Source organism: Amia ocellicauda, chromosome 8 (assembly GCF_036373705.1).
Source record: "Amia ocellicauda isolate fAmiCal2 chromosome 8, fAmiCal2.hap1, whole genome shotgun sequence".
Taxonomy (NCBI): domain Eukaryota; kingdom Metazoa; phylum Chordata; class Actinopteri; order Amiiformes; family Amiidae; genus Amia; species Amia ocellicauda.
In genome coordinates this window covers 26,592,686-26,653,633 of record NC_089857.1, presented here as the reverse complement: position 1 = coordinate 26,653,633, position 60,948 = coordinate 26,592,686, and the positions used below count along the sequence as shown (strand labels likewise).

The following is a 60,948-nucleotide window of genomic DNA, read 5'->3' as shown; positions in this document are numbered from 1 at the left end:
AATTAAGCCAATTATGGGTTCAGTTTGCTGGGTAAAAAATGGGAAAACCCTGCAATTCCCCCAGCCAGGGAAGTCCTAAAGTATAGACATGTTCTGATGTCAGAAATATGTCTAATTTGAAATTTCCCTTACTGAATAAGCTGTATACAACACATGTTTTTCAGCCATGAGGATCTCTCCCCCTCATTCTTTATCTTCCTTCACAATCCAGTGTGTCTTTTGTGGCGGTGTAAGGAAAAAGGGGTTGACTCTGGTCTTGTGAATTGATGGTCTTTATTATTGGCTTGCACCTGGCTTCCCCCTGTATTTTACATCACCCCAGAGTCCTAAAAGCAGACACTCTACAATATTGGATGGAGGTTTTGCCATTTTTCCTTGTGAATATTACTTTTTTTGCAATAAGGTAGAAATTAAATTACATGAGCTCTCCAGGAGAAGGGATATTGTGGGATGTGACACCTTCCACAAAACCTCTTCATGTTATATTGAGTAATAAGAGAAATAAGGAGAAATAAGAAGTATGAGTCAGCAAACTGAATATAAATGTCCCTCTTTTATAACTGAATCCAAACGTGTGTTCTAACAGAATCTGTGAGATTGTACTAACCTATTAGGAATTAATCTGCATTCAGCATTTAAATGTAAACTGCATTTGGATAATTACAATCACAAAATATTGATTTTCTGATTCTCTTTTCCAACTTCAGTGAATTCCCTCAAGATGCGATGAATCTTGCATTGGCTATTCAAGCAGTGAAATTATAATCAAACTGACATGGCTGAGTAACGAAACAGTAGTGTATGCTTCTTTATCATGTGATAGATATAGCGAATGACCTTGTGTGCGATTCGCCTTCTTTAAAGTACGAACACACGCTATATGCTGAACTGTGCGGGACAGATTAATAATGTACAATTTACCATATGAGTCAGCCAGGCTGTTACCTTGCCAACGACAACAAACCCCTTTCAGTGGGAAGCTGTGAAGCATCTGGGCGACTGGAGAGTATTAATCAGGCTTGGTTTCATCTCCTAAAACAAGACCTACTTTTTATGATTTCATTTTTAGTTTACTTATATTTTTTGTAGTGGACTGGACATTCAAAAAGATATCATTCTATTAGACAGTTTTCTACTTCCCCTTGCCCTCTGCGTTATGAAGTTCCAGAAATACTGATGCCTATCTCATCTGGAGCAACTGGACGTGTGGGAGTAGGGGTAGATAATTCAATAAAGTGGGTGCCAGATGGATACAGACAGGATACCCAGCAATCTCCAAGGAACTGTGATTCCTATTTGCAGAGGTAAGTAAAGCGATATATATATTTTGGAAGACAGTGGCAGTTTGTGACTCCTTTTCTCTATGAAAAGATCGGTGGAGGCAACTGTGTTTTTTTAATCACTTTGGTAATTACTGGTCAAACAGAAAGAGGGCTGCTTTTTTCCCCTAATTTCTCTCAAATCCCCAACCAAATTTGCAACAGGCGTGCAATACATTTGTCCCACAGATATCAGATCAACCTTGAGACAGAGAGGTGCTCATCTTTAAAATATGTCAGCATAGTTTGTGAATCTGCCTGGAAAGAACAGGTTGTGGTTTGTCAAAGAAAACGAAAATGTGTGTGTGTGTTTGTGGGATCTTTTATTTTCCATGACTTGTGCTGGATACTCATATTCAATTTCAAAGGCAGTGAATTAATTTGATCCAATTTGAACATGAACATCTATGTTGAGAACAAAGTGCACCAGCAATATTTGAACATTGATGGAAAAAATATAAAATCCTCCAGAAGGACTGAAAAGTAATGATGACCTGCTACAAGTACTGTATAGTGATGTACTCAGAGACAAATACTCAATTTAAGATAATGTTTGCATCACACTTTCAGTCATAAAGTGATGGTTCTGACACACTGCCTATATCAACGTTCCCCATCTTATGGATTGATTTGTTTATTTCTATACATTACTTTCACTTTCCATTTTCCTTTTCGAGTGTGTACACATACTTGTAAAAGGTTTTTTGTTTCTTCTTTAAAGAGAGACATTTGTTGAATGTATGGAAAAGTTCACTGTGAGTTTCAGATACCACTTATATTGAGGGTAATAAGCCAGTTCTAACCATTTCTTGACTAAAAATGCAGCCTCATCTGTAACATAGCCAAGCAGCTGCGTTACTCCTTTGGTCAACAAAGTGGTATTCTACTGTTTACACACTTCCTTGTCTTACCTCAGTTCAGTCAACTAACTGAAGAGCTACCATCAACTAATCAAACAAATGGCTACTTATAGATGCAGCCGTATATAGATAGGCCTTTAACTGATTTAACAACTTGTATTGCAGATATTTAGAAACTCACCCTGGTGCCAGAAAGATATACAACACTGACAATGCTCTGGTAAGTAACACAGCAGCTGATGTAAGTTTATATAATGAACCGTATTACATGGCACAGTACAAGTCATGTGAAGCTATTTTGTAAGATCATAATATAGCAGTTTTAGGACTTTGCAGCCAGTAGTGCTTTCCTGATACACACTAAAAATATCATTCACATGGAGGGGGGAGTAGACAAGTAAAATAACTACAGTGAGGGAAAGAAGTATTTGATCCCCTGCTGATTTTGTACATTTGCCCACTGACAAAGAAATGATCAGTCTTTAATTTTAATGGTAGATGTATTTTAACAGTGAGAGACAGAATAACCACAACAAAATCCAGAAAAACGCATTTCAAAAAAGTTATAAATTGATTTGCATGTTAATGAGGGAAATAAGTATTTGATCCCCTATCAATCAGCAAGATTTCTGGCTCCCAGGTGTCTTTTATACAGGTAACGAGCTGAGATTAGGAGCACTCTCTTAAAGGGAGTGCTCCTAATCTCAGCTTGTTACCTGTATAAAAGACACCTGTCCACAGAAGCAATCAATCAATCAGATTGTCAGGATTGTCAGGATGTCAGGGACAGGATTGTAGACCTACACAAGGCTGGAATGGGCTACAAGACCATCGCCAAGCAGCTTGGTGAGAAGGTGACAACAGTTGGTCCGATTATTCGCAAATGGAAGAAACACAAAATAACTGTCAGTCTCCCTCGGTCTGGGGCTCCATGCAAGATCTCACCTCACGGAGATTCAATGATCATGAGAACGGTGAGGAATCAGCCCAGAACTACACGGGAGGATCTTGTTAATGATCTCAAGGCAGCTGGGACCAAAGTCACCAAGAAAACAATTGGTAACAAACTATGCCGTGAAGGACTGAAATCCTGCAGCGCCCGCAAGGTCCCCTGCTCAAGAAAGCACATGTACAGGCCCGTCTGAAGTTTGCCAATGAACATCTGAATGATTCAGAGGAGAACTGGGTGAAAGTGTTGTGGTCAGATGAGACCAAAATCGAGCTCTTTGGCATCAACTCAACTCGCCGTGTTTGGAGGAGGAGGAATGACCCCAAGAACACCATCCCCACCGTCAAACATGGAGGTGGAAACATTATGCTTTGGGGGTGTTTTTCTGCTAAGGGGACAGGACAACTGCACCACATCAAAGGGACGATGGACGGGGCCATGTACCGTCAAATCTTGGGTGAGAACCTCCTTCCCTCAGCCAGGGCATTGAAAATGGGTCGTGGATGGGTATTCCAGCATGACAATGACCCAAAACACACAGCCAAGGCAACAAAGGAGTGGCTCAAGAAGAAGCACATTAAGGTCCTGGAGTGGCCTAGCCAGTCTCCAGACCTTAATCCCATAGAAAATCTGTGGAGGGAGCTGAAGGTTCGAGTTGCCAAACGTCAGCCTCGAAACCTTTATGACTTGGAGAAGATCTGCAAAGAGGAGTGGGACAAAATCCCTCCTGAGATGTGTGCAAACCTGGTGGTCAACTACAAGAAACGTCTGACCTCTGTGATTGCCAACAAGGGTTTTGCCACCAAGTACTAAGTCGAAGGGGTCAAATACTTATTTCCCTCATTAACATGCAAATCAATTTATAACGTTTTTGAAATGCGTTTTTCTGGATTTTTTTGTTGTTATTCTGTCTCTCACTGTTAAAATACACCTACCATTAAAATTATAGACTGATCATTTCTTTGTCAGTGGGCAAACGTACAAAATCAGCAGGGGATCAAATACTTTTTTCCCTCACTGTATATGCACACACATATACGCACACATGCACATGCACACAAATGCACACACACACTCCCATGCTCTCCTTCCAGCCTGCAGATTGCTTCCTGTTTTATCGAGGGTGGGAGCCAGTCACTTGGGGAACAGCAGTCAGGTGTTTCCCCAGTAACATTTCACCCCCCGTGTGGTCACTCTCCGTGCCGCCCAGCACGGCATCACAATACACACATCTATAACATCATCATCATCATCATCATCATCATTACCTTTTCTCGATCTACTCCTGGATGAAGGTCTCCCTAAGATACTTCCATTGTTCAGTGCACAGCAATTTTACAGACACACCTGAGAAGCTACTTATTACATCTTCCCATCTTTAATGTGGTCGTCTTCTAGGTATTTGTTCATCTCTTGGGATCCATTGTATAGTTTCTTTTGTCCATCTCTGGTTTGTTCTTCTTGAAATGTGTCCGGCCCAGTGCCAGTTTAACATTTTCACTCTTTCAATAGTGTCACATGATTTGGATTTGTTTATTTGTTCTGCTGTCTCTTCTTGTTAATCCAAGTATACATCGTTCCATGCTTCCATCTGTTTTCAGCTTCTGTATCATTTTTGCATTTAGCTACAAGGTTCAGAGCCATAGGTGATATGCATATACACATATATTACAACACTGTGGAGGGTTGCCAATAGTACACATAAGAGACATGAAGGCAGGGATATGTTTCAGAGGTGGTGATATGCAGGTATGATACAGTGAAGGGTGAAACAGTGTTGGAAAGCAAAACCAAACCAAACCAAACTAAACCTAACTCCATTTTGAGACTCCTTCCTGGTCCCTCTCTATGAACACAAAACAAACAAACACACAGAAATCAACCCCAATCAGAATCCACAATCAAGTCAAAGTCCAAGAGATCAGTTAGCAGTAGGTCCTTGTCCCAAAAGTATCACACTTTGGGATCTCTGCTCCCTTTTCCCAGGCAGCATACTACTTTAAAGATCTCATTCTCACACATAATAATATTAAATAATAATAATAATACTTTGGAAGAATACTTTATTTACCAGATATCAAGATTTTTTTTTAAATCATTCACAACCAATTTTTTAAATGCGTCTCTATAAGAACAGAGCCTTGTCTGGCCACATTATTAGGATCTGTCTCTTTTATTGGTCTTGGCAACGCACTTGTCTAGATACAAAGGAAGTGGCTTGTACAATTTTGTGATAGAAAGAGATTTACCAGCAGAGAAGCGACAAGCAAAATAATTGCCTCCCATATATTTCAATGTTATCTTGGTTCCCAGCAGTGTGGACACTGCACTTATGTTTTCATTTTTTTATGTCACTTGCTCACATTGTGTACTATACATGTAAATCTACCTTGAAGCAGTTTTCTAATACCAGGCAAGATCTTAACTGCATTGACAAGAGTGTTGCTAGTGGGAGAGGTACACTGTTTTGGTAGCCAGGACTGTTATCATGGGCTCCTCCCAGACAACAGACATATCCATTACAGACAATCAAATGGGAAATAGTTACCCAGTCCACTATGTCCATTACAATTTGAGGAAAACTGTCACCCACTTTATTGAATTATAGAGACCATTCTAGATTCCGACTGGATAATACATTGAACTATATATATTAACAAACCTCTTCTTCATTAAAATGATATATATCATAAATGCATTTACAGTAGTGCTGGCTGACTATTCTCAAAGCGTAGGTCTCCATAGCCAAAATATCTCACCCTGTTCTGTGTAAAACATTTTGCCTGTTCTGTCCCTTGAGTTCTACTGGTATTTAAAACTCCATAGATGTCAAATAGCATGTTGGCAGCTCAACTGAATAATTTACTTTAAATTCATTACTAGTACTTGCTAGGATGAATCACTGTTAATTAAACTTAACGAACATATATCATTGATGTAGATAAACACGTTTTAAATACAAATTCTAAATGAATGAATGTACAGCATTGTTGCAAACATAGTGCCAATGTATTTGTCTGTACATGCTGCAAATGAAAAAGATACTCTGCAATTAACAGCTATTCACAATGACCACAGTTGTATCTGTCTTCACTATACTCTACTATTATTGTAGTAAGCAACACTCAGTTTCTTGTGGTAACAATGACAGTTAGACATGGATTGCAGATGTTGACTTTTATTGAGGCAGATTTCAGCCAATTACAACAAAGCAGGCCAATCAGTAACACAAGACAAAATAAACTCTCTACTACTTTTATGTGACTTTGGCACCTAGTATGTATTTAATTTCTCTGGTTGTTCCACCCTTGCTCCTGTTCCAGCCAATCCCATGCATGCAAGGCCAGCTAATCCAGCATGCATGCTCACGATTGGGCAATGCAGATGGACAGACAGGCACACATGTGGCAACTAATGTTTGTGTTCACCTGGAGAACAAAGAAAACCACACACGCAACAAAATACTAAACACACCCTAATAATGAAAACATGTATATGCAGATCACTGTCTTCCCCTTGTAACATAACCAATAGCTCAGTGTTGGTGCTTTTATTTAAGCTGTGGGACATGGAACTTGGAACAGTTTGTGAAGTGAGTGCCCTCTTTCCCCAGTTATATTATAATCAATCAATAATCAATTGGAATATTCAGATTTTGATCGGTTTACAAATGTTAATACAATGGTTCCCTCTTGTGTCCTGAACCTGTATTGAATCAGTGGATTTTTTCTTGTTGGTCTGCAAAAGGATTGACAAGACCATGAAAGAGGCCATTTGTTAATATTGTTTGATCTGGGCCTTGACAAAACCTCACAGCTAAGAGCTTATGTGGCATGAAAAGATGAGGACACTGACCTTGCAGAACTGGTGTTAATATGCCAGTTATGGGAACATCTGCTACAAAAGTCCAAATCAAAGACGTAACTCCTCTTGAGTCTAACTCTAACAGGTATTTCTCTAAACACACACTAACAAAAGGCAGACAAACACACGTAGCAAACAATCCACGAAGCAAAGTCCAAGTCCATAAAGAAAACTGATTGACTGATATGCTATGTCCTTTGTGTTGTGTCCATTTCGCATTCAAAACTCCTCAAACTAAAGCTGGCATCGTCCTTTTATGGAGGAGTGGCATCAGTCATGGGAGTCGTGTGTGTCAGCTGTCAGTTTTTTGCCACTCCCAGCACCGTGTATGTGTATATATATATATATTTAATGAAAGTATCTGCAACTTAGATGGTAAAATCCACTTCATGAACATCAGTGATTTTGACCTTGATTGAACTGTTCATAATTCAAGGGAATGTTTTGTGCACAAACACTTTTGATCTTATACTAATGCATATATGTGTGTGTTGATAGATAGATATATAGGTTTTAGTTTTTAAAATTATCTTTATTTAACAAATCCAAAAAAGAAATAACACAGTATAACACTTTAAACCCTCCCATTCCCCACCCCCAACATACTGCCAACTATTTGCAAGATAGATAGATAGATGCATATATTATTTTATTATTCTATTATTGTTTCACTACATTCTGCAAAAACAAGAATTTTTATTTCCTACATTTGCTATTTTCACCGTTCAATAAAACAAATAATCAGATAATAAAACCAGATTTTAGAATAGGATCCCCTTATTACACAATTATCAAATATCTGCAAAGTTAAATTTCCAATTTAATATATTTAGCCTTTTCTTAAATTATATTTTACATTTTATACATTGCATACATATTACATTGTAAATTAAATTATTGTTACCAACAGTACATTATTACAGAACACCAAAACCTCTGAATGTCTGCTAATGACCCACTCTGAAGTTATTTATGCTGCTCATCTCCTTGGCTGCAGAGTTTCCCATGAGAAACCCAACTGTCAAACAAAACACTGAAGGCCAAAAAAGTAAATCTAATTTCTCTTAATTATATTTTGCCTTCAGGGTTTATTCGAGCTAGAATGGTAGCATTGTTTAATGTCATTAAGCCATGCATCTGTCTGGATTAACACAACCATTGAGCGACTTCTCACCAAGGTTACATGTGTCTGACAGTCAGCTGATTCCCTTTAAAAGAGCATCTTGTTTTTCAGATTCTAGGAAACTGAACTAAATCATTGAAATCATTCTTGTAACTTACAGCAATGCATCTTTTGCAATTTGACCTCTGAGGTTCTCCAAATGGACAGCATATCAGGGGAAATATGTGTGCAAAGCAAAATCATATACACACAGATAAATAAATGAGCAACAAGTACAGGTCACAAACAAATGAAAATATGGCCAAGTGAATGGTTCTTTAAATTTGAGTTGAGTTGGCTTTAAACTATACAGGATTATTTAATAATGTAATAATATATAAAAGTAATAATAATAATGTACTTCACCCAGTCTGAGTAATTAATATTAAAGTTAACTGAATTAATGTTGTCTCTATAAAAATGTTTAAATATGATCTGTGTGGGGGAATAAGAATAAGAAATAATTACTATGTATAATACATTTCACAGTGAAAATAAAGAGAGATTTGGGCTGTTACAGATGAATCGGTAGAGTAACATAATATTTAGGTTATAAAAGGAAGACAAACATACTTATATGGTATTGGCCATTTACATATTATATAGAACTGGAAATTGGTGGGTGTCTTCTGTATCATTCAGCCGCCAGAATGTATATTTTATTTTCCCACTGAAGTGCTGTTGTGACCACCAGGACAGAGGAAGAAGTGTACAGATGGGCTGATTTATTTCCAATACAGGGATGAACTGAACATGCACTGAAATGAAATATCATACCACAGACTACATTGTTTAAGTAAGGGGATCTGCTAAGAATAGATGGAGCCACATAGTACACATAGACAGCAAGTTGCCTATTATCAGAATTTTACAAAAATAACAATAATCTACTTTTATATTTTAAAAAATGTATTTGAAAAGCTTATTAAAACAATTGGGAGAAATGCAGAAAGCCTGTGTATGGGAAAGACCACTAACTTTTGAAATATTTTTGTGTGTGGCAATGTCTGTAGCTGGCAATTGATATAAAAAGTATGTGATGTATTTTGGGATCATTGTTACCTGGTTCTCTCCTCAAACAGATAGTCAGGCACCAACATTCAAAGGACCTTTGTCCCGCATCTGACGGTGGGAGAATGACGGCAGGTATAGAAGGTAGGATTTGGTTTAGGCTGGGTATGCCAGACACTATTGATATGAACAATTGATGGAAAAAGAGACATGTCATTACAGTTATATTTATGGAACATATAAAGATGAAATCATGTTAATATCGTTGCACATTATTTAAAATATTTGTCCAACCATTTAAATAGCATAAAATACAGTGTATATGTAGGTAAATAGGATAGTTATGTAGTAGATGATGACAAAATGACATAATTCACACTCAATCTACTTGTATTTTCACTACTGTTTACAAACAAAACAGGTGGGCTGACATTTTCAAGAATCCCTAATGGTATTAAAGTACACCTTTACATATGCAATATTAAGAGAATGTTTGATTAGTGGTCCACTGAATCTATTACATCTGTTAGTGTCAAAACACAAACCTGGTTATTGTTAGTGTCCTTATTTTCATAATGGTGTGATATTTCTTAAAAAGGAATTATCAAAATAAAGATTTTAATATCGATATACTCAAAAACCTAATTTATTGATTTGCAGGACATGATGAAAAACATCATACGCTTCAGGAGAATGGGAGCAGTCATAATGTTGGATCAGGAAATGATGATCCCAGTAAAACATCAAACAAATCATCTGCCTGTAGAATTATATAAAGATGTCACCGTCGCCATCAATAAATCGACACTGGTGCACACAGAATATTGTATTGTCTCCCAGAAGCATTCAAGACACAAAATATACATTATATAGTGTAACTCTTACTTTAGAAGTTGCAGTTTTTTTTCCATTGTATAAATGTTATTAGTAGTTGAATGGTTTTCAATTCTGTTATATATATTCAAATGGCACCACTTAGGCATTTATACTTGAGATGTGCAATGATGTAGTGGAGGTTTAGTAAGGAGGCATAAAAACATAAGTATTTATTTTAACCCAACTGTAAGTTTTATTTGTAGCTGGCAAAATGCTATTACAGTCTCTCGATTGCTTAAACACTTCTTGAAATTATGCCTCCTTTCCCAATTCCCCAAACTTCCTATTTTCAGGTCAAAATAAAGCTCTCCACTCAAAACCATTCAATCTTGCTAAAAAAAAAAAAAAAAAACTTTGCCCTCAGACATGACACACAAGCCCTCAAAAAACACACACACTACAACAGTCTTACACACTGGGGAGAAATTCAAAACAATACTACAAAAAACAGTAATAAGTTCTGTTGCTTGTGGTGCTCCCCCTCAAATCTTTTCACATGATGAACACAAAAGACAAATGTATACATTTGCACATTTTTTATTCCTTAATGTACTGTACAGTACACCAAACAAATTATTCTGCCCCAGCATCCAGTCTTTGGTCTGGGACAGGCCAGAGAATCTCGTTAACATCGCAGGCTATATTGGCCCTAGCCACACAGCGGGGGTAAAATCCTCTTGCATGCCTGATCCACCCCTGGCACGGATCAACTGAAATGTCTAGGCAGGCTTCTTCCATGGTCTGGAGGAGGTGAACACAGATGTGAGGTTCTCGGTCATACCACCGCCATGCCGAAAAAAAAAAACCATCGGGTTTAGAAAGGGAGAGTATGCAGGCAGAAAGATGTTGTAAAACCTAGGGTTATTGGTAAACCAGTCACGAACCACAGCAGCACGATGGAAGTGGACGTTATCCCAAACAACGTAGTGAGGCTGCTCTGGTTGTGCTGGCTCCCTCTGATCAAGCTGGGACACACGCTCTTAGACCATCAAGGAAACCAAGTAGGAGCATAGTGGTATAAGGTCCAAGAATGGCATGGCGGTGTAGTACCCCTCATTGGTCTGATGGCCGTGCACATAGTGACGTTCCCTCCTCGCTGGCCAGGGACTTTCACAATAGCCCGATAGCCAATTATGTTCCTCCTTCTCCTTTTGGTCAAGTTAAATTCAGCCTAATCAACAAAAAATCTCATGGGGAACAGGCCAACCTTCAATCTCAAACATTCTCTGCAAAACGCATGAAACAGAAAACTACCCTGAAACAGTTCAAGATGGCACAAATGGCAGACCACCAGATGTACTTTGTGCTTTAGTATAACCTGCTGTACTGTGATGGTACGCAATACTTGATATAACATTCCAGACTTTGGTCTTTCACGGTCAGAGTTTTGTTCAAAAGGTAGGCCCGTTTCATCCGGAACCTGTGCTTTCGGAGGATGCGATCAATTGTAGAGAGGCCGATAGCATTTATCCCTCAAAATTGGCGATTGTCTTTAATCACTCTCCTTTGAATCTCTCGCAGGCGGATTACATTGTTGGCAATGACCAGATTTACCAGCTCCCTCTTGCTCCTTCAACCAAAGCCTTAGCCTGCCTCCACCAGGTGGTCATCTCGGTGTCCTACAAAAATAGAAGTACTGATTACCAACATCCTTTTTACAAAATGGAAGCATACAGAAACTCTGTATGCGAGGCAATTTGATGCATTTATTTTATTAGTATTGTACAACAGCTACAGTACATGTATGTGTTGTAACAGCACAGAGTACAGCACTCAAAAGTTACAGTAGAGAGCAGTCTGACATACACCTACCAGTTTTCCTCCCTAAAGGTGAGGCAACAGTGAAGCAACTCAAGTTTGGCTGTACTCATTGCCCAGCCTCCCTCAGTCATACTGTGGGCAAGGATGTGGTCCATGTCCTTTTCCTTCACATCTCTCTGGAACCATCATTCCAAAACTGAATGAATTGACTCAGGCCCTTTTATCTATCTATTGAAGGTTCTGATTGGTGTGTGATCAATTTTGGCTCTTTCCACCTGGATAATTGTGTGCTAATTGTGCTCCAGCTGTGCTGACTTGAGTGAACAATATTGAATGCTAGTGCTTTCTAAATAACCACATGGTGTAGACAATGAGAAATGAAGGGATTTGTGTGTAGAGTTTTGCAGTGACAGTTCGACAAATGTGACTCATGTGTCAAAACAGGGGAATAGGATATGGGTGTGCTTTTTGATAAATGGCATTATGGTTTTGAAATTGTAGATCAAAAGCCTGTTTATAGTGTTTAAGCAATCGAGAAAAACTGTAAGACCATCTTTCAAAATGTTTCAGAATACTGTGACTTGTCTGATGGGGTGGCGATGGGGTTAGATTGACCTCTGCTGGGGATAAGTTGTAGTGCACCTGCAACTACAGTACAGTAGGTGAAAGATGACAAAGACTTTTAAACTGTATGCAATTGCAAACACAACTGATTAAAAAAAAGACATCTGAGACTATAAATCAGTGGTTATCAAACACAGTCCTGGAGAGCACCTATCCAGTAAGTTTTGTCAGTCACCCTAAATCGCTAAATTTGACAGACTGGGACCACATGGAAGTTATTGATCAATTAGGGAAATAACTTGTTCAATTAAGGGATCTCTGGTCACTGAGGGCTGAAATGGGTAGTTACTTTTCTTCACATCAGATCTCTACAGTGTCATTTTATAAATCACCTGCTTAATTGAGAACATTGAAATTGTTCCAGGTGTTAAGAAACTGCTGATTAAAGGTTACCTATAAAACCTATCGGAGAGGGGCTCTATGAGGACTGGGTTTGGGTAGCAGTGCTATAAACACTGTAATTTGAAAGCAGGTAGCCACTGTGCCAATGCAATTCCTTAGAAGAAAGTGAGGTCCTCTGTGTAATGTGCTCTGTTTAGAACAGGGGTGGCTAACGCTGGTCCTGGAGAGCCACAATCCTGCAGGATTTCGAGGTCTCTCTTAATTACCAATCAATGGATATCTTGAACACAGGGACATTTTGCCTAATTAAGACCCATAATTGGTTCAATTAAGCAGTTAACGATCTGGATAAAACAAAAACCTGCAGACCCTGCGGCTCTCCAGGACCAGGGTTAGCCACCCCTGGTTTAGAAATTCTAACATAATATGGCCCTAGGTGGTGAAAATGTGATTATGAAGTTGTAGAGCTAATGAACCAGAGTAGAGGAATAATGAACAATAGCCAATCTTTGCTTCCTTTCAGTAAAATTAACTAAGCCCTTTTCTACCAGCATATTCAGAATGTAATGTAATGTTTTATGTATGGGTCAGGTTGCAAAGTGTATGGTAGTTTCCACAATTATCCTAGAACATTATATCACATTACTTTAAAAAGCCAATTTTGTCATTAGGAACACCAATTAGAATACAACCCCCAAACTCAGTCCCGGCCATATTCACTGAATAAAGACACACAATTGCTGTTACAGTATTACACATGTGACAAAGGATTATGTACTATCCCATAATTGAATAATTGTGTTAACTGAAATGTTTGTTTGTTTGTTTGTTTGTTTGTTTAAATAAAAGCCTCATCATGATAAACAACTCATATCTGTGTCTGGAATATAATTGCTAATGTTAGCCTTTATGATTTTTCAGTGCTATACTTTGTTGTATAATTGCAACTAATGGCTTGCAACTGTCCTAGCTCTTTAGTGCTGTCTAATCTAAAAATAATCTAAAATAGCATGTCTACACTGTTTACTCAAATTATAAACATTTAAACATATAATAATAATAATAATAATAATAATAATAATAATAATAATAATAATAAGATGAAGAATTATTATTATTATTATTAGTAGTAGTAGTAGTAGTAGTAGTAGTAGTAGTAGTAGTAGTAAGCTGCTTTCAAAATCATTCAAAAGCACTGTTCAAATACTATAAACAGAAGATCAACATATAATGTTGAGAATTTTGGGTTTAATATCAAGGTTTATCCAGAAGGTGGCATAAATACATAGAGTATTGAATCATTGTAAGCCATTCCCATTACTGTACAACAAGGTGTCAAAATCAATTCCCGGAGACCCATTTAATACATTCTTCATTTTTGTTGTTGTTTTTGTACCAGCTGGAGTACATTAGTACTTAATTAAGTCGTTTCTCTCGTTTAGGCTTATTTAAGATGTATACATTTGTTTAGAGTTCAGTATACACAGAACATTACAGAGCCAGGGGAGAAATATTACATGAATCCAATTAATAATCTAACTAAGTGGTTACTGCCTGTACAGAATTGATTTGGGACATTTAAAAACTAGATTTCGACTAGACGTGTTATATATTTTACACACGTTGTGTTTCACCGATTCTTTGACAGCTCTGGATGACCCTGTTGTTCCAACCAAGCTCTCAGTTATTTAATTGAACTCTTAATTTAACAATTAGTTTGCTTACATTTGACTTGTGTAACTGAAAAAAACAAAATGCCATTCAGATATATATGTTTTCCTTTTATAGAAAATAACGATGAAATACAATATATTGGTTTATGTTTGTATATTTAGCCTAAACCCACACTTCGCCCGAGTTGTTCTGAAGCTAATGAAAATCTTTGAACATGCCGCGGTTCTTTAACGGAAGTGACGTTGCGGCACAAACTCTCACGATACATTGAGCTCCCATTTGTGCTCCCAGAATGCCTTGTGTTTCCTCTTCCCCTCCGCGGCCTGAGAAGAGTAAGTAGTGATACACAGATCAGGCGCAGACAGAGAGGAAATAATCCTACTTATATCGAAAACATCGTAGCATTATGTGTTTTAAATTATATCTGTACGTGTTAAATATGTTTAGGGCATATTGTTTAGAAGCGTATGTGAATGGATAAGTATGGATTTTCGGTAAATTTCTGTTTTGCCCCCACTGAGTGATACAATGGCCGACTGCCGGTGGCATTTTGCTGCTTTAGACTTAAATGCAGCATGTGAACGTCTTGTAAGCAATACAAATCGGTTATTAAAACTGTCTAAAGGCTTAAAGAGTAAACGAGAAACAGAGAAACGAGCCTGTTTGTGTGGACGTTCACACATTGGAAGCATCCGACACCCAACGTGGATATGATAGAAATTGCTAGGCCTGCTGCTTAAATCAGACTAAAACATGCGTTGTTTAAGCACCAGTTTAGTCTTTAAGTAACAGGATTTATCTATCATGTTTGGTCTGTCTGGGTTTTAATTAATTCGTTTTCTGTTTTTACAGTTAATCTCTCAAAATGGTCCGCTACTCGCTCGATCCCGAGAACCCAACTAAGTGTAAGTATGCCGGCTTTACGATCACGGCATCCTCCCCAGTGTCCGCTATTTCACATGTTGTACCCTTGTGTCGTTGTCTCATTTCAACTTTCTCTTCACAGCATGCAAGGCCAGGGGTTCAAATCTGAGGGTTCACTTCAAGGTAATTATTTCGGATGCGCTGCGTGGCCATGTGTGTGTATTTAATTGAAGTAGGGCGAAATAAAGGCCTGACCGAGAAACGTGTACATTAACACTGCATTGCCGTCGTCTGCACCTAGCTGAAGAAACGTGGCGTTGGCCTTCATTGTAATTGTACGTAGTCCTAAAATGTCTGCGCAGTACTTGAGTGATGCATCCTATGAAGTTTTAAATGTACATGGTCAATGCATCATTCATAAGGTACTGTGTGGGCATACATGCACTTCAGACTTAAGTGTTTTTTTTACTTTTCCTGTTCGAGTTGTATTGTAAATGTTACATCTGCACAATCTTGCTAAGAAAACTAACCACTCGGTTCTATAGAAATACTGTCCATAGATCTTTTTTTTTTTTTTGGCACAGATGCTTGTTGCTTTCCCTAAGAGTAGCATGCTTTGTCCCACATTTGATAGTGGATTCAGATTTTTTCCTCATTTTACAATGGTTATCCTAAAATCACTTATAATTAGGATGTAAATAAGGAAAATGTACACACCCCCTTCTATGCAAAGTTTGATCAGGCCCTTATTTCTCATTTAACTTCTACAATACATACTTGAGCATCAGATGTTTCTAAATGTTCAAAGTGCAGAAATTGTGCTTTCCTCAGCTTGCACAGTTATTGTCCTTCCTGTGCTGTCAGTTTGAGTGAAAATCAAGAATGGAGTTGAATTTTGCAGTGATGACCAAACTTAGGAGACCTTTGGAGTGAATCATGACAATAACCAAACTAAGGATCTGAGCAACTTTTGACATCCATGCTTGATTCAGCTGTAGGAAAAGCAGGCTGGTGCTCTTGGCTGCTGTGCTTGTGTAACACGTGCTCTTGTTTGACAGAACACCCGTGAGACGGCCCAGGCCATCAAGGGCATGCACATCCGCAAGGCCTCCAAGTACCTGAAGGATGTGGTGGTGAAGCGGCAGTGCGTCCCCTTCCGCCGGTACAACGGTGGAGTCGGCAGGTGTGCCCAGGTGAGGTTTGGGATGTGTAAACTGAGGGTATAGTCCATGAAGGTTCATTCTCCTGGCTGTCCACAGAGAGGGACCTTAAACATGCAGCATTTAATATGAAATGTTCTTGCTAGAATCTTGTTTGATAAACCTTCAGGGTGCTGTCCTCATGCACAGGGTATTTTCAGTTTCTTAGATTCTATTAGCATATGAATTTAGCTTTTTTTTTCTCAGCAACATTAATCAGATAGGGCAGAAGTTGCTTCTATTGAAAAAGCTAGTTTGATAACCTAATGCTTTATAGAAGTGAGTTCTGTAAATTGTTTTTAGGAAAACTTGCTTTGAAATCCTAAGAAAGTAACTTCTTGCAGAACTTGATGCTGTCTTATTTAGAATATTCTTTCATGTGAATAGCTGGTTGCAGTGATGACAATCTTAGGACACCTTTGGAATTAACCATGAAAACAAACTCGTAAATCTGAGCAACCTTCAAATTTCCTAATTTGCATACTGGTAGCTAGCTTGTTTCTTTAAGTGAAAATCTGTTTTTGCATTTGTCTGCCAATAGAAATAAACACTAAGTCATGGAGAGTGCACTAATGGTAGCTTGATCTTTCTTCCTGAGATAGGCTAAGCAGTGGGGCTGGACACAGGGGCGCTGGCCAAAGAAGAGTGCGGAGTTCCTCCTCCACATGCTCAAGAACGCCGAGAGCAATGCTGAGCTCAAGGTAATGGATTATCTGTGGTTATGTGACAGTGTTGACCCACTTTACATTGTACTTGGGATATCATTTCAATTGGGAATATTACACTTTATAAAGCCTTGTTTATCCCTCTAAAGGGATAATTGATCAGTTTCCAGTTAGTCTACAACATCCTTTATGGGTGTCAAACACTTCATGCTGCTTCAGCTATCAGATAGCTGGCTGTGTCCACACTGCAAATGATTGATTTTACAGATGTGCCATAAGCTACCAGGTGTCTGAGTTGCAGTGATATTTTTCTTTATGCTGTGCCTATGCATTTTTAACTAGTTTTTACTTATTGGTGGTAACAGTTGGAATTTGGGTTTTATAAAATGTTTGTCTTGAAGTAAACCATAATTGCAATGATGACTACTTAGGACACCTTTGGAAATCCCATGAAAAGAATTTCAAATCTGAGCAATTATGGTTAATTTTTGTGGGGATTACCCTCAAATCTAATTTAAAATCCTAGACTTAAAATAACCATAATGCAAATGTTTCCTAGTAAAACCACTTGGTAGTAATGACATTTGTGAATTTAAATACAAACATTCATTCAAGTTCGCAAAATTCAGGGGAATTGAATGAATCAAGTTTTGCCATACTTGACATACTCTATCTGCCTTCAACTTACCCAGGCAGGGCCCTTTTGATAACTTTGCTGTTTCAAACAGGCATGTTTGAATTTGTTGCAATGTGTTTGTCCTGCTGCAGGGTCTTGATGTGGATTCTTTGGTGATTGAGCACATCCAGGTTAACAAAGCGCCCAAGATGCGCAGGCGCACATACCGTGCCCATGGCCGCATTAACCCATACATGAGCTCTCCCTGCCACATTGAGATGATCCTCACTGAGAAGGAGCAAATTGTGCCCAAACCAGAAGAGGAGGTCGCTCAGAAGAAAAAGGTACGAGTCTCCGGAGAATATGAATTTGCAGTATGAAATCATTATGAACTACTTTGGTATACAAATCAAAACATTCTGGCTTTAACTCCTTTTGTGATGTTTGACAAGTCAAACCCTTTGAAAGCTGTGTCTTTCACCAATTTAATATCCCATAAGGGCCTGTTAACAATTGGGTATGATTAGGTTAATCTTAATGTAAGACTAGGTTTTTGGTCAGTGAAAATATACTAGGTTTACTAATGGTTCATTTTCTTCCACCTGTAATCGATTTGAAACAGTAGCTGATGGTTGCAGTGATGACTTTTAGGACACCTTTGACAAAAATGAAAATACTTTTATAAATCTGAGCAGCCAAAAGCTATGTTCTCCATGTTGAGTGGGGGTTTGTAATTCTATATTTAGGGCAGGACAGTTGTGCCTCATGTTATAAAGCAGTACACCCCAGTGTGTCAGTATCCCTGGGTATCTGAGAGATTTGGATGTAACTGTCCCAAGCTGATTTTTAATGCTTCTATCATTTCCCCAGGTTTCCCAGAAGAAGCTGAAGAAGCAGAAACTCATGGCTCGGGAGTAAATGTATATAAAAAATAAACACCCCAAAAAAACGAGTACAAACCTGTTGGCTGCCTGATTCATTTGATTCTCATACTGGCATGATGTATTAAAATCAACAAAGTAAGCATAGCAGCCTGACTCCAGGCAGAAGGTGATCAGTCCTGTTGGCAGAGGAATATGTATTGGTGTCTTCAGGGTGTTTGTGAATTGTGTGATGGCAGTCAGCCTCTTCATACCTTCACTTGGTTGTGTATGGATTAGATTAACCACAGTGCACAGTATTACCTGAATTAATCTTTATTGCCCTTGACAGTAGGTATAGCTGACTTGTGGAGGAAAACCCAAGTCTCTGGCACTGCAATGCTTGTATCAAGACCAGTCCACATACAGGGGTGATGCAGGATGGTCTCCACTGGTCTGACATGCAAATTACTGAACTGCTTTCACCTCTTATGTCAAACGGTACCTTTATGAAAGTCCAGCACATGCAATTCTACAGCAGTTAAAAGCATAGATTTAGACATATTTAGGAGGCTATCCAGTTATTCCTTTGTGCCAAAACATGTCTAAATCTATGCTTTTAACTGCTGTAGAATGACCTGTACCTGTATTTTTCCTATACATTTCTTGCCCATAGTTGACATTTCACACAGATGTGTATGTTCAATACAACAGTGGTTCTCAAACTTTTTAGACCCAGGGACACCTTTGCAATTTAGGATGATGGAGGGGGCTGACTGGAAACAATTTTGAGAGGGGGCAGTGGAGACTGAAAAGGTCAGACGGCGGGTTGAGATCATAAAAAGGTGTGTGTGTGGGATTACAGAGGATGCTGATGGGAGGAACTTGAGAGGGTGGTTGGGGGTGTTTACATTTAAGAAAAAATAAAAGTGGTTGGGTATGGTTTGAGGCATTTTGCTATGGACCACCTAAAACATTCTTGTGGACCCCAGTTTGAGAACAGCAATACAAAATGTACATGTATTGAGGCCATTTAACTTCCATGCAAGAGATTGGTTTGAATGAGATGCTTACCTGTATCTAATTTAATCAATTTTTCTGAAATTGCATAAAAAAAAAAAAAACTGGTCAGATTTCTTATTTACTGGCAACTCTCAATGTAAAATGTGAGAGGGCACTTGTTCAAATACACATACTATACTGTACACATACTCAAATAGTTACCTTCCCATTGGCAGAGGTGGTTTATGAATTTTTCCATTGACCTATTTTGCAGCAGGTTTGCTCTCTGCAGTTTATCACCCCTTTACTGTAGTTCCACATACAAATGTCCCAGTTTTTGGACAACACTTGTTTTAGTCTAGATGTGGAGGCCTCATTGCCTGCCACCAATATATTGTACAATTCCTAAATTTCAATTTACAGTTTGATCTGTGAAGAATTGCAAACCTGCATCTATACATATTGAATTACATTTTATATGAGAAGCTGAAGAACTGCACAATGCTTTCAGCAAGAAAACCGAGCTTCACTGAGCATGAAACTACAACGGGCTCGATATTTTTTTTTTCTGAGGTTTGGTTTCCTTGTCCTGTTATAATGAATGGTTAAAACATTTTCTTATACGTAGGTAATTTATTTTTTTGCTGTGAAAGGCATTAGGATTTATTCAAATGAGACTTTAAAAATAGGCTCTACTGGCAATACACTGAAAATAAAGCCTGTTGTTTTGGTAGTGAATCTACTAGCAGCTAAAGCGTCTGTCCTGTCTGTCCTGCCTGTCCATCACTTCAAACAGGAGCAGAGGGAATGGCCAGGAGGAAGTGGACGGAGACAGTAATATACACACTGTACCATTTGTTTGCGTGAATTGAAAGAACATGCCTTTATTTATTTATTTGACCTTTTAATATGAACCCACATTCTTGTTTGTTCTCCATCGTGTGAAGTATGTGAATGGTTAATATTATCAAGTATGAATAAATGGTAAAATTGTTTCATTATGTAGGCCTGTCAGTCATATTTTGTATCTTGTGTAAATCGGTTATTTACGTTTGGAGGCGAGTGCTTTAACTTGTCCGCGAATCCTGCATGTCACTGTGTTACTGACCACAAGGTGTCGCGCATGCGCAGGGTTTGGAGTCCGTGTGAAACTCCTTGTTTTGGGTTTACGCTTGTACCTGTATACCTTCAATGCGATGATGATCAGTAGTAGTTGTTGTTAATAATAATAATAATAATAATAATAATAATAATAATAACAATAAAAGCAATAGTATCAACAACAAAATCATAATAATCTTCATCACCAATCATGAAGAGATTACGAAAAAATCGAATTTCTTTTTGGAGCATCTGTTATCAGACTTTAGAAAAAAATGAACGAAACGCAGGACTTTAATGTAAAAAAAAAAAAAAGCTCAAAAAATGCTGTTCAAAGTATAATATCATTAACAGTGCTGGGTCACATTTTACAGTCAATTTAGATGAGCGCAAATGCACAGTTGTCTAATTGTGACGAGCGATTATTTCAACAATCAGTTTGCTGATCAAACTGCATTCATAAACAGCATTCAAAATTAAACTCGTTTTCTCTAATTCTATACATACTGAACGGTAATATTGCAGATTAATATAATGTTGAACGGGCTGTAAAAATACAATTAACGATTTTTAATTAAGGATTTAAGGTGATATTTTACTTTTTCCATGAATGCCATTGTCAAATATATATGCATTCATGTTTATTTGATGCCTTTTATAAACAATAATAATAATAACATATTTTGGTTGGAACACAATACGTGCAAATGCATATTTAAAATGAAAATGAATCAGAAATGTCACAATGCCAAATGTGTCTTTAGGACATTTCGAGACTTTTACTGTAAATGAGCAGTGCGTCTCGTTAAAGTGCAGTATTTTAAAGCAGCGGGAGAACACACTGCTGCACCCGGATCACTTTCAAATGCGCGTTTATGTCAAATAAAACACTGATGACATATTTAAAAGAAATGCGGTGCATGTAGCAGTCTTATTCAGAAACGAACGAATGTATATAAATTATACAAAATAAAATCCAAATACATTCTGAATGTTAGCGTGAATAATAATAATAATAATAACAAATAGGGAAGTAAATAAACGCCTACATGTCCAAAAAAAAAAAAAAAAAAAGTAAATGATATGTATAAACCATTACACACACAAGCCTATTTAGATGCAAACTTATTTAAGGAATCCGTTTTTCCCAGTTGATTATTCATAACCCAGCGAGTTCATAATCAATGGCGTCTGAGTTTCTTGGAAGGACCTTCAGTTCATCTGACCTCGTCTCTGACAGCTATATGACACCGTATGGATCTTCTTAAACAGCTTTGAACAATGTATATGTATTTAACCTATCGGAGGGGGGGGTGCAAAAAGTCTAAATTAAGTACTATCTAAATAATTGTCTTTTTTTCTGTCTGACTAATGAAGCAGATGTTCCTTTATTTGTTTAAATAGATCCCAAATTGACTAGATTGATTCGGTCTCTTGTATCTTAACAGGCGGCCCAGTGGCGACTCTTTTAATATGCAAATGCAAGCGCCGCGCAGCCAATCACAGCGCTCCCCTAAATTCTCACCGCGACGTCACTGGCGGTCGCGCCCAATAGGAGCAGACACGCCCCCTGCACTTTCTGAGCGACGTGCTCAAAGTTTGGGCTCCGGAGGCAAAAGCGAGTAGAAAGTGATGGAAATGTTTTACTGCCTCCGAGAGCTTCATGTGCAGAGGCAAGCAAGGACTGCATTTGATGTAGAGATCTGAAGCATTTAGCTTTGCAGCCTCCTGTCTGGAAGCAAGGAAAGGCGGTGGATATATCCTCAATGCCTTGTGCCCAACATCTGCAAGGTTAAAGGAAAAAGCTATCCGGATGCAGCGCCTGTAGGGATGCGTGAACAGCTGGGGTTACAATAAATGTTGGACTACTGGGACTTGAAAAAATATGGGAGGAAAGTAACCAGATCTTCTTAGGAAAAGAAAAAAAAAAGAAAGGTAATATAGGCAACGAAAGAAGTCTTCTTTTTCTTTCCCCCCCTAAACTCAGCAAAAATACTCTGCATTCACGTTTAGGTTATGTTCTCAATATTTTCTGAAATATTGTATACTTGAAGTATACTGGCACCCACCAAAGACAAGTATAGTCTGCATTTATTTGTATTGTGTAGCTATTGGGACTGTTCACTTTTTTCTTTTTAATTTAACCCCACCCTGAGTTTAAAATTAATTTTTCGGTTATGTTAGCTGTGGGGCAGATGGATGGCACCCGGCAGAGCGCTTTCCTACTGAGTACCCCTCCTCTAGCGGCTCTGCACAGCATGACCGAAATGAAGACCCCCCTTTACCCTGCCTATCCTTTATCAGCCACCGGACCTGCCTCTTCTCCCTCTCCGTCCGCCACCTCCCCAAACCCAGGCGGCATCCCCGTCTCTTCCCCGGGGATCAAGACTTCAGCAGGACTCTCCACTCTCGCATCACATCAACAGTATGCGGCCGCCACCCCCCACGGAATAAACGACATCCTGAGCCGTCCTTCCATCGTGTGCACCAGTGCTGCCGGGGCTGCGTCGTCCTCCGCCGGGATCCTCACCGGACTGCCCCGGTTCAGCAGCCTGAGCCCGCCGCCGCCTCCCGGACTCTATTTCAGCCCCGGCGCCGCGGCTGCAGTGGCAGTGGCTCGCTACCCCAAACCCTTAACTGATCTGCCAGGCAGGACCCCCATTTTCTGGCCAGGAGTCATGCAGAGCCCACCTTGGAGGGATGCCAGATTTGCCTGCTCTCCTCGTAAGTGAATGCATTTTAACATGTTGGGATATCTGGATTGTATTACTTTAAAAGGAATGCACAATTGTAAAACGTGTATTTTGTGTATGGTTAACCATATAAAATAATACATGTTTCTAATTTGTTCCTCATTTGCTTTAAATGAACTATTAATGATGTAATACATTCTTTATTCTCCTTTTACAATTAGAATAAGACTACGAATACAGAACAAAATAAAGGCAGTTGTTCACGCTATGGTAGCATTTTTTATGTGTGTGTATTAAAAAGTAATTGTTGTCACTTGCATTAATCACACCAGCAAATTAATTTAAATATAGATATAATAATTGTAACCAAATACTGTATTTTCTGTAGTATACACCCTGGTGTGGTTCGTATGAATGCTTCAATGGCCCTTATACTCTGCTGTATTAACTATACTGTGTCTGTTCTCTTATTTTAAATAAGTTTCTGTTTAATGACTCAAGTCACCCTTGCTTCTTTTCAGAGCACAGTTCGGTACTACTTGACAAAGACGGAAAGAGAAAGCATACGAGACCTACATTTTCTGGACAGCAGATTTTTGCCCTGGAAAAGACTTTTGAGCAAACGAAATATTTAGCAGGGCCTGAGAGAGCGAGGCTGGCCTATTCATTGGGGATGACAGAAAGTCAAGTGAAGGTGAGATTATCTTGTCAAACATTAGATAAGAGAATAAAGATCACACATTACTGAGATTAAACACAATCCCGGTGATAGCTTTCATCCATATTCGGAATGTGTGTGTGTGTGTGTGTGTATATATATATATATATATATATATATATATATATATATATATATATATGACAGTATTAACCGTTATATTCCACGGGATGAAGTAATTATTTTATAAATACCCAAATCATATATTTTGTCTTTTCTTTGGCAATTATTTTACGTGAAATCTGTACATTGTAACTATATATAACTCCTATATGAAGCATCATGCAGATTTTGTGCTGATATATGTTAAAATAATACAGAAAAATAAGTGTGTGTCGAAGAGGTTTCATATAAACGAATAACTCGTTTATATGAAACTATGCAGAGCAGGCACACTGAGGTACACTTTTGATAATTATTTTGGGTGCACATTTTGTTTCCCATTGCAAGACACCAAACGACCGAAGTCTGAGCGCTCCTAGAAATCTCAAAGATTACTGTATAACAAATACCACTACTGTTAATAATAATATATTAATGTGTGACTTGTTTTTTAATTAATCGATTTCTGTTATATTTGGAGAACATCAGATATTTGTTTTTCTGTTCTACCCCAGCAAAAGATGATAAAACGGTTCTATGAATATGCATTGGTCCATGGATATTGAATAGCACATATTTGCCTGGCACAGTTATTAATAATCTACGATGCGATACACGAGGGTTGTAGTATTTATTAAAATTAGAAAACTTGCACACAAGCATACAGAATTAATCAAGCTGTTTTGATAAACGAACAAATAAGATCACGTTAAAAAAAGTGTTTTGTATTATTTAAAAAAATATGCAGTAGTTCAATTACTCAATTTTAAGACGTGTTATATATGATTATTGCAGTATTTCACTTTCTGCATTCACTAAAGAGGCCACCAACCGGATGAGCATGCATTTATTATCCCATACGTTTTGCAACACAGTTGACACAGATCTGTTTCTAAAAGTTGATTATTCTACTTTTCCAGGTTTGGTTTCAAAACAGGAGGACGAAGTGGAGAAAAAGGCACGCAGCCGAGATGGCCTCCGCCAAGAAAAAGCAGGACTCGGAAACGGAGAGGCTGAAGGGGGCTTCGGAAAACGAGGACGATGATGACGATTATAACAAGCCCTTAGACCCCAACTCGGACGACGAGAAAATAACCCAGTTACTGAAAAAGCATAAACCGACCGCCTCTCTGCACATCCACACGTCCGAGAATGAGAGTTCATAGAACCAAGCCCAGCCAGAGAAAGGTAGCATTTACATTGAAAAGCGGGTTATGTAAACCTATAGCTATAGCACTGAACTGCTCGAAACAGTGGCCTATTTTCTTCAAGAAGTGTATTTTTTAATGAAGTTGGACGGACACAAGGAAGAAGGACTTGATCAAATGGGGAGAGAAGTGAGCACTATCACTCTTAGATGTGGGCGCTCTGGGACACTGCAAATTATTAATGTTGCTGGACTATAAGAGACCCGCGGGAACACTTGTAAATAACAGCGTGAGTTGTACTGAATAGAAATGATATAACTGTGAATATTTATGTGTAAATGACTTTTTTTTGTATAGAAAAAACAGCAACGACAGAACTATCTTTTCAGTTCCCCGACTTTCTTCACGTCTGGTTTTTGGTGGCTTTGTGAATGGCGAGGACAACAGGTAGCCTAACCCTATGGTTTCCTTCAACCGTTTTCGTTCTCTTACATTTAAGTTATTGTCTTTCTTTCTTTCTCATATACTAGACTTTATATAACGTTTTTTTTCCATTCCATGTTATATTCCCATCGATAGTAAATTAATATAATTGATGACTCATTTTAAAATGCCACACGGGTCTTAACAAAGCGTGAACCCACGATGCCCAATTAAAAAAAAAAAAAAAAAACACTTTTATGACTGAAAGGAGATTTGTGTTCATCATGCAGATAGAATCAAGAGATAAATAGGTGTGTTTAAGTTAAATTAAATTTGTAATATAAATAAAAAAATAAAGTGTCTCCCCATTGTTGAAGCTAACTGAAATGTTTGGGATTTAGCATTTTCACAATTAATTTATATATTGCTTAAGTTTGTAACAGTGTTTGAATCTTGCAAAAATGTGTATTGCAGGTTCATATGTATTGCACTTTTATTAAAAAAATAAAACGAAAGTTGAATGGGTTGTTTCTCCTTGTATATATTAAGAGGCATTGTTTTGTCTAACGCTTATCAAGATAATAGTAAGCAGTGTGCTAAAAGAATGAGTGTTAATGAGTGCTCATGAATAGTACACAAATAGACTAAATAAAAAATGAATGCATCAAGGCTTTCCGTATTTCCTAGATTGATTTTTACATAAAATGATATGTTTTTGTTTTAGTTAAAACTCAATGAAAGAGTAAATATATGGATATTCACTATTTGATTTTACTTAGAGCAAAAGTAGCCTGAGCCCCGATCATTGTCTGCTTACTGATCCTAGTTTTGACGTTTAGGCTTAGATGCATATAGTGCAGTCTCAAATTTTTATTTCAATTTGAAATATGTATTGAAAATGTTTCCGATATTTATTCTGGGATAATTTCATGGGGGTTAAATTAGGCATTTCAACAGATTGGATTTCAGTACTTTGTTGTGCTTTCAAATTTTTATTGATATGAATCCGTTAGAACTGCGATTGCAGAAACAGTCTTCTTTTTCTACGTGGTCAGTTCGTTTGTATTTTAATAGGCAAACGATAATGCTTTAACTGTAGTGCAGATATTGCTGGCTCCCTTGACAACAAGAACAGTTTGAATACCTGGATATAATTATAGGCAATGTTTATATCTATCTGTCTTTTAGTTTTTTCTTGTTTAGCCATAGCATCATCAACAATAATAATCATATTTATACTAATCATAATTATTATTATCCTAATCATTTAAACGTGCTGTATTCTTTCATCTAATTATTTATACCCTAAGCGTTCAACATGTATTTTGAAGTACTGCAATATTGTTGTGCATTGCTATTTCTTCGCCAAATAGACGACGCCAAGCCGATAAGGGGTTTTGTAAAACAGTTATAATAAGAGCTCGAGTAAAAGTAATGGTCAGAGTATCCTACATTTTAAATGCTGTAAATAAAATATTTTCAAAAATGCTCATGATAAATTTATATCGCAAGAGATATAAAACTTCACTTGTCAAATATGTCCAGAGACTCGCAAGATTAGATCAGCATGTTCTCTCAAAATTGAAAATCACTCAGCCAGCCACATTGTAACGGTAAATATTTAATTAATCAAATGCGAATTAAAAAGATGCAAGTCCTGCCAGATTCTTTAAGAGAACCGAAGTAGATGCCTGCTGTTTTATAATCATTTGAAACGTGTATATCTATAAACCATTGCCGACTAATCAGTAGGGAAGGGGAAGTGAGATTAATAACATTTTGTAATACGATATATACACATCTAGTCCATATTTTATTATTTTCAATTCATTCTGTCTTGAATTAAACCTGTATCGAGTTTAGCAAAACGATACATTTGCAGTTTCACTACACAAGAGTAACTTTTGCTACAGACGAATTAACTCATTCTTCTTTTAATTTTATTTCTGAAAACTTCAGACTTGCATCAGATTTTTGGAACAGATACGGGAACGTCAATGTCATGAACAATTGTATTTATGTTGATTCAAGGGTGCCAGTGATTGTATAACGGGGAATCGGGTTTCAATAGCACTTCTAAGATTAAGATAACAAATTTATTATTATTATTATTATTATTATTATTAATAATAATAATAATAATAATAATAATAATAATAATAATAATAATTTAGTTGCCTTTCATTAACTATAATTGTTGATAATAGTCCATGCGTTTTCTGCTTTATTATAATAATGCGTCAAACTATTTCAATATGCTTCCTGCAGCCTCGTACAGTAGCTAATGACTCTTTGATTTATGGTTTTGTGTCCTCTAATGGAAGACTTCAGCCGGATGTGTTTCATTTCATTATGAATTTGTTAGGGCGCAATACAATGTTGTGACAAAAAAAAATAAAAAAAAAATAAAACTTTGATATAGTTCGATAAATTGATGCCTGACGTTTTCACGTGAGAATTGCTCTATTGTTTCTGTGTCAGTTTCTACAGGTACAATCATAATAGGTGTATGTATCACCGTTTAACCTGTATAATAAGAATGACTTTAATTCTAAGTAGTCTATTGGCTTCACATAAATCAAGATTTAAAAATTCATTTTAAGGCCTACAAAAAAAAAAAAAAAAAAAAAAAAAAAAAGTTCAGACCAACAACAGGGAGAAAAACACCAAAACAAGAAATCACACAATGAATACTAATGCTCTGCATCACTTTCGGCAACATTGGAACAATGCAAATAACTGTTAGACTTTGCATCCCGGGCAACATTTATTTTTGCGATTGGCTAAAATGCGCATCCAGTGCTGACTCTGCTGGAGACTTTTTTATCGACTCGGATAAACGAACAAGGGCCGCTGCACCGTCATTAGCAGCCCGTACAAATGAGGCGTTTTAAGGGATCACAGAGCCTGGCTTGCTGTGTACAGAGCATATTACAGGGTTTAAATCGCTCACTGCCACTAGAAAGGCCAGCAGAGCACCGGTAGAGGATGCTGTTTGGTATTGCGGCTGGTGATATGGGACAGGATTGCTGCTTCGTCTGAGCTGACAGCTCTGTATTGATTTAAAATAAAAAGTACGCATTGTTTAGCTCCTTACCCGACATGTATGTTCATTACATGCTAATTTAGGTCAACCGACGCAAATGTCATGTGCAGTAAGGACCCCTGGGGCTCGATAGAACAAGGCAAGTTTTCAATAGGAATATATTCCCCTTAAGTAATACTAATCATAAACAACGTTTTCGTTATTTATTTATTCATTTCTATTATGAATTTGTAACTTCAGACAAGATTTTATTTTTATTTTTCCAAACAAACCTAAGCTGAACAGGACACTGACACAACACGAAATACCTACAAGTAACTAATGATGTCCTTATTTCCTGGCACTCCTGTTTAACTCCTGTTAAAAACGGGTCTGAAAACATACCATTCTTGTTTATTTGGATGTATTTTCCATAGGCCTATATAATGTAATACAGAGAAATCGTGCGATATAAAAGCTTTATGTGAAATATAGTTCAATTTCTTGCAAATGTTAAGGCACTTGGGCTATTATTTAAAGTTGGGGACTTTTTTAAATGAACACATTCAGACTAACCATTCGGTATTCAGTTATTTGTTCTATTAAATGTACTTATGATTTATTTACTTTATCATGAAACTTGATTTGATCGTTTTACAAATATTTTTACAGCTTAGATGTATTGAACATCTGTCCAGCATTTTAAATGTTGTATGAATTACAAACATTAAACATTTTCACATATTTAATACAATATATGTGACTTTTTTACGAGCCATGTCAGTGGATAAGCGGGAGAAGCGCTACAGGACTCCTAACAAAACCTATTTAAAAAAACAACCAAACCAAAACTAACCAACCAACCAAACAAACAACAGCTACAAACACATAATAACCGTAACATATGAAGTAACATCAATTACCACATTGGTGCAAACTAATATATATGCTTTATATAAAAAAAAAAATGTTAACAGAATGACTACAATTTCATTTGCACTCCGTTATTATTTGCTAAACAAAATTCCTAAAAATCAAAATAAAACAATGAAGCAAGTACACGAACAAAAACATTATTTACCGCAGATATCTTATGTAATCCACTCGATTGCTGGTTCGTCTCAGTTTAGTAGCCTTATAAATTATTCCACTGAAATAATTAGAGGAGCAAACGTTACAGGTGTCCCCCTAAATTAGGCTATGCATGTCAATTAATTCAGTACATATATTCCTTTGTTTTAAAATCCCACTCTTTAAGTTATTTATATCACTTTTGAATTCCAATTCTAATGATACTACCACTGATGTTGAGGACAATTATGAAGATGATGATGATGCTTATACGTAGTATAGTAGTAGTAGTAGTAGTAGTAGTATCACATATTGTATGAAGCAGTCAAGGTAATACATAGCTTTACTGGGCTCTTTTGCATGTCCATTATGAACACGGTACACACTTTCTTAATGGGTTTAATGGACTGGATACCTGGACGTGCGGTAGGAGATGGGGTCTCTCTCTTCAAATATAATCAAAATACTTCAACCTTTTGATCGTTCACATAGAGGGCCAGGCGTGCGTCCTGCAGAGTCTCTCTACCCAACACAAGTCGTAGTAAATCGCCCACTGAAAGCACTACAGATAGCCCCCCACAACGCAGGTAGACCGCATCGTGCAGCTGGGATTTCTGACCAGGACTGCATACACCAATACTGTCTAATCCAGCTAAATTATCAGAAAAAAAGCTGACTGACATTGGTTTGTTGTGGAGAACACCTGCACATTTTTACTATAAATTGTTCATAAGGCAAATAAATAAATAAATAATGAAAAACTATAAACTTAATGATAATAATACAATGGAATTCAATCATTCTCTCTCTCTCTCTCTCTCTCTCTCTCTCTCTCTCTCTCTCTCTCTCTCTCTCTCTCTCTCTCTATTATTCCAGTGTCTAGTTATTTTTGTGAAGTGTTAAGGACTGATTGTATCGTCTTGCAAGTTGCAGGTTAACTGTTTTTTATTTAATACTAACTAGTTCCTTCTCATTCTGTTTTTATTTGCTATATTTTATTATGTGTTTTATTATAAACCCACATACTACTGTATACCGATTATAATCGGCTTCATTTGCATATATAGATTAGTGTCAAACTTCTGTGTTGGCTTGGCGTTGTGGCGTTGTTATATGTGTTTTTCTTGCCAAATTATTGGAGCAGAAAAATAATAGGGTTGGGTTAAATTAGGGAGTAGCCCACTATAATTACATTTAATAATAGGATTAAGGATAATCTGTATTATTATTATTATTATTATTATTATTATTATTATTATTATTATTATTATTATTATTTACTTGTCTAAGTAAAAAGGTTTGAATATTACGTCAACATTTGGTCTTCAATACATTTAAAGACGTAAAGCCACATTGCACTACTATTCACCCATTTGAAAGTGCACGAAGACCGAAGTTTGACCAGAACTGCTTGCTACCTGCTGTTAGCCTGTAATTTATTATACGGACCAGAATGGCATATTTGAACCCCAGAGACTGTCTATTCGTGCAGGCAAATTGATAATATTTAGCTTAGAACACAAATGGCCCTCTCATGTATTAATTACTGCATGTGATTAATTTTATGTCACGGGTTAATTAAAAGGTAGTTGTAGTTTGTATTATTTGATTGCTGTTTTAGTGGTACTATCTAACTGAACAATTGCATTAACATCATTAAGTAGTAATTTTCAGAATAAGATGTGTAGGTCTAATTCAAGAATGTAAAATAAATCCCTTAACATCAGATGTTACTGTCCTTTTAGGCCAATATCCATTGGGTCCATGTTGGATGGATTACGAAGGAGAAACACATTTCAGTTTTGGATGCCCCGCTCCTTATTGAAGTCAACATCAATCTCTACAAAAGAAATATATACACAAATACGGTTTTTGACCACCACTTGCTCTTTACGCCCCACATTTTAAATACTATTGAATTATATATTAATTATATGAATTACCATGTATGCATTCATTACAATTTAAAACGAAAAAAATACATCATAAAATGAGGTTGCTGTTGCTTTCATTTCATATATCGGCAGGTAGCATAAGCTATATATCTCCTTGTCATTTTTAAATATAGACTTACTAGAATGTCTTCGTAGGGCATGTAACGTTGTCTTAATAAAACGAAATGTAATCCGTATTTGGATACCAATTGATTAAATGTTCTATCGAAGCAATACACTAGATCTTACTTTAATATCGCCTCTCATAATAAGTGTCCATTCAATTAGTGTTGCCTCTTAGAAAACGTGAACAAATTAAGGACCTTGTCTTAGGAACTCGATAGCTTTGGCGACGGACGTGAATGGGCTTTTTATTCTGCACGTAAATAGAAAAGATGAGTAGCCACTCCATTATTATTAAATTGAGTCCCGCTGTAGCCCCACTCAGTGCAAGCAGCTCAGATGTAGTGATATGAGGCGATGTCATGTTAGACTCCAAGAAGTGATAGCTCCTCAATATAACTGGCATCAGGCTGGCTGCGGGTCAATCCGCTCTGCCACTTGTGATTCCAGCAGCCTTGGCTTTCAGTCTTTTTCTTGTTTTCCCTGAAATACCACCTTGCACCCACATCAGACTGCTTTAGTCCGTCTGCCAGGCAAATTGATTCGGGTGCAGCAGTTAAATACCATCACTCAGTAAGGGCGCCTATTCACCAAGTCAAATAATACAATAAACAAACAATGTCAAGCTAGAAACGAGAAGTGATTTCAGATAGCCTAAGTGCAGTTAATATAATGACGGAAAGCTGTGTTTTAATTTCCACATTAATGGACTGTAAGAGCATTATTAGAAGACAGGAAGATATCGGCAGTCTTTTTATTGCTGTCATCATTTCAGCCATTAATGAACATAAACAAGCAAGTATGAGATTTTATTAGAAACAAATAAACTGATCTTTTGGAGTTTGCAAGCTGTCTGACTATAAGGATTGACCAATATCTAGGTGCTAGGTGGTCAGATCCTACAGCTTTATTAGCACGCCTTATCCATCACCTACTCGCATATCTGAGAATGACTGTAATTATGATCAATAAGTCAAAACAATATTGAAGAGCTCAGGGTGGAATAAAAACTGATAACACTGTGGCCTTCAAGAACCATGAGAGAGCAGTCATTCTCATTTATCCCAGAGGAGATGGGAACTAGCTAATTAACAAGGGAATCAGATATTTTATTTATAAATCAGAAGTTTTTATTTTTGTGCTAGTTTCTGTCTGTTCACCATACTGGTCCTCAGGTACAGTATGTCTCCAACAGCCTCTTACAATCATTTGTGTAATGAAGTAGCTCTGATTTTTACAGTCTATAACTCAGTCAAATCTCCCCACAGTCTCGCCAAACATGGAAACGTGGGATTAGAAAAAGTAGAACTGTTTAAGGATTATGAATATCATCAAGTATCCTTTGGTCTAGCATATTGGTCTTTGAATAAGCTTGATCTACTATCAGAGAAGAAGTGTCTTGTAGTGGAGATCAATCCTCAGCATAATATTCTAAATGGTTTGTCCCGAGAGAAATGTATAATTTTAACATTTGCTCCAGTCATCTGAATTCAACACACTTTTTTAGTCAGATTTTGCTCTGCTTTACATAATTATTGCCAACAATAATTTGAATACCCTTTTCAAAGACTGCCCCATCTAGTTCAGTGCCACCCAGTTTGTATATTTGTGTTGCCTACATGTAATCAGTTGTCTTTAATTATGCTATGTTAAATGTTTTATAACACATGGCATTATGACCAGACTTACATCCTTTTGGGAATTTAAAAAATAATCACAGAAATCTATCACACCGTAAGAACTGAGCTCAGAAATGCATCTAATAGTAATCAATGTATTGTTGGTGTGAAGTGTATAAATTATTTTTCTGACACACAGTGGGGTCTGCTATTATTTTAGTTACACCCAATTAAATTGCAGTTTGACTAAATGATCTAATTTCACAGTGGGTGAGCAGATAAAACCATTAAGCAGGCGGTATTTGTAGTCATCTTGAATTGGGTGGAAAAGTATAACATAAACCCTACTTTGTGCTCTTAATCAATGGTATGGCACAAAGAAACGGATTGTCCCCAAAAGTGTTTTAATAATTGATTTATGTATAAAAATAATATTTTCAGTACAACAGCACTGGATTTTTTATTTTTTTCATGTAGGGGTCTGTGCCTTATGGCTAGAAAAAAACATATATACACAGTGTTGCTACATAAATCAGCTGACTACAAATATACATATTTCAAATATAAGCAGACTGGCTTAATAACACCAAACCTGTCTCTATTTTGAGAACAGTTAGGGAACCAAACCTAGAGATGAAAGCCTTGAAAAGTTACTGACCTAACCCTAATTCTAACCCTCTTCATGCCAAGGATGTCATTCTTCAAATACTGGTAGGCCTACATGCAGAAAGTTACCTCTATTTCACAACTAGCGGGGAAGAAGGAAGCAATATATATCTACTTAAGAAAGACTCCCAGATAAAGAGAGCAAATGTGAATTGCAGTAATGGCAATCTTAATTTTATAACATTATTGAAAATATATGTTTAACCCAAGCACAAGTGGTGTAGTATACTACAATATTATAAATCATAGTGCAGGTGTGGCACAGTATAGTTAATCTATGGTAATTATAGTATGTGTGAAGTACACTACATTGCATTTGTAAACTATCTTGACTTTGTGCTATACTTTACCCTACTTCATGAACTATAGCAATTTTTGATATAGTGTAGTCCATATGTGGTGTATGATAGTAGCTATATGCTAGAATATACTATGAAATACCAGGCCACATATTAATTAGTGCACTCTAAAAGAGTAAATATAGTATATTCCACAAGAGGACAGTATCATGTGATACACTAGTATTATATATGTGTTACTGCTATATATGTAGTACAGTATTGTGAAAGTATTCTATGGTTACATGTATTCTCTACATTATTGTGTAGTTCAGTACTGTAATAATATACTGTATGATACTACAGCTGACAATAGTATATTTCAAGAGTATTTGGGAATTATTTCACTAGGTTACTAATCATGTACCCAAATATGATAGTCTAAATATTATAATACTACAAATAAACAAACACAACTTTTCAATGACCTATCCCTTCTCAGTTTGTTTCTATTCCAGTTGCTATTGCATTTATCAAGTGAATTCAAGCTGTGTAGGCTACTACAGTCTGAGATACAGGTGTAACAAATCAAACCAACAACCTGCCTCAGTAAAAATATATAAATAAATAAAAAAATAAAATATAAATAAAACGCTAATTGCCTTTGTAAATTTGGACCAGGTTGCCTGTCTTTGGAACACGTGTTCGATTCCCAGAGCGTGATGTTTTCAAGCCGAGGAAATATGAGCCTTCACCGTGCTGCAGCTGTCCTGAACATCGGTTACCAACCTCGGGGAGGAGCGGCAGCATCTGCTGGGTGACTGAAGCGGCTCCCCAGTACAAACTGCTGCCGGGCTGGAACGCAGCAGCCCCCGGCCAGATGCTGCAGGGCTGGCGGGTCGCACCTATCAAAAACTCATCGAGGTGAGCAAGGTTAATTATTCAAAAATAACCGTACATACTGACAGCCTCCTGAAAGCAAAGACCTTATTTCCTTCACCTGGACAGATTCATTTTCTGTCCAGCATAAAATTGACAGAACTTTGACTACATGATTTCAAACAACGAGCAAGATAAGAAAGTTGATCGCAAAGTAATTTGCAAAGCCCGTTTATGGAACAGAATCCACCTACAGCACAGTTGAGATCATCAGGACTAGTAGCTTTTAACACATATGGAGCACCGAGATTTCACAATCCATGCTGTTCAGCCAAACTCAAGTAGAGATGTGCTTTTTGAATCCCGGAAAGTTCGGGTTCCATAGGCTTTTTAAAATATTCTACTGGAAGAACAGTTACATACAAGCTTATACATACAATCTAATATGATTTCCTGGGTCATTAAATTAATATATTAATCTGATAACTTTCTTACTTACACACACATACACCGATCAGACATAATATTATGACCACTGTGACGTGAATAACACTGATAATCTCGTTATCATGGCACCTGTCAGTGGGTGGGATATATTAGGCAGCAAGTGAACATTTTGTCCTCAAAGTTGATGTGTTAGAAGCAGGAAAAATGGGCAAGCGTAAGGATCTGAGCGACTTTGACAAGGGCCACATTGTGATGGCTAGACGACTGGGTCAGAGCATCTCCAAAACTGCAGCTCTTGCGGGGTGTTCCTGGTCTGCAGTGGTCAGTACCTATCAAAAGTGGTCCAAGGAAGGAAAAGCGCTGAACCGGCGACAGGGTCATGGGCGGCCAAGGCTCATTGATGCACGTGGGGAGCGAAGGCTGGCCCGTGTGGTCTGATCCAACAGACGAGCTACTGTAGCTCAAATTGCTGAAAAAGTTAATGCTGGTTCTGATAGAAAGGTGTCAGAAAACACAGTGCATCACAGTTTGTTGCGTATGGGGCTGCGTAGCTGCAGACCAGTCAGGGTGCCCATGCTGACCCCTGTCCACTGCCGAAAGCGCCTACAATGGGCATGTGAACATCAGAACTGGACCACGGAGCAATGGAAGAAGGTGGCCTGGTCTGATGAATCACGAGTTCAAGGTGTTGACTTGGCTTCCAAATTCCCCAGATCTCAATCCAATCGAGCATCTGTGGGATGTGCTGGACAAACAAGTCTGATCCATGGAGGCCCCACCTCGCAATTTACAGGATCTGAAATTTTGTTTTACAGGACTCAACACTTTCAATGTGGGGAAAATTGTGAGTTGCACAGGAAAAATCTTAAGTCTTATCTTAATTAGGTAAGTTTAAACCCCATTCGATATGACACTCTTAGATATGATCAGGTACAACCAATTGCCTTCAGAATTCACACAATTAGTTTAATGTGTTGAATGGTGTCCCTCTGTGTGCAATAAAAGTGGTTAACATGATTTCAGATTAAATACACCTGTCTCTGTAAAGTCCCACAGTTGGGGAGTGTATTCAAAGCAAAGATGCTAGCATGAAGAGCAATGAGTTTTCAAAACAACTCCGTGATAAAGTTGTGGAAAGGCACAGATCAGGGGAGGGATATAAAAATATTTCAAAGGCTTTGAATATTCCTTGGAGCATAGGCAAGTTGATCATTAAGAACTGGAAGACCAAGAGGCCAATGAAAACTCTGAAAGACCTCCAAGGCTAAGATGGGAGAATTCTTTACATTTAAATTCTTTAAAGCATTCTTTAGAAATGTTGTTGGCCCAAATTGATAGGATAGCATCTTGCAGTTGATGGAGATTTGTGGGATGCACATCCAGGGCACGAAGCTCCCGTTCCACCACATCCCAAAGATGCTCTATTGGGTTGAGATCTGGTGACTGTGGGGGCCAGTTTAGTACAGTGAACTCATTGTCATGTTCAAGAAACCAATTTGAAATGATTCAACCTTTGTGACATGGTGCATTATCCTGCTGGAAGTAGCCATCAGAGGATGGGTACATGGTGGTCATAAAGGGATGGACATGGTCAGAAACAATGCTCAGGTAGGCCGTGGCATTTAAACGATGCCCAGTTGGCACTAAGGGGCCTAAAGTGTGCCAAGAAAACATCCCCCACACCATTACACCACCACCACCAGCCTGCACAGTGGTAACAAGGCATGATGGATCCATGTTCTCATTCTGTTTACGCCAAATTCTGACTCTACCATCTGAATGTCTCAACAGAAATCGAGACTCGTCAGACCAGGCAACATTTTTCCAGTCTTCAACTGTCCAATTTTGGTGAGCTTGTGCAAATTGTAGCCTCTTTTTCCTATTTGTAGTGGAGATGAGTGGTACCCGGTGGGGTCTTCTGCTGTTGTAGCCCATCCACCTCAAGGTTGTACGTGTTGTGGCTTCACAAATGCTATGCTGCATACCTCGGTTGTAACGAGTGGTTATTTCAGTCAAAGTTGCTCTTCTATCAGCTTGAATCAGTCGGCCCATTCTCCTCTGACCTCTAGCATCAACAAGGCATTTTCGCCCACAGGACTACCGCATACTGGATGTTTTTCCCTTTTCACACCATTCTTTGTAAACCCTAGAAATGGTTGTGCGTGAAAATCCCAGTAACTGAGCAGATTGTGAAATACTCAGACCGGCCCGTCTGGCACCAACAACCATGCCACGCTCAAAATTGCTTAAATCACCTTTCTTTCCCATTCAGACATTCAGTTTGGAGTTCAGGAGATTGTCTTGACCAGGACCACACCCCTAAATGCATTGAAGCAACTGCCATGTGATTGGTTGGTTAGATAATTGCATTAATGAGAAATTGAACAGGTGTTCCTAATAATCCTTTAGGTGAGTGTAAGCTTATAAGCTTATAAGGAAAAGATACTTATAGTCTTCTCCTTGCTTATTTATTTATCTCAGTATTGTACAGAACAGTGTTCAGCCACCAGAGGAAATGTTCTAAAACATGAGGTTGTGTGTGTTGTCTTCCCTCCTCTAAATAAATGTAATGAAAACAAACATGATCAGGAGGGGCCACATGGCCTGTGTGTGACCTTTCTTATTTTCTTATGAGAGTACAGTGCTTCTAGGTTTGAACAGTTGAGTGCTGATAACAACAGTGCATTAGTACAAGTTGCAGGGGGTTGTTTGGAAGTGAAATAATATATAAAGAATTTCATTAACACTATCAACTAACACTATCCCACTAAACTAACTATCCTGTGCTGGGTCAGGTTGAGAATGTATTGAATGGTCTTTTTAGATCAATGAAATAAATGATTTTCATTGAGGTGACAAAATAATACAAAGCAACCATTGTGGTTTACAGGAAATTACTTTCATGGATCTCACAGTTTCTCAGTTCACAACATTAAACCTGTTAATGTTTACTGAGTAACTGAGATTTCATTATTTAGGGTACTAAGTATTTGTTTACTTATCGGCATAAGTAGAAGTGTCAGTAGTTGGCACCTGCTTTGTCTTAATATAAGGTGTTTAAGTCCTGTCCAGTAGTAGCACAGCAGGTTAATAATTAATACAAGGTTCCTGGTAAGAATTTTACCAAAAAAACAAAAACAAAACTGAGTATAAAAATGTTCAATATACAGCTCTGGAAAAAATTAAGAGACCACTTAACATTGATTTCTGAACTTGGAGTGGTCTCTTAATTATTTCCAGAGCTGTATATATATATATTATAGTAACACATGTGCAGAAACATCTGATATATTAATTTTAATTAAATTTTGTATTGATCAACGGAAGTACTATTAAGTGGTAAAGAATGGAATACACCAAGACCCCATAATTAACTTGAATAAATACATATTTTTTAACAAAGAAAATGTACAGAAATCTGAGGGTTTGAAAGAAGAACGCAGAAAATTAATAATAATTACTGTGCATGTTTGTATCATTGTTGACGTGTCTGTGACAAAGCAACCTCAAATTATACAATGAGTTACACAGGTCGGTTGTGTTCAGATTCTGGATTTAAGATGACTTTGGACATGACATACACCTTACAGAGTCCCAATTTAACATTATATAGTCAGGTAGAAAAGGCCTTTGCACATTAGGGGTTTATTTAATTGTTTTTGGAGGAGGTGAGATAAGTGTAACATGGTGGGATTTATGAATTGGGGCCATTGTGATCTTAGCTGAATTGGTTTAAATATTCTGCTCATTCACAGAGTGACACTTCATCTGTGGAGCTTCTTGTTTCCCAGGTCTGTTTAGATCTGATTGAGAATCTCTGATAAATCACACCTATATTGAGCAGAGCACAGTATTGAGCACAGTAGCACACCGGTCTCCAGCTCCCTTTATAAACAAGCCAGTGACAAGCTCTCTGTTGCCTGTGTAGTAATAGAGATTACAGACAAGGCCATATGTCATCAAAGGCTATGATACTAGGACCTGAGTAGAGACTTTGAATTGCTTATATTCTTATCTCTTTCCCACCCATTTGGAGGTTTCTGATAAAGCTCCTGTTTCCATAGATAATTAAAAATGGAAGTTTTAGGAATGGGGAATGCACTCAGTTCGTTTGGATTGTGATATTAAGTAAGCTGATGTAAAAGTGTCTCCCCCCTCCCATCTATATAACAGCTGCTTTAACTTTAAAATGTGCTATTTACAACAGAGTGTTTTGTCTTTCTTTTTTAGGGGTCAAATTATCTTTTATCGCCTTCTGGCTCATTAAAGGTGAATCTCAGATCATATGTTAAATATACTGTAGGTCTCAGGAGGTCTGATTCAGCACAGGGTAAAACAAGACGACTGCACAGTGCTGTGGATGTCAACACAGAAAAATCAATTGTGTTTTTTAATGTGCTATAATAAACCTGATATTGTCTGGCATCTACCATAGTTCGAAAGAGTTAGTGTGTTGCTGCCAGCTTGCTTAAACAACAAACAAAAAACTTGTTGGTCCATTTACATGTCTTAGCAAAATAAATATGAAGTGTGTACCTCCAACTGAACTTTACCAACACTATAGGTAAAAACTATGTATTTCAAATATTACCCACCAAGAGTTAAAGGTCACAGAAGCATACAGATATACAAATCATGAAACAGACAGAGAAGATAAGTAGATAAAAATGATCAAACAACAATACTCATGTGATAGGAATAAATCATAAAATCAAATAGTAGCTCAAACCCTGTAACTAATCAATAATCCTAGAGAGAGTGCAAGCATACTAGAACTAATGACAAAACCCAACATACAATATAACAAAGAAAACGCCAAACACAAAAGTCTCTCAGAATTATTTAAACACAATTTAAATACAACTTAAATATAAATTAGGGTTTAATGACACATGGTTCTAAGAAATGTTAACTCTGCAAATGTCCTAAATTAAGCAGTAAATCTTTTTCTCCCAGATGTTCCTTTCAATGCGAAGTCAGTATTTTTAAAACAGTTGGCAGCTCATTATGCTGTTGTTTCAGGGCTAATCAGCTCTGGACAGGTGTAGGCTTTTTAATGTCCTCAAATCTGGTTTACAATGCCATATAGTACATTGCTCTAAGAATGCAATGTGGGGCAGGAAAATTATAAAACTGATGGTAAATCTTCATTTTAAGAACATACAATAATACACAAGGCTAATTAATGCATTTTTCAACCCCTGCCAGATAAACAACGTGTGTATCTACAGCTACTGTTTCTTTAAGCTACAAAATATATATTTTTTGTATTTAATGTGTCATAATCTGAATTTTATTGATCGTGAAAGTGGTTAACTCTCTATTTAAACTAATTTTGCTCTGGGTAAAACTTTTTATACAACAAAACAGAAGGCTGCTGTTTTGGAAATATAAGTAACTGAAGAAGCTGACAGGTTATAAGTGTTTGACTGAGATATAAGAGCATAAGTTTTCCCCTCAACTCTGCCTCTAACTGTCTGTGGTATTTACCAATACAACCCAGAAACCACAAAGTAAACCTCCTTGACATGCCTGTTAAAAGAGCTGCATTATTAAAATACTGTTTTCAAACCAGGTTACAAGTTTCACAAAAGCAAAGTAATATGAGGGGGCTCATATAGATCACAAATATAGCCCATCTATGAAATGTTGGTCTATTTAAAAAGCAAATGGAGGAAGAAAAGTGTTTTCATATGATTCACGGTAGTTTAGACCTAATTATTGAAACCCAGATTAACTTGTTTTCCATCTCATTACCTTCTGAAGAGTTAAACTGGACTGACCAAAACTGCTGTCCAGAGTCAGCTATCCAGATAAGAACAAAGATCTGTGTTCTTTGAGTCTTTGATTCTGTGATGACAGCTTTTGTGTATTTAAGGAATCTGATCAGATCTCAAGATTGTCACTAGATTATCGCCATGTTTCTGTGGAATGCTAGCAGGGTGGGAAGTTCAGATCAGTAACTCCTAACCCGCTAATCTCGTCTAATGATGTTTACCTGACGTGACCCCCAGTGCCCTAATGGCAGGACGCCACTGCCACAGACCCATGTCGCCTTAGAAGAGGATTTTAATTGCATGAATTACAAATGTAGAACCTTCAATGGCCACTTCTATCTGTATTCAGTTCTCACCCTGACCCCCATTTGTCTGATTAGTGGTCATTGTTATGTTTTATCAGACTCCCGCTGGGGTGTATTCTGTATTCTGATTAAACATCACTATGGCCATTAACAGTCAAGCGAGTAGGGGCCAGGGAGGAGACTGACTTTCTCTAAATTTCCATAGGGTATTTAGTTAATGGAGGGGAAATGATTGTGTTAAGTATTTAAATGAACGTGAAGGCTATGTAAATAGTTTAGAAATAACACAAACAGATGTACAGTTTTTAATCAAGAAGTCTTAGTTCATTAATAAAATATAAGCCTTTTTTCAGGAGGTCTGGGGGGAGCCCTTATATGACTGTCTTATTGTTTTTTACAAAACTACTCCACAACTACTACACTACACATCTCTGATACTTGTATTAGAGTAGTCACTTTTGACTGTTAAATAATGGAAATAGATGTTAAAACAAAGTTGTTGCAGAATGTTCACTCACAAATTTAAGCAATATATACTCAGAAAAAAAAACCTTTAAAAGAATACAGTTTGAGACAATTTGAGATTTGAGATTCTGTAGTTTGTGCTGAAATATAGATGTAGGAAAATTAATATCTGATCTATAACGAGGGTTTTCCAAAATCCTATTTTTATCATTTTGTATTGATTGATTGATTGATTGGGATCAAAGTAACTGCCCACTGTAGCTGCCCTGGCCTGAACCAGTCTGCCCTGCCTTTCAGTGCATTGTGCTGGTTCCGTGATATTACTCAGTGTGAATATTAACTAATTCAGGTGAATGCGGTATTCCAGAGGAGACGAGACAATGCTTGAAGACATTCCTTTACAACAGGAAGTCACATTGATATCTATATCTGTAGTCCCATACGGTTGCCACCTACCTCTACCCTCTGGCTCTGTCTTCTCTTCCTGGCCCTCCACAGGGCCGTGAGACGGCAGCCTCCTGTCAGGGTCACAGGCTGCAGTGGCAGGGAGCTCCTGTATTTAATGTCAGCAGTGACTGCCACGTCAGTGCAGCCCAGTGGGGAAGAGAGGGAAGATACAGGTGCAATCCCTGTTTGGGATTCGATCCACACTTATCACTGTACTAATTGTACAGAGGGGTTACGTCACTTGTTACATGCTCATATACCCAATGAACCCCATTACAAAAGCTAAGGCTACATAAATATTTACATTTATATTTGAAAAAAATAGAGCAGCTTTTGGTATTATTCCATTTCTTAGCAGACACCCTTGTCCAGGGTGACTTACAATTGTTACAATGTATCCCATTAATTTACACTTCATACATCTAGACAACCTAGGTAAAGTACCTTGCTCAGTGGTATAAAAACAGTGCCCCCTATCTGGGATTGAGCCCACAACCCTCCACTCCAGACTCCAGCACCCAACCACTAATCCACACTGCAGAGATCATAGTGCTGCAGTACTGCAAAGAAAAGAAATAAAGAAAAAAAAAAAAGCTAGCTCTGCAATATAGTCCTCAACTGGTTTTATAAAAAATCTCATATCTCATTTCTACGGTCTTCGCCAACAGCATCTGAAAATCTTTCACGGTTAAATTTACTGAAACTCATATTCAGTTTAAGCAGAATCCACAGAAATGTCTGAATGCATAGTTCTCAAGTCCCATGCATTGGGAGTGAGTCTCACACATCGAGGCTCCACCTCTCACACCTTGTTGCAAAAATTTCACACATTTCAAATGAACTATGCTACACGCACCCCACGTAGCTCATGTCTTTGCACGGAACCTGTTACTGACAACCCCAGCAGCCTCAGATGCATTTTTTCCCCCTAGGAAGCAACTGTCGAGTTATGCCCTAAACCAAATATTTATCATATGCAATGGTGCATACATGACAAGGAACTTCTACTAAAATGGAGCTAGCATTTTAGCGAGCAAGCAGATTTCATTAGTACTTGTGTGTGTAACCATTTCTGTTAATGTAATGAGTGAATTATTTAGTTTTTATTGCAGTATAAAATGTATTGGGTGTTTTTTGTTTTAAAAGAAGACACCAAAACCGCCCATGTGACTTTAAGCCATGACATCAGAGGGGCAATATTAAGAGCAAATCTGGGCTGGACAGGGGTGATCAAACTGCCGTAAACAAAATTATATTGTAATGATTGTTTTTATTCTCTGTTTAGCCTGCTATAACTGTCACAAAGTTTGCAGTGAAACACAGTGTTTTGAGGGGAAGAGTGTGGAAAATCCTACTCAACGTCCTACCCTCACACACAGAAAAAAAACTCTGCTAAACAGGGAAAAAGGGGAAAAGGGAAAATCACTGGACTAGAAACTGTGCTGGAGGCATGGAATTCCTCTGTCCATCTATCAAAGGGATTACAGTAGTCATTAAGGCCAAAGGGTGGGCCTATACCCTCTTAAATACATTTTGAACAGGTGTTTCTTGTTATGTTACTCTTGTGTCCTATTATATTGTAACAATGTAGTGAACATCGATTGGGGCAATCATTTAGGAGATAATCTCACAGATTGTCACATTTGTAGGTTTGAGGTAAGGAGTTAGATGGAGGGATCCAGGTGGGGATTCGTGCTGGCTTTTCAGAAGCGCAAATGAACTCTGCCTGAAACAGGTTCTCAGTCTGAAGGGAGTAGAGGATAACCTTGTATGATTTGTAATCAAGCTGTCCTGAAAGAAGATGGTGTTGTGGATTGAGTCAGAATGATTGGGAAAAGGAAAAGTCATGTACCATTCCTGGTCTAAAGTGAAATTAAACTATACTCTAATTCAGATTAATATGCACAGTTCACACCACACTCTAGCCACCCTTCATTGTGGTGTGTCAAATTTCTGTTTTAAATAAAATTAAAATCCAGATGGCTTTCAAATTTGGATTGTCACTGTACAAACTAGGGGAAAAATGATCGGCCAGGACTCTCCCATTAGAGAAATTATACACAGTAAATCAAACTCTGCACTTTTTCAATGTACCTTATTGGAATAAATACGGCCTCCTTAAAAAACAAACGACGACAAAAAAACAAAAACAACAATGTTAAAACACAGTGATGGATGAGGATGCTAAAGTTTGTCATGGCTCAGATTTTTTTTTTTAACAAATACTCCGACGCAGGGTTAACACTCGTGGTGTCATTCTATCACCTTCGCAGCACTTATACCACAGCTGGAGAAAAAATAATGACAAAATGAGCACCTTCAGTAGACTCTGCCTGTAAAAAAGGCCTCATTTCCCGAGTCTTTTGTTCAGAATTTTATTAGCACTAGCTGTGCTAAAATAACCTGTTAACACGTATCTCAGTGCAGCAATAATAACCTCTTCAATCATATTTTAAAAGTCACGTCAAGGCAGCCCGTATAATTCATCTCTATGCAAATACATCAGTGTCAACCCATTAGTGTATTGCTAAGGGGGTTTTATTAAAATGCATTCTTCTTTCCTTTTCTTTTTTTTTTCTTTTACTCAGGACCAATAAAACATGAGCCCTATTGCCCAAGAATTATAGCAACTATTAGAGTAACATATGGACAGCATGCACTCTGAAAATAAAAACCAACAGATAAAGTGGTTGGGTCACAACAGGGTGCAAACACTTAGGAAAATGGCAATGAAGTAATAGATTTCCCCACGCTGCCTACGGTAGGCAGAGGCTGTCATAGGAATCAAAGCTATATTATATATTCATTTGGCTCGGTCTTGTAGCGCTGAATAAACTGCTTTCATGTTTCACCCTGGGGTTTTATGAAGAAAAAAAAGGTATTAGGGGTGTGAGTAATGCTAAAGTTTATTTATTTAATCAATTGATAAACCCATAAAAAGCAGATAATGCTTTCTGAATTTGTAACATAAAAAAAACACTGTCTGGAAACTTTACAAGGACCTCTTTGTAATATAAGAATAAGTGTTGTTACATATCGCGAGAAAGCCAATTGTCTTATCTTTCTGCCTTTGATTGCTGGTAGCTTATTGATCCTCACCAAGATGCTTTTTTAAAGGACGCCAGTGAGTCAGCTTCCAGGACATAATTATTGGAGTAAAGAAGTGCCTCTTTAATTGTATCTTATGATTTCTGTTTGCTTGTTAAGCTGCGACTAACTGCTGCTTTTTGTAATTTAGAAAACCTAAATTAAATATCTACCATGTCATCTCTGTTTCAACCATTTGTTTACCTTTAAATCTTAAAAGTTCTAGTTTCCTTAAAAAAAAAAAATTACATTCATTTTTAATTCTTTTGAGATCAGCAACACTTTTATTTTTTACTAGTACTAGTACTAGTACTCTGATTATGGTCATAAAAATTACACCATATACAGTGAGGTTAAAAAGTATTTGATCCCCTGCTGATTTTGTACGTTTTCCCGCTGACAAAGAAATGATCAGTCTATAATTTTAATGGTAGGTGTATTTTAAAAGTGAGAGACAGAATAACAACAAACAAATCCAGAAAAACGCATTTCGAAAAAGTTATAAATTGATTTGCATGTTAATGAGGGAAATAAGTATTTGACCCCTTCGACTTAGTACTTGGTGGCAAAACCTTTGTTGGCAGTCACAGAGGTCAGACGTTTCTTGTAGTTGGCCACCAGGTTTGCACACATCTCAGGAGGGATTTTGTCCCACTCCTCTTTGCAGATCCTCTCCAAGTCATTAAGGTTTCGAGGCTGACGTTTGGCAACTCGAACCTTCAGCTCCCTCCACAGATTTTCTATGGGATTAAGGTCTGGAGACTGGCTAGGCCACTCCAGGACCTTAATGTGCTTCTTCTTGAGCCACTCCTTTGTTGCCTTGGCTGTGTGTTTTGGGTCATTGTCATGCTGGAATACCCATCCACGACCCATTTTCAATGCCCTGGCTGAGGGAAGGAGGTTCTCACACAAGATTTGACAGTACATGGCCCCGTCCATCGTCCCTTTGATGTGGTGCAGTTGTCCTGTCCCCTTAGCAGAAAAACACCCCCAAAGCATAATGTTTCCACCTCCATGTTTGACGGTGGGGATGGTGTTCTTGGGGTCATTCCTCCTCCTCCAAACACGGCGAGTTGAGATGATGCCAAAGAGCTTGATTTTGGTCTCATCTGACCACAACACTTTCACCCAGTTCTCCTCTGAATCATTCAGATGTTCATTGGCAAACTTCAGACGGGCCTGTACATGTGCTTTCTTGAGCAGGGGACCTTGCGGGCGCTGCAGGATTTCAGTCCTTCACGGCATAGTTTGTTACCAATTGTTTTCTTGGTGACTTTGGTCCCAGCTGCCTTGAGATCATTAACAAGATCCTCCCATGTAGTTCTGGGCTGATTCCTCACCGTTCTCATGATCATTGAAACTCCACGAGGTGAGATCTTGCATGGAGCCCCAGACCGAGGGAGACTGACAGTTATTTTGTGTTTCTTCCATTTGCGAATAATCGCACCAACTGTTGTCACCTTCTCACCAAGCTGCTTGGCGATGGTCTTGTAGCCCATTCCAGCCTTGTGTAGGTCTACAATCCTGTCCCTGACATCCTTGGACAGCTCTTTGGTCTTGGCCATGGTGGAGAGTTTGGAATCTGATTGATTGATTGCTTCTGTGGACAGGTGTCTTTTATACAGGTAACGAGCTGAGATTAGGAGCACTCCCTTTAAGAGACTGCTCCTAATCTCAGCTCGTTACCTGTATAAAAGACACCTGGGAGCCAGAAATCTTGCTGATTGATAGGGGATCAAATACTTATTTCCCGCATTAACATGCAAATCAATTTATAACTTTTTTGAAATGCGTTTTTCTGTATTTTTTTGCTGTTATTCTGTCTCTCACTGTTAAAATACACCATTAAAATTATAGACTGATCATTTCTTTGTCAGTGGGCAAACGTACAAAATTCAGGGGATCAAATACTTTTTTCCCTCACTGTATTTGATTTCTCCATAAAAGTTTTTTTGTGATCTGAGCAGCCATGCAGAAGAAACTTGACACAATTCTCTAATTAACTCCATGCTGTCCTTCAGGAGTTGGGTTTGGTCGCAGCTATTTAGGGGACTTCTTTTACTAGCTATAATACTATTTACCATAGTCTCGGAGAACTACATCAAGACAACTGACCTTGCTGTTGGGGCACCTGGGTAATATTATGCCACTGGCAAGTGCTTTAGGGACACTGTCCAATTTTTGCCTTTTTGTTTTTAAATTGTTTAAATACAGGTTGTTCCTAAACAGTTTAATAGCCAGAGCATTATAATGTTGCAGGGGGGTATCTTATAACAATTGGAAAGTAATGGTCAAGAAATCAATGTCAGTCCATATGTGGCACACCCCTTGCCTCAACTGTTTAATTAACAATATTTTTTTTACTGAATGAATCACAGAAACACATTATTTCAAGTTACAGGTGTGAATACTTTGGACTATGACGGTATAATGAAAAAAAAAAGTGTCCATGTAGTTTTGCTGATCCAGAACTGGTTGTAACTCCTCTAGAAAGATGCTACACACCCACAATTATTTTGGTTATATAATTACAGCTTAATGCTGAACATTGCAAACACTCTTACCTTACCTTATAAGAAAATGCCTTAGATATATAGATATACTAAGAAAAGAAAACACTTAAGAGTGCCGTTTTTCTTTAATATGTAATGATTTTTGTTGTACTGGTGTTATCTTGTAAAGTTGTATGTATATGCTACATTGCAGGTTAGCATTAAAAAAACAAACAAACATGAAAGTCGACGTGAATAAAGTTGTCTTCGAAATCATAATCATCATTAACCAAGACCAAGAATACCCCATGAAAGTATTTACGTATTGTTTCAGCCAATCAGATCACAAGATCACATGGCATCCTGATAGCAACCATTGTGATTAGAAACCAGGGCAGTATGAAATCAGAACTGTTACAATACTTACTATACTCCACTGAGACAGTACTATTAAAATACTTACTGTACTCCATTCATTCCAACAAAATAATCAAATCCAATATGCAGTCATTTAGAAAGCATGTGGTCATATTTTTTCACAATGGGGGGGGGGGGTTCAATAATTCAAGCCTATTGTCCTGGACTAGCCTCCATAAAGAGAAGCAACGAAAGCACTTTGATTAAATGTCACGTCGAGTGAAAACTGACATACACTGCTGGTCCACTGGATCCTCTATGTTAAGATTTGTACATGTGAATATGTGATGGGTGAGGAGTGTCAGGAGCAGGAAAATTCTCGTATTGAGCAGAGCGAGACAGCTAGGGAGAGTGTGGCCCAAATCACCATGTTCAGCCCCGGAATGGTAATTGAGCAGATCTATTAACTTGTTACACCAGATTTGTTTAAAGAGACTATTACACAGTCATTTAATCAATTTGTTACACTAGAGGTCCTGACTTTGGGAGACTCTTGCCAGTATGATCTTTTAATGACTGAATTCATTTGGTTTAATATAATCAACATTTTGTTTAAAAAAAAACAAATTGAAAAAAAAGTTTTTTGGGGAGGTGAAACATTAAGGGGCACAATAGCTCCCCATGGCTCTTCTGATTATTAGTCTTTTTATGGTTTATCAAAGTCAGCGGAATCTGCTATGGTTCTGTGATCGGGGGAATTTTTCTTTTTTATAGCGTCATTAATTTAACGCGGATCATTAGGCCCCTATACACAGCCGTGTTTTGACAAATGTAACCCGTGAATAATGTACATAATGTGAGACAGCCCGAATGCATCACATGATAAACAGGGACTGCCCTCATATATTACAAAAATATATCTCAGAAGTGTCTCTCCCAGTCAGTCACTCCATTAGACAGACAGCTCACTTAATAGCGACTTTGTGACACATGTGGCCATTGACAGGATTTTAATGTGGCCACTAGTGCAGTTTGCAAAACAGCATTAAATATAAGTCCCTGTGAAAAATGACAAAAAAGTGAACATCCTCTATAAATAGTGTTATCCTAAAGCTTACAGTGGGAGGGAAATAGAAGTACAATGAATAGTGGTGAATCTGAACAGCAATAAGTGTTCATATTAAATTCCCCTTTTTAAAAACACAACACAGTTATCATTTTCTGTATATAGATCAGCCTTCTTTCTTCTACATTGTTCCTATGGCATCCAACATCACTATGCTCTGCTGTCAAGTAGCCCACTATGAGTCAGAATGTACATTTAACAAAAGACTGGGTTTAACAGTATAAAATCCCAAATCAATTGTATTAGTTTTTCAAGCTATAGATTATATATATATAAAGATAGACAGATAGATACATAGATAGACAGATATAGATATACATTTGATGTGTCTTGACTCTACCTAGGATGAAATCAATCTTTGGTTAGCTAAATGCACTTGGAATACATGTTTTGAGATCTACAATAAGTGTTTAAAGGGGTTTTCTCATTGCATGTGATGGTTTCTGACATGATACAAATATTAATTAATAAATTAAGGCATTTACAATGAAATCTAGATGATCTGATTATGTATTACATTAGATAACATTACAGTCCATTACTATACACACACATACATATATACATACATACATACATACATACATAAACATAATCCTAAATCAGTGGTTCTCAGCCTTGGTCCTAGAATAACCCTGTGTCTTCCAGTTTTGTTTATTAGTACTGAGCTCCCAGTCACTTAACTGAACTAATGATTTGCTTAATTGGACCTTTCTAATTGTTTCCCTGCTGTTTAAAACAGTTGGAGCTAATTCAGCTAAATATTCAATTAAGCAATTGAGAGCTGAGCTGGAACACACACCAGAAGACATGAGGGTAGTTACAGCATATTCTATAGTAAACGTATAGCACAACGTCAACATGGATTTACAAATTGTAATGATGAGAGGAGGAAGTAAAATAAAAATAGTGAGGCATCCACTATTATAATCATGACTGAAATTATATACTGTATTACATTTTGTGACAACTGTATGTCGCTCAGGATAAGTGTGTAAAGAAATCAATCCTTCCATCCATCAACCAATTAATAAATAATCATCATCATAATAATAAAATAATGATAATAATTATAAAGTGACTTTCTATGCAACAGATAAAAAAGCTGATAATTCAAGTATTTGCAGAATCAGTTTATGGCCACAAGATAAGGTTATGTTAAAGGCCAGGGCATGAACTTGCGGTTTTTCAAGCTAGCCCAGTACTAATATCCCAAAGGCTTCTTATGACCTACCCATGAAGTCAATATTTAGATGCTCATTGATTGGAACTCAAATTCGCTATGGGTTTTACAAGGAGAAAAAGGGGAAGATGTAGAAAGCTGGACTTAAGTGCATTGGGTTGACCTCTCTGGCTTTCTCACTGGTGCCGCCCATGACAACCGCCCAGTGCTCTGCTCTAGACATCAAGCAAAGTCATAGGTTAGAGGTCAAATGGCTCGCCCAAGGTTACTTACTCTAAAAGTGCCAAAGGTTAATTGAATCACTGGACAGCAAAATCTAAGGAATACATTTTAAAAATCATCTTAAACCTGGAACACTAATCTAATAGATTAGTAAATATATAGATATTTTTTTTTAATAGATGATTCATGCATATAAGCACAACATGCACAGCAGGAGGTTGCAGGAGGATCTGCATAATCAATAGCAGAGGAGTTCAAGTTCAGCAGGTCACCGACTTCGCCCCGCTTCCCTGTTCTTCATCCAGTTATTTATTGCCTCCATCCTCTCAGTGTGTCACGCCACATGATATGCGAAATAATTAATCCCAAATGGGAAGATGTGCGAGGAATTAGTAGTTAATGTATCTCTCTGTTGCCTGTGTACACCGATGTCAACTTCTGGAAATAACACTGTCCCGTCGAGAGCAGGTGTGTTAGTCTTCCGCTCATGGTAGTTGGTCACCGACCTATAGTGACCCAACACTGATGGAGGTAGGTGTCATGGTGTCTTACTTACTTAGCCTCTCACCTCTTCACAGCTTGAAAAGGTTCACCAGTTATATATATATATATATATATATATATATATATATATATATATATATATATATATATACTTACTTGGCAGACATTTTTATCTAAGGTGCCTTACAGGTATATACAGTATGTGTGCAATATAATAATGCAAAAAACAATAGTATTGTTACAGCATTATACAGATAAAGTGCTTATGCAATAATTCATAGAGTGTTACTGGAGTATGAAGAAGAAAAGTACAAAGCAGTACAAAGAATAAAGTGCTGAGTGATTCAGTAGTTAATCATGAGGTATACTTAAGCATTTAGCATATGTTAACACACACAAACACACACACGTAATAACAGACTACATGTTGCAAATATAACCAAATATAGCAGTTCATACTATAGTTAATATGGCTTTATTAACTGCCACAATCCTAGAATCCTAGACTGCATTTGACACAGTTTCATCACTATTTTATACCCCAGTTTTGATGGTTTTGGGAACACTATAGAAGTCCCCTGGCAATCAAATGTGTAACCCCACAGTGGACTGTAAACTGTAAAGTATGTTCAATCTTAATTGTGATGTGACAACCAGTCAAAATATCCCCTTTTTATTACACATGCATAAGGCCAGTTCTCCCTCTTGAAGAGTTTTGCACCCCTGTAGAGTCATACAGTTTTACAGTCTCTACAGCAACCTTAATAATGCTAACCCAGCTTACTAACAGCTTCAATTCCTGTCCTACATGTGGTGACATAATAAGGTAGGACTGTACTATTCAACATTCATCCTGGCAGGAATGGAACTGGTTGCCGATTTACCTTTATAAAACATTTATATAACATAATTTCTGGTACAATCTATTAATGACAGTATTGTACTTATAAAATGTTTTCACTGTTATCCAAAATGTCACAACTTGTTTTGAAAGACCATATCATGTCTATATCATGAGAAACAAGCCTTTAAACACTGCTGACTCCATACTCCATAATCAGGACAGTCCTCAATGTCAGCCTTTGCCAAATAACCTTTGGGGCAAAGGCCTCCATAAGATTAGTATTCTCATTCACATTTTTACTGCAGACTTCTTCACATTAGCCACCCTTGAGTTTTTGTTGTTTGTTTTGTCTCCTGGGATACCATCCAGTATTAACTTTGCCCATCAATAATCGATGACCTTTTATTCTTGCTGTTAAGTGCTAGAGTGAGAAAGTGACAGCTGTAGAAATACATATAACATGTACATTATTAACTCTGTATTGAATATCAGCCTAAACAGAAAGCAGGAGTGTACATTTGCTATTCAGTCATAAAAATACATATCATTTTAATTTAATCATGTAATATATAGCATTTGGATTGGAATCAATCAAACCTCTATCAGTTCACTTCTGGTGAGTGTTAAGGACATATGTTAAGAAAAGTCAGTAATATTTAATGATAATAAACTTAAATTATAAGACCAATGGAATCATTTTCAAGACTTAACCTTGCATTTATCCAGGAGGTGTGTCTTCATGGCTGCTCGAGAACAATCACCAAAATGCCAGGTATTCTACATCACAGTTTCTGGAAATTATGAAAGAAAGACTGGGTTATAGCCTAGGAATGAAGTGAACTGTCTACTAGGCCTGTGAAAGAGGAAAATAAGAAAAATAAGAAAAATAAGTGCAGTGAATAGGATGAGAAGGAGAAGGAAGAGGAGAAGGAGGAGGAAAAAAGATAAAAGGAGAAGAGGAGATGGAAATTGAGAACATGAAAAGGAATAAAAAGCAGATGAAGAAAAAGATTTTAGTTTGGTTTACAAGCTAACCAAAATAATAATTAATAAAGTAAAAGCCGCTAGCACAAAGTCAGAATTCCCCAGAGGCGCTCTACACGACTTGTTTAAGAAGTTGGGGGAGGTCTGTTAAAGGTAGTCCTGACTGTTGTCTGGAATGTGCTGAAGTGTATTTGCCTCCAAAGACACAATGAGTGAGCACAGACTGTTTACCACCTGCCGTTTGATTTGATTTTGTTTTATTTTTACAAGAGGCAGTAAAGCACACATCGATGCCCTTGGCTGTTAAACTGTAAAGAGCCTCAATAAAACACCTCAGTCATCTGCTTGCCAGTAAAAAATGAAAAGCCATTTAACCCAAAGGAGGTACGGCATGTATATGGTCAGTAAATAAACTAAGAAAGACAAAGACATCTGAAAAGCAGGTAGAAAAGAGCACTGAATTCAAATGGCAGCCAAGGTCATGGAAAAGACTGATAGTATAGAATTATTATTAGTATTATTAGAAATTGGGTGTTTTTGCACTTCCAGTTTTAATGTTAAGAACTGAACCTGCATCACATAAAATGAATTGCCTTATTTGAAATTCCAGATTAATTAAATTCATTTGTTCTCCTTTCTATCAACATTAGGACATTGTCAGTAGAATAATGTTAATTGTGCATACCATGAAAGATTAAATAAAATAGTTTGCATGACTTTTAATCCAGTTAAATGTATTCATGTCATGTATTCTGACACACACATATTGTGTATAATTTCAATTAAATCAACACAAGTGTTTTGCTTACCTTCTCATTTATGCGACAATCTGTGTGCATTCTTTAGAAATAATTTGACAAATTCATGATTATTATGAATGATGCATTAGGATATACAGCTCTGAAAAAAATTAAGAGATCATTGCAAATGTTTCTTAAATCAGCATCTCTACAGTGAGGGAAAAAAGTATTTGATCCCCTGCTGATTTTGTACATTTGCCCACTGACAAAGAAATGATCAGTCTATAATTTTAATGGTAGATGTATTTTAACAGTGAGAGACAGAATAACCACAACAAAATCCAGAAAAACGCATTTCAAAAAAGTTATAAATTTATTTGTATGTTAATGAGGGAAATAAGTATTTGACAACTGCACCGCATCAAAGGGACGATGGACGGGGACATGTACCGTCAAATCTTGTGTGAGAACCTCCTTCCCTCAGCCAGGGCATTGAAAATGGGTCGTGGATGGGTATTCCAGCATGACAATGACCCAAAACACACAGCCAAGGCAACAAAGGAGTGGCTCAAGAAGAAGCACATTAAGGTCCTGGAGTGGCCTAGCCAGTCTCCAGACCTTAATCCCATAGAAAATCTGTGGAGGGAGCTGAAGGTTCGAGTTGCCAAACGTCAGCCTCGAAACCTTAATGACTTGGAGAGGATCTGCAAAGAGGAGTGGGACAAAATCCCTCCTGAGATGTGTGCAAACCTGGTGGCCAACTACAAGAAACGTCTGACCTCTGCGATTGCCAACAAGGGTTTTGCCACCAAGTACTAAGTCGAAGGGGTCAAATACTTATTTCCCTCATTAACATGCAAATCAATTCATAACTTTTTTGAAATGCGTTTTTCTGGATTTTTTTGTTGTTATTCTGTCTCTCACTGTTAAAATACACCTACCATTAAAATTATAGACTGATAATTTCTTTGTCAGCGGGAAAACGTACAAAATTAGCAGGGGATCAAATACTTTTTTCCCTCACTGTACATACATACATACATACATACATACACACACAGTACTGTGCAAAGATTTTAGGCAGGTGTGAAAAAATGCTGAAAAGTAAAAATGCTTTCAATAATAGACATGTTAATAGATTATATCTATCAATTAACAAAATACAAAATGAGTGAACAGAAGACTAATCTACATCAAATTAATATCTGGTGTGACCACCCTTCACCTTCAAATTAGCATAATTCTTCTAGGTTCACTTGCACACAGTTTTTGTAGGAACTCGGCAGGTAGGTTGGCCCAAACATCTTGGAGAACTAACCACAGTTCTGTGGATTTAGGCAGCCTCAGTTGCTTCTCTGTAATCCCAGACAGACTCGATGATGTTGAGATCAGGGCTCTGTGGGGGCCATACCATCACTTCCAGGACTCCTTGTTCTTCTTTATGCTGAAGATAGTTCTTAATGACTGTTGCTGTATATTTGGGGTCGTTGTCATGCTGCAGAATACATTTGGGGCCAATCAGATGCCTCCCTGATGGTATTGCATGATGGATAAGTATCTGCCTGTACTTCTCAGCATTGAGGAGACCATTCACTCTGACCAAATCCCCAACTCCATTTGCAGAAATGCAGCCCCAAACTGTTGGCTGCAGACACTCATTTGTGTACCGCTCTCCAGCCCTTCGGGAAACAAACTGTCTTCTGCTACAGCCAAATATTTCAGATTTTGACTCATCAGTCCAGAGCACCTGCTGCCATTTTTCTGCACCCCAGTTCCTGTGTATTCATGCACTTGTTGCCATGTCGGAGGTATGGCTTTTTGGACGCAAGTCTTCCATGAAGGCCACTTTTGACCAGACTTCTCCAGACAGTAGATGGGTGTACCAGGATCCCACTGTTTTCTGCCAATTCTGAGCTGATGGCACTGCTGGACATCTTCTGATTGTGAAGGGAAGTAAGCATGATGTGTCTTTCATCTGCTGCAGTAAGTTTCCTTGGCCGACCACTGCGTCTATGGTCCTCAACATTGCTAGTTTCTTTGTGCTTCTTCAAAAGAGCTTGGACAGCCCATCTGGAAAACCCTGTCTGCCTTGAAATGTCTGCCTGGGAGAGACCTTGCTGATGCAGTATAACTACCTTGTGTCTTGTTGCTGTGCTCAGTCTTGCCATGGTGTATGACTTTTGACAGTAAACTGTCTACAGCAACCTCACCTTGTCAGCTACATTTGGCTGTTCCTAACCCAGTTTTATTCCTCCTGCACAGCTGTTTCTGTTTCAGTTAATGATTGTGTTTCAAGGCAAAGGCAAAGGGTGGTAACACCAAATATGGATTTGATTTAGATCACTCACTTTGCATTTAGTTAACTGATAAATATAATCTATTAACATGCCTATTTTTGAAAGCATTCTTAGGCATTTTTTTCACACCTGCCTAAAACTTTTGCACAGTACTGTATATATACTAATGTATATATACTTTATATATATATTATGAGTCTACTGTTGGGGTTTGCTTTATAACACATGGTAAAACCCACTGAATAGATGGGAAAATGCCACTTTACATTTTTTTGATATGCACTCCAGTTACCTAATTAGTTTGAATGACAGGTTATTTAAAGATCATCTAGTATTTATAAAAGCTACTCCTTATGCAGTTTTAAATTGTAGGTAGAGAAACTATACTACTTCAGGAGGTTTTAAATATCCCTTTTTTGAAAGAATATTTGAAAAGAAATAAGATAAACAAATTTGCATATAAATTGATTTAATCATGTTTAAGGGATGTTTGCTCAAAAGAATATGTTTTTATAGATTGTTCTATTGGTTGACATCCTGTTGTTTGCATTCTGACCAGGATGTCCTTTCCTCTTCCAATAATAAAATACAAAAACAAAACAAATGCAGAAAACTACAAGAAAACCTACAAATATTGCTTCATAACACATATAGTTCAGTTCAATTGAGACTTATAGAAACATGTTGAGTAATAATAATAAACTAAATGTACACATAATTAAATATGTATGTCTCTTGAAATCCTAGATGTCAGCAATAACCTCCTGCTTTACTGATCATAGCCCAAACCCATTACTACTGGCCACAATCCTAACAGCGCCAGACAAACAGTGTCTAATTATATGATTAATTAAATTAAATGGTCTCAACAAGTTAAAAAACTTCTGAAAGGAGAAGGAAAAAAGGAAAAAAAAGAAAGAATGTAAAAGCTGATGTATACATTTGGTTTACATGCAATCTTGTTTTTTCATTACATCGAGAAGCAAGGGATTTAAACTGAGGAATAGAGATTTGGAGTGACTGGCAGTAGCCTTAACCACTCTGAGGAAGCTGTTCTGTACAGTGCTCTGGGGACCTGTGCACTTGATTCAATCAAAGTGTTCTGAGTTTTGTGTTGGAAATCAACTCTGGCCACAAATGACTCCATTAATAAAAACCAATAGCAATTTTATCTTTTCTTCTCATCTGCAAATCAAGTCTCTTCAGCTTTGGTACATGGAGCGTTACTTAAATAATAGGTGTACTCTCCTTACATCCAAATATGTGAGAGGAATGAGCAGAAAGCTTGCATTACTGATCCAGGTTACTATCTGGAGCTGCCGCGTATTAAAGAAAGCCAAGGAGAGTACAGGTCTACACAGTTCAAAATGTGAAAAAACTATTTCATAATTGTAATTTTACCAAGACTTCAAATGTTTTTAGGTTTGTTTTGTCAACATATGCTTTAGATTTTGATTGCACAATACAAATTGGAATTAATCTCCTAAATTTGAAATCTTCCAAATTGTTTTATAGATCTTTATCTATAAAACAATTTGGAAGATTTCAAATTTAGGAGATTAATTCCAATTTGTATTGTACATTTTCAAGACGCCTGCCTTCGTTCCTATAATGCTTTTTCAGAAAATGAAATGTATTACCTTTGTAATACATTTCATTTTCTGAAAAAGCATTATAGGAACGAAGGCAGGCGTCTTGAAAATGTACTTTCTGCCAGAAAGTATGTATGTATCTACCATTCTATATTCAATTGAAACATACAATTTGCTGTATATACACAATATTAAAAAATCTGTTTCATTTGCATATAGATAGGTAAATTACTCTCTATGAACAATACCTAAAAAAGACAAAAAAAGAAAATAGCTGTAGGTGTTTTTTCCGTTGTGAAACCAATGTCTTTGCTACTAAAATCCCACTAATTAAAAAGCACATCAACACAGTAGCTCTCCGGAAAGCTCAGATACTATGTCCTACATTGACCCCTTGGTAACATTGCCCAGAAGTTTCCAAACGCCTTTCAAAACCCAAGAATTCTTCGCTGAGATGCTACGGGGGCCTCCCCATCTCCCAACTGACGTTACACAGTGTGGGGTGACATAACTAAAGGGGCATTAACGCCCCATCGTGACATCGCTAAACAAACCCTCAGTCCTGACTAGCATGGGAAAACAGCATTATAGACCCAAAGTGAATTGGTTGGGAAAACAACACACAATTTACTCCTTGTTAGGTTGCACTCTGTCTCAGGCCCATCTGCATGGACTTGACAATTTTCTATCATGTATAAGAACTTTCCCAGGCCGGATTAGGTACATAAAAGGACATCCATAAGTCATGCAAACACTCTGCTGCCTCTTACCCTCACTCCCCGTGCCCTTTAGTACATAAACCACGTCTGTGTTGAGCAAGTGTCCTGAGCCAGTCAGCCTGCACCACAAATCTGACAGCTAACATCAAATTGCTCCCGGGGCTGCAGGATACAGATAGCACAGAGCTCAGCATTTCACACTGATTTGTGGGGGAAGTTTTAGTGATGGTACCGTTCGCAACGTTTCAGAATCTCTGCCCTGTAATTAAGATGATAGGATTGAGGGGTTAATTGATTTATTACATATTACATTGCTCATGTCACACATATGTAATTCCTAAAAAGACAAATGAACATAAAATAAAATATATAATCTATTGAAAATTACTTCAAATTCTAGTTAAATGTGAGAGTTTTACTATTCGTTTATAAATTAATGCATACATACTTCAAATAGTTTTAAAAGATACAGGGACTGATTTGGATGATGATGATGACTATAATGATATTAATAATTATAATTGTTATAATATTAATATGATAGCATATGAACTCATGATTTATGTTTTCCTATGTAGGAAATATATTTTTTATTTTTGTTTTGTTTCATTTGAATAAATTCCAATCATTCTGATAATGACAAATAATCAAATTGAAGACTTTGCCCAGGTTTGTATCTTGGAAGTGTTTCAAATACTGAGTGTGCAGGAAAAATATGCATATTGCCCTTTGCAGTAACAGATTTTACAAAGTATTGCACTGATGTTAGCGTGGGCCACCTGCCTGGAGCACTGAATTGTGTCACTGTGGCAAGCCGTGTGACGAACGACAGGATATTATTGATCTGTTGAGCCATAAATGTTGGCGCACTGAGGTCATGTTCCTAAAGTTCTGTTGCTTATTGAAATGATATAGGCCTGGTAACATTGAACATGTAATGAGTAATATCCCCACCACCAACTAAGGTTCACACAGGGAACAAGCTCACCCCCACTCAATGCTATGTTACAAGATGTAAAGCTGCCAATATTTGTGCTTGACAATATTTATCAGACCTTGGTTGTACTGGATATACTATCATGGAAGATTAGACGTGGGTGTCAAGCAATTCCCCGTGTATGCTTTGCCTGCGTTGGATCTGGGAGTGAACGGTTAAAAAGCAGAAGCTCCAAAAACTGCAAAAGGTGCATTGATCTGCCATGCTGCATAGGATTATTTACAATTTGCCTTAGCTGCCTTTGTGCTATGACGTCAATCCAACAATAAATGCGCTATGACCCATTTAGTGCTGCCACTGTTAATACCAAGACTTGTACACTCTGCGTGTAGACCAGGCTTTGCTGTCGATCAAAGCCGCAGCCTTTGCTTCCAGTCTCGTGTCCCTTTTTGCCTTTGCACACTTGTCTCCCCGCTGTAAAGAGCCACAAAGAGCTCCTGTGTAATCCTGTAATGTGGAAAAGTAGCAATTTGTCACACCACGGTGGGGCTGGCTGTTAAGAAGGGCCATTGCCCTCCCTGCTCCCTAGTGTCCATCAGTCAAAGGAGCACACAGACACAGGCTGTGTTTACCTACCCTTCAGAAACACAGCTCCCCTTGTGAATTGTGGAAGAGACGGGACCCTCACCTCAAAATTAACATGAAACCTGCCAGTGGCGACTTCCTGCAGATTAGACGAGGGGTCGATACCCTCTTCTCCACAAGACACATGTGCTTGTCTGATGTCCTGGCCTTTACACTGGGCAAGAATAAATGACACATCTTTCCATCCTCTTGCTTACAAATCCCACTGGATGTTTTCTTTTCTGTTGGAGGAGATATGATTAGATGTTGTTACGGATTTTTTTTAATAACTAAAGCAACTGACAAGCTTTTCAGTCATTCTTCCCTGATGCCAGCATCGACTGTTTCACACTCAGAGACTTCAGCAAAAA

At 37.6% G+C, this 60,948-nt stretch overlaps 2 protein-coding genes, 1 long non-coding RNA gene and 4 other non-coding genes across 8 annotated transcripts; all 7 read left to right on the top strand.

Annotated features, from left to right (window-relative positions):
• Positions 1 to 982: 982 nt before the first annotated feature.
• On the top strand, positions 983 to 13,639 carry LOC136754744 (uncharacterized). Of its 2 annotated transcripts, none has more exons than XR_010817588.1 (4): positions 983 to 1,304; positions 2,345 to 2,399; positions 9,237 to 9,309; positions 11,563 to 13,639. It is a non-coding gene; the product is annotated as an uncharacterized LOC136754744 (long non-coding RNA). The 2 variants fall into 2 exon arrangements; XR_010817587.1 differs by having other exon boundaries at positions 9,826 to 13,639.
• Positions 13,640 to 14,710: 1,071 nt separating this feature from the next.
• On the top strand, positions 14,711 to 18,745 carry rpl17 (ribosomal protein L17). Its single transcript, XM_066710853.1, has 7 exons — positions 14,711 to 14,774; positions 15,295 to 15,347; positions 15,449 to 15,489; positions 16,365 to 16,499; positions 17,108 to 17,206; positions 17,939 to 18,130; positions 18,657 to 18,745. The coding sequence occupies exons 2-7, from the start codon at positions 15,308 to 15,310 to the stop codon at positions 18,702 to 18,704; spliced, it is 555 nt and encodes a 184-aa protein (XP_066566950.1). The 5' UTR covers positions 14,711 to 14,774; positions 15,295 to 15,307; the 3' UTR covers positions 18,705 to 18,745.
• Positions 16,202 to 16,274, top strand: LOC136757802 (small nucleolar RNA SNORD58). Its single transcript, XR_010819622.1, has one exon. It is a non-coding gene; the product is annotated as a small nucleolar RNA SNORD58 (small nucleolar RNA).
• LOC136757800 (small nucleolar RNA SNORD58) lies at positions 16,897 to 16,965 on the top strand. Its single transcript, XR_010819620.1, has one exon. It is a non-coding gene; the product is annotated as a small nucleolar RNA SNORD58 (small nucleolar RNA).
• On the top strand, positions 17,582 to 17,646 carry LOC136757801 (small nucleolar RNA SNORD58). Its single transcript, XR_010819621.1, has one exon. It is a non-coding gene; the product is annotated as a small nucleolar RNA SNORD58 (small nucleolar RNA).
• Positions 18,419 to 18,482, top strand: LOC136757803 (small nucleolar RNA SNORD58). The gene has a single exon (XR_010819623.1). It is a non-coding gene; the product is annotated as a small nucleolar RNA SNORD58 (small nucleolar RNA).
• A 3,625-nt stretch (positions 18,746 to 22,370) lies between the features above and the next one.
• nkx6.1 (NK6 homeobox 1) lies at positions 22,371 to 26,348 on the top strand. Its single transcript, XM_066710852.1, has 3 exons — positions 22,371 to 23,473; positions 23,964 to 24,136; positions 25,183 to 26,348. Exons 1-3 carry the CDS (start codon positions 22,927 to 22,929, stop codon positions 25,426 to 25,428), a joined length of 966 nt encoding a protein of 321 aa, XP_066566949.1. The 5' UTR covers positions 22,371 to 22,926; the 3' UTR covers positions 25,429 to 26,348.
• The last annotated feature ends 34,600 nt before the right edge of the window (positions 26,349 to 60,948 follow it).

Bases quoted from the DNA above. Each gene is read 5' to 3' on its own strand.
- rpl17 (XM_066710853.1), top strand. From the start codon at position 15,308: ATGGTCCGCTACTCGCTCGATCCCGAGAACCCAACTAAGT. The intron at 15,490-16,364 runs GTAATTATTTCG...CTTGTTTGACAG, and splicing joins ATCTGAGGGTTCACTTCAAG to AACACCCGTGAGACGGCCCA. The intron at 18,131-18,656 runs GTACGAGTCTCC...TCATTTCCCCAG, and splicing joins AGGTCGCTCAGAAGAAAAAG to GTTTCCCAGAAGAAGCTGAA.
- nkx6.1 (XM_066710852.1), top strand. From the start codon at position 22,927: ATGTTAGCTGTGGGGCAGATGGATGGCACCCGGCAGAGCGCTTTCCTA. The intron at 23,474-23,963 runs GTAAGTGAATGC...GCTTCTTTTCAG, and splicing joins CAGATTTGCCTGCTCTCCTC to AGCACAGTTCGGTACTACTT. The intron at 24,137-25,182 runs GTGAGATTATCT...CTACTTTTCCAG, and splicing joins TGACAGAAAGTCAAGTGAAG to GTTTGGTTTCAAAACAGGAG.